The sequence below is a fragment of the Hibiscus syriacus genome, unplaced genomic scaffold (assembly GCF_006381635.1).
Source record: "Hibiscus syriacus cultivar Baekdansim isolate YM2019G1 unplaced genomic scaffold, ASM638163v2 tig00002237_pilon, whole genome shotgun sequence".
Taxonomy (NCBI): domain Eukaryota; kingdom Viridiplantae; phylum Streptophyta; class Magnoliopsida; order Malvales; family Malvaceae; genus Hibiscus; species Hibiscus syriacus.
Window position 1 is genome coordinate 20,792,701 of NW_024061918.1, and position 68,177 is coordinate 20,860,877.

Sequence of the window (68,177 nt, forward strand, 5' to 3'; positions counted from 1 at the left end):
TGAATGTCAGCATATGAAAGTTATTAATATTTGATTTTTGTTATGTTGTTGTTTGTTCATGAAATTGGGTTATTTGGCATTATGCGAATGTGTAGTCTGGTGCATAAGTTAAGGTTTTAATTTAAATTAATCTGCATATTACCCTCATAAGCATTTCTTGACTTGAACCGAAATAATTTGACTAAGGGTAATATTCGTTCATTTTAAGATTGTTGTGAAGTGATTGTCTTAACGTATAAGAGAGTTGCTTTCGATGATTTTAAAATGAAAGTATATCCCGTTAAGTGAAATGAATAAAATTGATTACATTTGGGATTGGGAAAAAGATCATGTTCTTTTAATTAAATTGAGCATCCTTACTCTCATTAATGGTTGGAAAAATAATTAATTAATCATATTTGTTTGATATATGTTTGTAATTTTTGTTTTATTTTTTTATGTATTTTTCAAGGTATTTCAAAAATAAATAACACTCAAATTAATATTGAATTTTATGATAAAATAGTAATATCTCTTTATTTCGATTGGAGTAATAAATGATTACTTTAAGGCATGATAGGTCATTTATTATCGATTGGAAATAATTAGATGTTATCGTTTTCCCTCTTAAAATTCAAATAATATGTTTTAAAAATGGTCTTAGATTTATTTCATTTTATTGTATTATTATTTATGCATTTAAATTTGGAATTAATAATGAACTTTATGATGGAATTGTAATATTCCTTTATTTCAATTGGAGTAAGAATCGACTGCTTTAAGGCATGAAAAGTCGATTCTTCTCTATAGGAAATAATTAAATATTATTATATTTCATCCTAAAATTCAAAGAATATTATTTATATAGGATATGAAATTAAATTAAAATCGAATTCATAAATTTCATTGCAAACATAACTAATTAATCGACTAGGTACCGATTTAGGACGCTATAGGGGTGCTAATCCTTCCTGACACGTAACTGACTCCTAAACTCAAATTTTTGGCAACGCATACTATAAATTTGTTATTTCAATTAAAATTAATATTTTTATTGAAATGACAAACACGTTTTTGGGTGCCTAATCACACCCTAATCAAATATTGGTGACGACTCCTCGAATCACGTTTTATTATTAACAGGTCACTAAATTATTCGAAATGAAATCTTTTAAAAATCATATTTCAAAAATTAAATTTGTTTTTTAAGAAAAATTGTTTCGACAATATAAAATAAAATTTAATAAACCTGAAAAATAAAAATAAAAATAATGCAAGTTAAAAAATAGATAATCAAAATAAAATACATGAAATAAAAAACATAAATTAAAAATAAAATAAAGAAAATAAATACAAAAACAACATAAAGTTAAAAATTAAGAAACTTACCGCAAAAAGATTGAATTTACGCTTGTGATTTCCAAATGATGTGCTCGAAGTATTGGAATTTGAGTTAAATTCTAGTGTTGTTTCCTATAAGACACACGTTTCTAGAGTATTTTCTTTTAAAAAAACATCTCTAACTTAAATTTAACATCATGAATCTTCAAAATAGCTTTGATTCATCCTCAAATAAGTTTCGTAACAATATTTTAGAAAAGATAACATACAACGTGGATCAAGAATCATCTCAAATGTAAATAATGTGTCATAATTGTCCTTACTTGAGTTGAACCAATATTTATCCAACTTTTTTCATTTTTATTGTCATTGTTTTCAAAACTACATCATCGCTTCTCATCAACGCTTTCAAAAATATAAAAATTTTCCAAACATTCCCAAAGCACAAATTTGTAGTAGGATAATCTGTAACATCCCAAAATAAGGGCTAATGACTAAAATAGAAGTTTTGAAAATTTGAAGTCTGATTTTGAAAGATTGGAAAGTTTAAGAGCTTAATTGGGAATATTTTTTAGGATGTTTTAGTAAATAATTGATGGAGTAAGGGGTATAATGGTCATTTGACAAGAAAGACTTTTATTTCGCCTTATAAGAGAAGTAACCACGTGGAAAATGAAGAAAAAGGAAAGAAAACTCTGGAGTTATCTTCTTCCTCCCGTGGGTGCTTGGTTAAAGGTGAGTTAGTCTCAAACTGGTTAATTCTTTCGTTTTAAAGTTGGTTTTGATTTGTGGAGTGATACGAAAGCTTAAGCAAAGCCTAAGGTAGCTTAAAACTCAAGAATGAACAAGATATAAAAGATTTGGTAAAATGAGTTTTTGAGTGAATTATTGAAATAGGAGGAGTAAATAGATTTTGGAATGAAATTTGACTTGTCAATAGTTGAATTAAGATATATGAAGTGATACAATTGGAATTAGAAAATATAGAAAATTTGGTATGATTCTTGAATTCCATGTAGAGGATAAAACTTTGAAGGTAATGATGTAATAAATGAGTACAAATGGGTTTAAGTGAGTGTATTTGAGTTAAGAATATGAAAGGGGATGAAACATGAAGTGTTTGATCTAAAATGAGTGGATTTTCGGGCTTAAAAAGGAAAATTTGGGCTATGGGTATTAGTACCTCATCAGGTACTGATACTTCAAGAGTAAAAATAACAAAGGCATTCAAAGGGTATCGATATTTGGGAAGAATAGTATCGATATCTGGGAATAATAGTATCGATATCCAGGGTATTGATACCTTGAGGAAGGTATCGATCTTATAGGGGTACTGATACTACTTTAAATAGAAAATGAATTTTAGCCTTTCCTTTAGGTTAAGAAATGTGAAATTAGAGTATACTATTTGAAATACTAATATGTGTAAATGTATGATTATGTAGATATCGAATGTAAGCAAGTTCCGGAACGATCACTGAATTAGAATTCGATCCAAAGAAGGAAATCATAGAGGTGGATTTGGAAACTAAGTGAGGCCAACGTGAGTGCATACTAGTTAATATATGATGTTTAATGGAAATATGACTTGTGATAAGTCTATTTTCCATATTAGAGCTTATGAATATGAATGTATGTGTCATATGTCATTGCACGAGTTATATAAAATACTATCTATGTTAAATGAGTTTTGTGAATGAATATTAGTATGAAAACTTGTGTTAAATAATATATTTGAATTAAGTGATGTCATGAACCTAGAATATAAGCCATATGATATGATCTATGTTACTATATGAACATATGAAAATATGACTAAGAGCTATGTGAAAAGAAGTTATGTGATTAAAAGATCAAGGGATATAAGCCATGTGATATGTGACATGTGAATATGTGATATGAGATATATGATAATAAGATATGAGACTCCATGAGTGTATTACATGATATATGATAAGAAGCCATGAGATTATCTGAATATATGATATGAATATGTATATGTGAAATGACATAAGTGACAATGCCCATGTTATGTGTCATTGGAGCTAGAGGTATAGTTGGCATGCTAAGAGTCGAGGGTTCTATGTGGAAAACCTATATGTACTCACAGATCTATAGTTCTCACATGTGTACATGGGCTAACAAAGAGATAACAATAAACATATTACATGTGATGTATACGTTTTTGTGATGTGAATTGTATTATATGATTTATATGATGATGTGTGTATTGTTTGGTTAAATGAGGCATATGTTGATTAAAAAGTTTAGGTACAAGAGGATATGATTAAAATATATAAATGATAATAATATTGATAGTGAAATAAGGTTAGTGATGGAAATAGTGTGTGATGTGTATATGTGTACATTACATTATATAAAAAGTTATATTGTTTTGTGTGACAACATGAGATGATATGTTCATACATGGTTAAGTAGTTAGAGTTTTCTTTATAAGTTTAATTCCTCACTAAGTCTTCGACTTAGCGTGTGAATGTTTCACACGAAGGTTTCAAGAAGATAAAAGAGCATGGAGGAGTAAGACAGGTCAGCTCTCCTTTACGAAGTTGAGATCAGAAAAGTATTTTGAGTTTTATGTATTTAATTATTTGAAATTAGTTGGCATGTAATTAATGTTTTGAATTATATACACTCTGATCAGTTTTGAAGATATTTTATTTGTAGTACTAGGAATTATGGACTTTATTGAATAAAAGTGGAAATTTTTCATGTTGGTTTACAAGTATAAGTTTTGAAAAGATAATGTGACACCTCAAACTCGGATTCGATCGGATATTGGTTGGGAGTGTTACGTTTAATGTTATCAGAGCTAAGGTTTAGCCGGTTCTAGGCTTAAACCGAAGTCAAAGGAGTTTTAAAATGTTTACATGCCAACACGAAGTGAAAATTTTCTGATATGATGGATTAAGTAGTGAGTTGTCTTGTTAATATAATAAGATTAGTATATTATGTTAAAAGTATAGTAATGAAAGTTTTGAAGTAAGAGAAAGGTGATAGACTTGATGGTGATGGTAATTCACCAGCCCTGGCCAGGCAGGATGAAGAGAGGACATATCAGGGAGCACCTTTGTAAAAGTTGAGGATTGTTTTCAGAAGATTGAAAATGTAATCGAATAGTGTTAGAGGATCTACACTGTTCCAAAGTGGAGAAATTAGATGAAGTAGTTTAGTTGCTATGCGGTCGAGCTAAAGTATAGTGAACAGATTTTATCATGAGAATAATAAAAGATTCAATGATGTGGATACTATTTCGGAAGAGTTAAGAATAGGTATATAGGCGATCAGTTTATAAGACAAAGAAAGTTAGAACGTTTGAGTTTGAAACAGGGGAATAGTACGATGTATGAGTAAAAGTATGGGTTTAAAAAGTTGAGTAAGATTCAGCTGAGGAAAATTTCGACAGAAAAAGGATGTATATGATCGACCTGATAAAGGTTTGTACCCTAGATTAAAAGTTGATGTTAACTAACAAGGTTATATATTGGTAAGTGTATCAGAATTAAAGGATTTTACGATGATGTTAAGTTAAGTTAATCAAGTATGGCTTGGATTTGGATATAGTTACGTATTATGATCATGTAGATATGATGTAGTCGAAGATATGAGGATTTATCTGTCTGAAGGGTGCTTTAAGGAAATAGAACAAGTGTTTTAATGGATTGAGTGATTATTTGGATTTGGTATTTGATGAATTAAGTGAAGGAAATATAAGTACAAGAGACGATAAATAATGAGGTTCTATATAAGTATAGTAGACTATCAAAGTTATGAAGATGTGATAAAGATCGATAATCAGAGATGAGTATAAGTGATAGGAAAAGAGTATTAAAACAATAAGAAACTATATGATTTAGGTTGTAAGAAGATTTTTGAAGAATGAAGGATATAAGGATTTGTATGGGATAAGGAAATGAAAAGGATGGAGTTTAAAGGATCAAATATGATAAAGGTTATGTTGAAGTATAGATTATAAGGTTGACTAGAAGTAAGAAAAGTATGTTGGGTGGTATGAAAGATTGTTTGATTCTGCAAAGTATATGTCTTAATTATCTATGATGAAGATTTGATGTTATGTTCCTTGGTCAAGTAGACGTAGTGAGAGAGTTAAGAATGATTTATATGTATCACGGAAGTTTAGAGGCAGTTAATTGATGAGGGAATAAGAGTTTGGTCATTATTGCAACGCAATTAGAGTTTGATGCAGAAATTGATTGATTTATGATTTTGAGTGATAGGAACTGATGTTATTGTCTACATGATAAGTAACATAATATGGATGTATAAGGGAAAAAGGTAGTTAAAGAATTGAAGTAATGAAAGTCAAGTTGTTAAAGATAACATGAAAGATTAAATTGAGGGGCAGCATGAGAATATGAATATGATGTGTATACAGTATCTTTATCTATTAGGGCAATGAAAATTCAAGGACGAATTTTCTTAAAGGAGGGGAGATTTGTAACATCCCAAAATAAAGGCTAGTGACTAAAATAGAAGTTTTGAAAATTTTAAGTCTGATTTCAAAGATTGGAAAGTTTAGGGACTTAATTGGGAATATTTTTTAGGATTGTTTAGTAAATAATTGATGGAGTAAGGGGTATAATGGTCATTTGACAAGAAAGATTTTTATTTCCCCTTATAAGAGAAGTAACTACTTGGAAAAGGAAGGAAAATAAAAGAAAACTCTGAAGTTATCTTCTTCCTTCCGTGGGTGTTTGGATAAAGGTGAGTTGGTATCAAACTGGTCAATTCATTCATTTTAAAGTTTGTTTTGATTTGTGGAGTGATAAGAAAGCTTAAGCAAAGCTTAAGGTAGCTTAAAACTCAAGAATGAACAAGATATAAGAGATTTGGTAAATTGAGTTTTCGAGTGAATTATTGAAATAGAATGAGTAAATGGATTTTGAAGTGAAATTTGACTTGTCAATAGTTGAATTAAGAGATATGAAGTGATAGAATTAGAATTAGAACATATAGAAAATTTAGTATGATTCTTGAATTCCATGTAGAGGATAGAAATTTGAAGGTAGGGATGTAATAAATGAGTATAAATGGGTTTAAGTGAGTGTATTTGAGTTAAAAATATGAAAGGGGATAAGAAAATGAATTGTTTGAGCTAAAATGAGTGGATTTTTGAGCTTAAAAAGGAAAATATGGGCTATGGGTATCGATACCTATTCATCAGGTACCGATACTTCAAGAGTAAAAATAACAAAGGCATTCAAAGGGTATCGATACCTGGGAAGAAGAGTATCGATACATAGGGTATCGATACCTTAAGGAAGGTATCGATGCCATCTTTGAATGAGAATTACAGAATGCAATATGGGTATCGATACCTAGGCATGGTACCGATACCACAATTAGTGAATGTATCGATACCCTATAGGGGGTACCGATACTAGTTTAAATAGAAAATGAAATTTAGCCTTTCCTTTAGGTTAAGAAATGAGAAATTAGAGTATGGTATTTGGAATACTGATATATATATAAATGTATGATTATGTAGACATCGAATGTAAGCAAGTTTCAGAACGATCACCGAATTAGGATTCGATCCAAAGAATGAAATCATAAAGGTGGATTTGGAAACTAAGTGAGGCCAATGTGAGTGCATATTAGTTAATATATGATGTTTAATGGAAATAAGACTTGTGATAAGTCTATTTTCCATATTAAAGCTTATGAATATGAATGTATATTTCATATGTTATTGCATGAGTTATATGAAATACTATGTATGTTAAATGTGTTATGTGAATGCATGTTAGTATGAGAACTTGTGTTAAATAATATAATTGAATTATGTGATGTCATGAATCTAGAATATAAGTCATATGATATGATCTATGTGACTATATGAACATATGAAAATATGACTAAGAGCTATGTGATAAGAAGTAATGTGATTAAATGATCAAGGGATATAAGTCATGTGATATGTCACATATGAATATGTTATATAAGATATTTGATAATGAGATATGAGACTGCATAAGAGTATTACATGATATGTGATAAGAAGCCATGAGATTATCTGAATATATGATATGAATGTGTATATGTGAAATGACATAAGTGACAATGCCCATGTTATGTGTCATTGGAGCTAGAGGTATAGTTGGCATGCCAAGAGTCGAGGGTTCCATGTGATCTTTCTGGACATAGTGATCATTCGGGACATTTCTACGCTGTCCTTCGGGAAAAATTCATATGCCCCTAGTGGGACCTTATATGAGATGTGGTGATAGCATATCTGCACAACCCTTATGTACTCACATATCTATAGTTCTCACATGTGTACATGGGCTAACAAAGAGATAACAATAAACATATTACATGTGATGTATATACTTTTGTGATGTGAATTGTATTATATGATTTATATGATGATGTATTTATTGTTTAGTTAAATGAGTCATGTGTTGATTAAAAAGGTTAGGTACAAGAGGATATGATTAAAAGATATATATGATAATAATATTGATAGTGGAATAAGGTTAGTGATGGAAATAATGTGTGGTGTGTATATGTGTACATTACATTATATATAAAGTTATATTGTTTTGTGTGACAGCATGAGATGATATGTTCATACATGGTTAAGTAGTTAGAGTTTCCTTTATAAGTTTAATCCTCACTAAGTCTTCGACTTAGCATGTGAATGTTTCACACGTAGGTTTCGAGAATATTAAGGAGCAAGGAGTAGTAAGACAGATCAGCTCTCCTTTACGAAGTTGAGATCATAAAAGTATTTTGAATTTTATGTGACAGCATGTAATTAATGTTTTGAATTATATACGCTCTGGTCAGTTTTGAAGATATTTTATTTGTAATAGGAATTATGAACTTTTATTGTATAAAAGTGGAAATTTTTTCATGTTGGTATACAGGTATAAGTTTTGAAAAGACAATGTGACACCTCAAACTCGGATCCGGGTTGGGGGTGTTACATAATCACTCCCTGAAAATAACTCAGTTATATCAAAAATGGTTCTAAAAATTTTCTCAAGCATTTCCCATTCTTCGATGTTTGGAAAACGGTGGAAAGAAAAATCAACAACCACCATTTGCTTAAAGGTTTCACGGTACAAAATAGCCCTATCAAGCATCATATATGTAGAGTTCCATCTTGTAGGAATATCAAGCCTCAACCGTTTAGTTTCTTCTATCTTAGCTAATTTCACATTAAGTGGAAAAGTGTTTTTTCTTAATTTTGGTCACTTAATATAGTTCACACAATCTCTTATTTTGACTATAATATGTTCAATGATCTTAAGTCCATTATTAACAATAAGATTCAATACATGTGCAGCACATTGAACATGAAAATAAGTCCCTTCACATAATAATGCCCCTCGAGCATTAAAAGTTCCTTTCAAATAGTCTTGCATTTTATCATTACTAGAAGTATTGTCCAATGTAATGGGAAAAAATCTTATAATCAATACCCCACTCTTAAAGTAAGTCTAGCAAAACAGTATACATAGGAGTGGTGAATCAATATGACAAAAAGTTCAAAATTTTACTATTTAGCTCCCAGTTAGCATCTACATAATGAGTGGTCAAGCACAAATATCTCTCAGTTTGACAAGACGTCCACATCACATGTCAAAGAAATTTTAACAGAGACATTACGAAGAATGTTCTTTAAGTTATTTTTCAAACTTTTATGCAATTTCAAACAATCAGCTTTTGTAGTGTTCCTACAAATACTTCTAACTTAGTTATTTAAATATACTTGAATTTCTCTATTACCTTCATGTTCAACCCAAGAAAAAGCATATATGTGCTTTATAATTGCTTTAGTCACCAGATCTTTATAAACCTTTTGGTCATAATCTTCTGATCCTATAGACCTTTTTGTCATAATCTTCTGATCCTTCTCCCTCTGTTCGCAAACTATCTTTATATGCAGAATAGCTTTTATAATTGTCAAGATGTTTTTGCATATTAGATGTTCTATAGTGTGAGTTAGAAAAGAAGGAAGCATTTTTGCAATATTTGCAAACTGTCCTCTCTTTTCCGTCCTTAGTTTTTGTCGGATTAAGACTGAGAAATGTGTGCAAACCTTACTTCGTTTCTTAGAAAAGCATTGTGATTCCAAGAACATTGCTTGTATCAGTTTGAACCTCACGTACATTTGTCATTTGATTCCATGACTGTCAAAACAAATAAAAAATATTGTTAATATCAATTTAAATCATATGCAGTTGCTCATATTCTACATGCATACATTTATATTTTTCCTAACATTTTTTTTCTCTTCACATTTGCTTTTCCTTTAAATTATTTGTTAAACTGGTGTTTCTTCCCTTCTCTATGTCCATAACATTGTAAAGCTTAATAAACACAATATGGGGGCACTGGTAACATCTGCAGAATTGATTATAGGATTCATAAAATTCACAACAGAGAAATTTTAGTGAAAAAGTGGCAACAATAATATCTCACATAAGTGTTAGAGTAACTCAATAATCAATTATCATGAAGAATGATTACATGAACAACGGAAGACACAGTGAAGACGATGAGGGCCGAAACATGGAAAGTAGCTGTTGTAAATAATGCCTGCCTGGCTCTGGGTCTCTGACTGCTTGTGGTGAGAAGGAAAACTGAAGATGAACCGACGAGGCGACGATGAGAGGCTGCTGCGATCATGAGGAACCATGAATTTCAAATTTGAAATTTGGGGTTAGGAATTGGGGACATGCTGGCTGGTTTGATTTGCATTAGGGTGTGAAACAGTGAAAATATGAAAGGGGATTGTTTTAATAAAATAATATAAAAACTAAATTAAATTAAAAATAATAATTGAATATAGGATTATTGTCTTATTGGATACCTGGCTAAGTATTATTTTATGATTCGACTTAATTTAAAAATTCGTAAAAAAATTAATAGGTCAGATATTTCATTATATACAACTAATAATTCAGGTTGACATTACAATGCTAACAAATAAAGAAAATGGATATAATTAGAGTTTAAGTTTAGACTGTTTTACTTTGATCTTATTTTACAAAAATAACTTATTTAAGAATTAAAATATTTATTTTAAAAGTTAATAAATAACTTACTGTAGACCCGAATCAAAACTGAACCTAAAATGATCCAACCCCAGCCTGAATCAAAGCTCAACCCGAAATGACCCTACTCGAACCCGATTCGAATGACCTGTTTACCACCTCTAGTCATTTTGATGGTGGAGATAACAACTGTTAATCATTTAATTTATTGACAATGTATCAAATAATAATATAAAATTACGAAACATATATAAATATAGCCTTGACACTAAAATAAAAAAAAATCATAAACTGTATTAAAATAGTGACAAAATATGCAACTCATTTCTCATTTATTTTCTAAATTAATATACAAAAAAAACATTTGATTCAAATTAATTTCTAATATGAAAACTTCACTACAACAAAACTGTTCTACAGCGGCGTTTGAAGAGTAAACACCACTAACTTTAAACATATAGCAGCGTTTACATTTCAAACGCCACAAAATGGTAACTTTAGCAGTGTTTTTATACAAACGCCGCTATAGACTCGTACATTAGTGGCATTTTATACAAACGTCTCTATAGACTCGTACATTGGTAGCGTTTTTATACAAACACCGCTATAGACTTGACTTTAGTGGCGTTTCTTTACAAACGCCGCTAAAGACTCATAAATTTCTAAATCCCGCGCCCTTTTTCATTTTTCCCCTTCACCTATTTTTCCATTCCCACTCCCCCCTTTCTAAAAAAATAAAAATGTTTAATCTTCTCTCCTCCCTCTCGACTTTAGACTCGTTTTCGGTTCTTTGATTTGTTTCTTCTAACCATGTTTCTTCTCCTCCATGACTAATTACTTGGTTTTTGGATGTGCGTAGGTCCAATTTGCACCGAGTTTTGGGGAATGGTTAGGAGCGTTTTTCAGAATGCGTTGCTGATTTTGATTTGTTTCAACTATTTATCAAATCGCGTTCCTCTCTTTATAGATCTTCTAATTTGATGTATATTCGAGTTTCTTCGTGTAGACACTCATTTTCGTCCTCTTTTTATACATATATATATATATATATATTGTATAGTTTGAAAACATTTTTTAAAAGTATATATATATATAGTTTTGAAAAACATGTTTGAAAACATTTATATAATATAGTTTTTAAAACATTTTGAAAATAAATATAATATATAATTTTTAAAATATTTTTAAAAATATATATATTACATAGTTTTTAAAACATTTTGAAAATATATATAGTTTTTAAAACATTTTTAAAACACATATATATTATATAGTTTTGAAATCATTTTGAAAACTTATGTAATATATAGTTTTAAAAACATTTTTGAAAACTATATAATTTTGAAAATATTTTTAAACTATAATATATAATTTTAAAATATATATTATATGGGTTTTGGAAAATATTATATATATATATATATATATATATATTATTTGTTTTTTCCTTTTTTCTGTTTTATTATTGTTAACATTTTATTTTATTTTGTTTGTAGGTCCAACAAGGGTCCAAATAACGGGCCTGAACCAACCCAACAGTAGATTAGGGTTTCCTGCTTAGGGGAATCGTACAGTCAACGCCGCAAGGGATGGAGACAGTCAGTCAACGGCGTCGCACAGCCAAACGGTCAGAGGGCGAAAAGGCCGGTCGAAGATCCCGGGACTGACCCATCCCGGGATGACCGGCCACAACAGCAACAACCCCGCCTTTCTCGGGACTCACAACGGCCGGTGGGGGGTTATAAAAACCCACGACCATGACAGAAACCGATAGGAGAGGAGACCGAGGGAACAACAGTCAGGAAATCATCACACGAACCACATCAACAATAGAACAGAACACACAGTAAACAAATCGAGCCACACAACAAGAGACAGAACCAACGAAAGAGAAACCCATCTCAACAGATCAGAAAAAACCAACAATCAACCATTACCAAGCCACCACAGACCCACAAACGGCCAATAGTAAACCAGAGAGCCATTATCACAAGAAAGTAAATCACGAAACAACAAAGCCAGAAGCCAAACACAGTACAAAAAACCCAAAAGGCGGAGACTTTCGAATCCTAAAGTAAAAATAATAAAGGCCAAAACTTTGTTGCGTGGAAGGATACCGAAAGCCACCCGGAGCGTCGTCAGAGAAGCGAGCGGTCACCGGAGAGGGTAAAAAGCCGAAAGTTTTTTTTTTAGATCTACGTTTACTGGGGCTTGTTTCGGGGATTTAGAGGTCGATTTTGGGTTCACGGTTTTGAGAGGAACGTGTGAGGTGCATTTTATCTTTTCCGGCAGCCAGAGGCGGCGGTCGGAGCGGCGGTTGACCATCGGTGGTGGCGGCCGAACCTTGGCCGGGTTAGAGAGAAGCGAGAGAACAGATGGTTCTCTTTTTGGTTAGAGAGATGAAGAATGGCACAAATGAGGGGAAACGGGTGGAGAGAGGCCTTGCTTTAGCCTTAAATAGGCGCACCAAAACTACGTCGTTTTGGACCCTAACCCGCGTGTTTCTAGAATAAATGGGGTAAACAGCGATCTTCATCCTTTGAGTTTTAAAAACTTCAATTTTACCCCCTTGAATTCAATTTGAGCCCTAATTTCCTTTCAAATTGTACCTTTAATTTTGTTTTCTTTTAATATAGTCACTTACTATTATTATTGTTATATACATATATATATATCTTTCATTTATTTATTTTTATTTTTATTTTTTTTGTTTTATTTTCTTTTTGGTTTTCCCTAGCGTTTTATTTATATATATACCTTTATTTTCGGTTTTTATTTATATTCATTTATGCTTATTTTTTTTTATCTCCTTATTTTATTTTCTCTTCCTTTGATTTATTACGTTAATTAATCTTATTTTTTTATTTAATATTTTTTTATCTAACATTTTTTTATCTTTTTAAGGATCTTCTATTAAACCAATCAAAGATAAGTGATTCGAATCGGATTTCTAAATTTCAATTTAAATTTACAATTTTCACAACTAAAGACAACCAGTAAATTAATTGGTACCGAAAGGCCGGTTCAAGGGTGCTAATCCTTCCTTGACTGTAACCGACTCCCGAACCTGACACGTTTCTGGTACAACGCAGATCAGGTAAGATGGTGTCCGGCCCACCTAAATTCGTTTTAAAGTGGTCGGTGGCGACTCTAATCAACTCATTTCAAGTCGAAGCCCAATTTCGGGGCCCAACCGAAAGGCGGTTCCGACAGCTTGGCGACTCCGCTGGGGACGGGTAAGTGAGTCACGCCGAAATTAATTTTTGGTTTTCTTTTTATGCGAAAATGATAAATTTAAATTTAAATTTATTTATTCGATTCCAGTTATTTACCTTTGATTATTTTTCAAATAAATAGTTGTACTAACATTTTTTATTGATTTCAGATTTTTCAAAGTTTTCATCTCAGGCTCTATACCCGAGCTCTAAACCCTATTTAAGTGGGGGTGAAAGCGACGCCTTCGTGTGAATTTATTCACCGTGCGGGCCTAGCAAGTAGCCTTCGGGATTCATATACCTTATGTCTTCGTGTGGATTTATTCACCGTGCGGGCATAAGGGAATGTTTCCTCTCGAGTTTAACTTAGTCCACATAAGCTTGTAATGAGCTTAGGACTAAGGGTCTGGCAAGCCCAAGGGGGCACCAGCAAGGAGAACTCGAGTACCTTTTTTAGAACCTAAACCGGGAGAGTACAGGGAATTAGAGCCCACCCCAAAACCTCATTCCAAACCCTAGGCTGTTTTTATTTCCTACTTTACTTTCTGTTCAAAGCATGCGAACTAGACAAAATATGTGGTTAGGATTTGTTTGAAATTAACATGCGTGATAGAGATCATGTCTGGGTAGGAATACTAAGCATGTTCGGGTAGATATCATGTGGGGTAGGATTTTTCATTTTATTATTGTTTTGTTTTACTTCACTAACTTTTTTTTCATTTTATCCTTTCATTTTTGTTCTTTTGCATTTTTCATCATTTGCATCATCTAAAAGAGGTGTTGATCCACCAAAAATGTGTTTGTTAAACTCGAATAATCTGCATTAATGGACAAAGGGGTTGTAATACAAGAGATGAAAATGCAGAGGACAAGGCAACTATGTGTCACCTTCAAACCAGAAGACGTGGTGCCCACAACTGAAGAGTATATCACTCTGCTGCATTATAAAGGACTCATAGTGAAGCGGGTCTACATTAAGCACAATGAAAGTCTATCTTTGAAGAACTGACTGGCAGATGTTGTTGGGGTAAGATGAAGGTTATTGATCTTGGGAGTCCCTTCAAAGACAACAATGGCAAAACGATAGCTGGAATTGAAGACCATTGCTGACGAATTCAAACAAATGACTTCACGTAGTTCCTATCAATTGGGGGCTCCAATTATGTATTCGTTGGGAACAGTTCAACAAAAGATAAATTCCAGAGATGCAGTCATTCGAGACTTCTTAGGCCAGTACAAAAAAACAACTCGACATTTGTACGATTCACCCAGAGAAGCCAGAGCGGTTCGACAGGTTATTCAATCGGTGACAGACGAAGGCAGAAGACTAGTCGACGTATCAGAAGCTGTCAATATTTTTTTTTTGTCTCTTAAAAGATAAAACACTTTTGTCCCCAATAAGGATTATTTATAATAACATACATATTTTTCGGAACAATGCCTCGAACATTTCATGCATCATGCATTCTTGCATATTTCACATACTTTTTTTTTTCTTCACTGCAGTCACATGAACTAATAAGATATTTTCATAACGGAAGGGTACAGACACTGGACATACCTCCACAAGCTTCGGACACGTGTCATCCTCATTCAAACTGAAAAGAAGATGGAAGCCAGAATTACTCAGATCGAAGAGAACATGTTGAAGCTCCAGAGAGAGTTAAAAGAAAAGATAAATCAGAATAGCCAGAGTACCCTAGATGCAATCACGAAAGGCCAAGAGTCCTTGATCGATCAGATCGTTGCCAAGTTAGTTGGCTTACGTCATACAAGTGTGCCTGGGGAAGGCTCATCGGAAGGGGTAACCATGCCACTTACCCCGCAAGTGGTTCTCTCGCCCAGAATCTTACCAGGACTTCAAGATAATTCGGATAGTTATCGCATTCCGAAATTTGAAGAAGAGGTCAAAACAACGAGGGTAGAAATTACCATTAACCCAGGAGGTAGAACGGGTGGAAAGCCTCCCCTGAAGAAGAAAGAAAGAGAGATCATCAACATTTAAAAGTCGTTTCCAGTCGCACCCTTTTGTAGGCAAAAACAAAGGAAGAAAAAAGAGCATTTTGATCCCATTCCCATGACATACAAGGAGCTCTACCAACAACTGTTTGACGCACATGTGGTGTCACCCTATCCCGAGACACCTCTAAAGCCCCCTTACCCCAGGTGGTATGACAAAAATGCGCAATATCATGGTATATGTTTCGGGGCAGTTTTCGGGGCAATGCTGCGAAAATTGCCTCCCCTTTAAGAGGGTTATCCAAAGGATGCGCAACAGGGGTTGGATTCATTTTAATAATTCAGAATCACTCCACGTTGCACAGAACCCCCAACCAAAACATGAAGAGAATAAGGAAAGTGCAGTCACCGAGGAAAAAGGTAAAAAGGCCAAAACCAGAGTTTCCGAAGTAAAGTTACCTCTTGTTTGGGTATGGAGGCAAATGATAAATGAGGGGCTTCTTGCACCACATCTTAGCACATCAGATTCCAAAAGTGACATCTATTGTTGTTATCACAATGAAGATGGACATGATGTACAAGAATGTGCCGAATTTAGAGCCTTAATCCAACTAATGATGGACAGGAAAGAGCTGGAATTTTACGATGAATGCAATGACACTCCTAAAGCAGAAAGAGTCATGACAAGTGGGGCATCCTGATGAGGCCTTATTCAATTTTGAGACATCTTGTTTGAATTTGTTTTTGATTTTTTTTTCATGTTTGGGACTTGTTTTTGAACTTTCTTTGGATATTTGAATAAATTTATGCTACTTTAAAGATTGTAAGCAATGAATCACATTTGCAAACTCGCAATTCTTTGAATATCATCCGAATTAAGAAACTCTGTAAATGGTTCAAAGTTACAGATCTTTGACGAAGTAACATGATTTAAAAACGAGGACTTTGACCTTACCCAGAATATACACTCAAACACCATACCCTGCTCTTGTAATTAACCAATCTAACATTTTCCTTTCATAAGGTGCGGACAACATGGGGAATCGTTTGCAAATGACATTACTATGCTTTTTATTTAAGACGTTCAGTGATGATAATGATCTTCACAGATGGAATAGTCGAGTAGGTGAATCTAGTTTAGGCCAATTGCTTGGAAATTGAACTCTAAAAGATGAGATTCCTTGACTTTCAAAAACACCTAGACTATAACAGGTTCTTCTTAACAAACTTAAGAAATTTGATCCGTGTACCCAGATTACACTATTATATATACAATAAAGCTTGAGTTGTCCCTCTAAAGCAATTGGTTAAACGCCCCAGCTTTATGGATAATATTCAGCTAGCCTGATAAAGGTGATTATACTATACAATAAAGCTTGAGCTGTCCCTCTAAGGCAATTGGTTAAACGCCCCAGCTTTATGGATAAGATTTCAGCTAACCTGATAAAGGTGTTTACATATTGGGATGTCCCTCTAGAGCAATTGGTTAAACGCCCCGGCTTTATGGATTTAGCTAGCCAGATAATGGCAATATTAAATAAGGAGTTTCGGTAAAAATGGACTAAGGGAGTTAAAGAACACTTGTTATAGTCAACTTCACACGAGCACTCAAGGATTTTTTTTAGACCGATATTTCTGCACTACCTTTGTTAGAGGAGCCTACAAAACTTGAACAAATGGAAGATTTCGGAGAACCGAAATAGAAGGTCTAGTAATCGATAATGCTAGTTACGTCATTTTGTCCGCATCCAATTAAAAAGCCAAGCCAAGGAAAAGAGTCTGTTACAATGACAAAAAAAATGACATTTTTTCTTTTTGCCAGAACCTTAGAAAATAGGAGGCCAACCTAAAGCCGACTCATCCCTTTAAACATTTGTCAAAGAGCTGTAACTCTGAAATCATAAAAAGAGCTATTGCTTCCTTTGATATACTTTGAACTCATGTTTACAATTTGATTCAATTACGAACAATATTTTACAGAATTTTCATCCTTTTCCCTCCTAAAACAAGAAAAAAGGAGAAAAACATTTTCAAACAGGACAGTCTCAGATATGAAAGGTCTGTAAAGCCAAAGCCCGGAAAAGAGAATGGGGCACGATCGATTCCAAGGACCAGATTGGCAGACAAAGCACGAGACTCCATCCAAGAAATAACACATAATTTATTCATGTTGCATGCATCTTAGACATACTTAGGTGCATCACATCCATCATTTTAGCATGCATAATTTTGCAGCTTTCAGAGTCAAGCTTCGACTTCAGGATGAAGGCTACTCGACTTGCAAGCACCTTTAAAGAACGATGGTGTAACTCAGCAGCAAGAAGCTACACCTCAACCGACTTTACATATCTACAGATCTCAAAACCAATTTCAGATGGGTTCGAGAACATATTCAGATCAAATTCAGTTCAGCTCAACTCAACAATGAGCAACATGTTTCCAGTTTATGTCTTCAAGCCAGATTTCAATTCCATAACGGAAGATATTTGGCTGTCAGAATTCATCAACGGGCTTTCCCATAAAATGGGAGTCATCCAAAGATTTTCTTACTTGGTTCTCGCTCAGAGGAACCACCTGAAGAATCATGACCGGCTTCGACCCGTTAAGGGAAGCCATTTTTTTAAACAAACTATTTGCAGCATAGCTTAAGTCGAGAAGGGCTATCTGCCAAAGACCCCCAAGTTCGATTACACTTAGCTTCGAGGGCACATCATTTACAGCATAACTCAAGGCTAGAAGGGTTATCTGTGACCAAAAGACCTTTGAGTTCGACTACGCTCAGCTCAACGGCACATCATTTGCAGCATAGCTTAAGTCGAGAAAGGCTATCTGCCAAAGACCCCCGAGTTCGATTACACTCAGCTTCGAGGGCACATCATTTGCAGCATAACTTAAGTCGAGAAGGGTTATCTTCCAACCAAAGACCTTTGAGTTCGACTACGCTCAGCTCCAAGGCACATCATTTGCAGCATAGCTTAAGTCGAGAAGGGCTATCTGCCAAAGACTCCCGAGTTCGATTACACTCAGCTTCGAAGGCACATCATTTACAGCATAACTCAAGGCTAGAAGGGTTATCTGTGACCAAAAGACCTTTGAGTTCGACTACGCTCAGCTCAACGGCACATCATTTGCAGCATAGCTTAAGTCGAGAAGGGCTATCTGCCAAAGACCCCCGAGTTCGATTACACTCAGCTTCGAGGGCACATCATTTGCAGCATAACTTAAGTCGAGAAGGGTTATCTGCCAACCAAAGACCTTCGAGTTCGACTACGCTCAGCTCCAAGGCATATCATTTGCAGTACAACTTAAGTCTAGAAGGGTTATCGGCCAACCAAAGACCTTCGAGTTCGACTACGCTCAGCTCCAAGGCATATCATTTGCAGCACAACTTAAGTCTAGAAGGGTTGTCTGCAAACAAAAGACCTTTGAGTTCGACTACACTCAGCTCAACGGCACATCATTTGCAGCATAGCTTAAGTCGAGAAGGGCTATCTGCTAAAGACCTTCGAGTTCGATTATATTCAACTTAGAGGCAAATCAAGCTTACAGAATAGCTCAAGGCAAGAAGGGCTATCTGTCAATAAAATTGTCGAGTTCGAGTCCAATCAGCTCGATGACACCTCAATCACACTGTCCGGCTGCAATCGAGGTTTTCAAAGTCAAGAACACCTGGGTTAACCGTGCCTTAGTGACAAAAAAATCTCTTTCCGACAGTATAGCTTAAGTCGAGAAAAGCCATCTGTTGACGAAGACCTTTCGAGTTCGGTTTTATTCAGCTCAAGGGCCTATCAATCACATGGTGGAGTCAAAGAACTACCTTACAGTTGAATTTTTAAACAAAGGTCTTTAAACCGAGAAGAAGACCGAGGTGGACTGCAATTTGAAGCCATATCCTGATTTCCGAACTACAGCGTCAATTCCGTATCATTTCAAGGTGGACTCGACTTCGCGACAGAGGAGCCATCTGCAACCCAATTCGACAGGGAGTTATTTTTCAACCCACCAACGAAAATTTGTGTCTTTTATCTTTGTCCTATTTTCGTTCCACGAAAAAAGACAAAGAGGGGCAGCTGTAGACACTCATTTTCGTCATCTTTTTATACATATAATATTGTATATATATAATATAGTTTTGAAAACATGTTTGAAAACATTTATATATAATATAGTTTTTAAAACATTTTGAAAATAAATATAATATATAATTTTTAAAATATTTTTAAAAATATATATATTATATAGTTTTTAAAACATTTTGAAAATATATATAGTTTTTAAAACATTTTTAAAACACATATATATTATATAGTTTTGAAATCATTTTGAAAACTTATGTAATATATAGTTTTAAAAACATTTTTGAAAACTATATAATTTTGAAAATATTTTTAAACTATAATATATAATTTTAAAATATTTTTAAAATATATATTATATGGGTTTTGGAAAATATTATATATATATATATATATTATTATTTGTTTTTTCCTTTTTTCTGTTTTATTATTGTTAACATTTTATTTTATTTTGTTTGTAGGTCCAACAAGGTTCCAAATAACGGGCCTGAACCAGTCCAACAGTAGATTAGGGTTTTCTGCTTAGGGGAATCGTACAGTCAACGCCGCAAGGCATGGAGACAGTCAGTCAACGGCGCCGCACAGCCAAACGGTCAGAGGGCAAAACGGCCGGCCGAAGATCCCAGGACTGACCCATCCCGGGATGACCGACCACAACAACAACAACCCCGCCTTTCTCAGACTCACAACGGCCGGTGGGGTTATAAAAACCCACGACCATGACAGAAACCGAGAGGAGAGGAGACCGAGGAAACAATAGTCGGGAAATCATCACACGAACCACATCAATAGTAGAACAGAACACATAGTAAACAAATCGAGCCACACAACAAGAGACAGAACCAACGAAAGAGAAACCCATCTCAACATATCAGAAAAAACCAACAATCAACCATTACCAAGCCACCACAGACCCACAAACGGCCAATAGTAAACCAGAGCCATTATCACAAGAAAGTAAATCACGAAACAACAAAGCCAGAAGCCAAACACAGTACAAAAAACCCAAAAGGCGGAGACTTTCGAATCCTAAAGTAAAAATAACAAAGGCCAAAACTTTGTTACGTGGAAGGATACCGAAAGTCACCCGGAGCGTCGTCGGAGAAGCGAGCGGTCACCGGAGATGGTAAAAAGCCGAAAGTTTTTTTTTTAGATCTACGTTTACTGGGGCTTGTTTCGGGGATTTAGAGGTCGGTTTTGGGTTCACGGTTTTGAGAGGAACGTGCGGGGTGCATTTTATCTTTTCCGGCAGCCAGAGGCGGCGACCGGAGCGGCGGTTGACCATCGGCGGTGGCGGCCGAACCTTGGCCGGGTTAGAGAGAAGCGAGAGAACAGATGGTTCTCTCTTTGGTTAGAGAGATGAAGAACGGCACAAATGAGGGGAAACGAGTGGAGAGAGACCTTGCTTTAGCCTTAAATAGGCGCACCAAAACTACGTCGTTTTGGACCCTAACCCGCGTGTTTCTAGAATAAATGGGGTAAACAGTGATCTTCGTCCTTTGAGTTTTAAAAACTTCAATTTTACCCCCTTGAATTCAATTTGAGCCCTAATTTCCTTTCAAATTGTACCTTTAATTTTGTTTTCTTTTAATATAGTCACTTACTATTATTATTGTTATATACATATATATATATATCTTTCATTTATTTATTTTTTTTGTTTTATTTTCTTTTTGATTTTCCCTAGCGTTTTATTTATATATATACCTTTATTTTCGGTTTTTATTTATATTCATTTATGCTTATTTATTTTTTTTTTTATCTCCTTATTTATTTTCTCTTCCTTTGATTTATTACGTTAGTTAATCTTATTTTTTTTATTTAATATTTTTTTATCTAACATTTTTTTATCTTTTTAAGGATCTTCGATTAAACCAATCAAAGGTAAGTGATTCGAATCAGATTTCTAAATTTCAATTTAAATTTACAATTTTCGCAACTAAAGACAACCGGTAAATTAATTGGTACCGAAAGGGCGGTTCAAGGGTGCTAATCCTTCCTTGACCGTAACCGACTCCCGAACCCGACACGTTTCTGGTACAACGCAGATCAGGTAAGATGGTGTCCGGCCCACCTAAATTCGTTTTAAAGTGGTCGGTGGCGACTCTAATCAACTCATTTCAAGTCGAAGCCCAATTCCGGAGCCCAACCACGGTTCCGACACTTCGTGATTCTTGTTTCTTTTTTTATTAGATTTTAATCACTCGAGAGAACTCCTGATTACTTTCCAAAAACTAGAATGAACATGTGTTCTTTTTGGCGGGGAAGAATTTAAGTTTCATTTTAGGGTTGTTTTGGCTGCTACTTTGCTATGCCATACGAGACTGATTATTGGTCTATCATCTAAACGATTCTTATAATTTTATAAATGGGGATTGTTTCATGCTGAATATATCTTTATCTTAGCAGAAAATCGTTTCTGGGATGGGTTGGCTTAAGAACTTGTGAAATAATGATAAGCAGAAATTCTAGATGTATGCATATTGTTAGATTTTAATTGGGCCTTTGTATTTGAAGCTGAAGGATATTTTGCATTGTATAGTACTTTCACAATATATTTTCTTGGTTTATGCACTTTCCTCATTTGTCTGTAGGTGTTTCCCCTTTCACTGATTCTGTGGAGCACTGGAATGCTTTCTGAACCCATTCCAAATGGCTTCTATTCCGTCATTCCGGTGAGGATTGATTTGTCTTTTGTAATTAATAGCACCTCACTTGCTGCTTAACTATTCTTTTTCTTAGGTTGAAACTGAGGTTCATAAGATAATGGTTTTTAACTTCTTCCCCGTCTTTCTCTGTTATTTTCTCTTACTTGTACTAGGTTTTTAATTGTATTTACTAATAATATACTTCTTCAGGAGTTTATTTCCAATTTCATTTTTTGAGATATATATTGCTTTAAAACCTTATTGTTTATATTAACTTCTTCTCCTTCATGACTAATTACTTGGTTTTTGGATGTGCCTAGGTCCACTTTGCACCAAGTTTTGGGGAATGGTCAGGAGCGATACTCTGAAGTCATCGTCTCTTTCCTAAATATTTCCGGTTCTTTAATTTTTTTAATAGAATCTGTGGGAGTACCCTTTAACTGATGTTGTAATTTGACTGATGATTTGACTGAAGTACCATTTTACAGGAAGAAAAGTTCCGCCATATGTAAAATCTGAACCTATTCCTGTGGAGAATAAAGAACCTGTGAAAGTGGTGGTTGCGGATACCCTTGAAGAGATAGTTTTCAAATCAGGGAGAAATGGTGTGTGTTTATTACTTTGCTTGATGATTTTCTTCCCCCTTTTTGCTATATCAGTAGTCACTCATGTTTATTATCTGTAAATGCAAATTGTTGCAGCAGAATCGACATGTAGTGTTTTTATCCAAGGATATGAAACTCTGAATTTGGACTGGGTTGATCTTTGGTGATATAGCTTATTAATACTGCAATAATCAATGTACCCTTCTATCTAACATCTGTTGATATCCCTACGATAGATTTATATCATTTCATTTTGGGGATACCTGGTAGATATTCTGCGAGTCTCTAGGTTGGGACATTAATAATGTTTAGAGTTAGGTGGAGTCTTAAAGTGCTTTACAATCATTCGCTTTTTACAATTTCAATGTTTTGATAGTTCTATTTCTGTAGCCATCTCTTTGGGAATTTTACAATGACATCAGGCTTTTCTTTCTACAGTTTTGCTCGAGTTTTATGCTCCCTGATGTGGACATTGTCAGAAATTGGCACCAATCTTGGATGAAGTTGATGTCCACTATGAAAAGGATGCTAATGTTTTGATCGCAAAACTTGTAAGTTTTTATATTCGTTGATTTTGATGGTTTTGGCTTCTGTTTCGGTCTATTTGATTAGGTGAAGTAGCTAGCATTACTTTGGTTGAGCAGAGAGAATAATAAAAAGGCCATACAGCAATAGGGTCTTTGCTGATTGAATAGAAACCCCATGACATTTGCAACTTTTGGTTTGTTCTATTATGGTTGTAGAAGCATTATGTGAACATCTATTGTACATAACATTCTTCATTGCTGGAACCCGCACTCTTGTGATTTTTCTTTGCAGGATGGAAGTGCAAATGATATCGAGGATCCAAACTTTGATGTTAAAGGTTACCCAACCATTTACTTTAGATCGACCGATGGAAACATAGCCGCATATGAAGGTGATTGGACCAAGGAAGACATCATCGACTTCATTGAAAAGAACAGGGACAAAACTGTTCATCAAGAATCAGTAAACGTAACTGTTCATCAAGAGTCAGTAAAAGACGAGCTCTGAAGAGGGGTAAGTTCTACAGTTGTAATATAATTTGTTTGTTTCTTTAAGTACATTGTATTTCAAAATTTAAATACCCTTTTTTATTTTTATTTTCATTGTTGCAGAACTGGAAAACAAACAGTAACGATAGATTGTAAGTTAGAATTGAGAACTTCTAAGTGGTGACCGATCTCCCTCCAGCTTTTACGTTAAAAAAACTATCTATGAATAATAAAGGATATATTTTAATCTTTTTAGATGTTTTAGAAGACGATGTTATAATAGTTTCTCCATGGGATTGCTTTTTTCCTGGGTTTCTTGGTGAACTTTTGTTGAGATTATCAAAGTTAACAAAATCTCTGATGAATTGGCCAAAATTAATGGAAATGGCATAACAATAACTCTTCATGCTTTTTGCATTATTGTTGATTTTTGTTTTGCACATATGGATGAAAATATGGAATTGAATTGGGGGTTATTCAGTTTTATGGCTGAGGTGTTGCTTGATATTGTAAGTATGAATGAATTCGAGAAAAAAGGAAGAAGTAGAAAAAGAAAATTGCATGTTTAGTACAATTGATATTGATTTTATCGCAGATGCTATCTAATATACTCTAGTGTTCAGGGACGAACGCAAGACGGATGAATTAGTTGTTTAATGGATTTTATCGGCCATGATTTTTGTTGTCTTTTGCGTTATATCATGTGTTGTTGAACAACAGATGCATGGTTATCTCATCCTTTACCTGTGTTTCAGACTTTCCACTGTAGGCATGGAAAGGCCTCTCTTTGATAAGGTGTAAGTGTTTCATTGTTATGTACTCTATAAATCCAATTAGTCTGCTTAGATTGTTCAAAAAAAATCATAAATCCTAATGGTCTTAGTATAACTTTAAGAGCTTAACTCTCTCCGGGTAGTTGGATGTTTAATTCTAGTAATCCCCTGTTATTAAATACTCCCTAGAAGCTACAACTATCCTACATGGTCATGACTTTATGAGCCAAATGGGTTGATTATTCAATTTTATACAAGCTTATGATTTGTGTATCCTTAGATGAAAGGATACAGTTTATGATTTGTATTGGTTACTCTGCGTGTTTTATAGTTTTAAATGGGAACGTTATGCATAAGGTGGGTGTTGAAGTTATTGGACTAGGACATTGAAACTAACAGGATACCTCAGGGAATTCTTGCAGCAGAACAACATTACCTTCGAATCGTTGTACACTGTGCGGACACTGAAAGAGGTATGTTGTAATCCTCTGCAACTTGGGGTTAATGCTATTTCCTTTATATGGTTTGAGTAGTGTCAAAGGTGTTTAAAATTGATAAATTTACTTTGGTGTTTTTGCTCCCTTTTTGAATCAATGCCTCGTTGACCTTTGGAGCCTCCAGACCTTCACTCTGATGTTCATGCAAGATCATTTACCTTTGCTTTCTTGCTGTAAATTGGCAACATGATTATTCAATTTTCTTGATACTCTTTTAGTTTGATTAAAATACAGAATTTATGCTACGTTGTTATTGATTATAAAACCAAACTGTCGAAAGATACTCGAGCATCACTGGAGGTTCCAGCTGTGGGCCGGTTTACTCTGTCAAAGGAACGCTTTCAAACTGGAGAGGTCTTATTCCAGCCCCGTATTGCAGGAGTGTAAGGCTATAAATAGCAGCTTCAATAAAATTGTTTCTCTCAAGTCTGTAAAGAAAATGTAGAATGTTTATGAAGTATCTAAAGGTTTTACAAGTGATGTTATTGTTCTAGAGAACAATGTCAAACTACATTACATTTAATTTTAATGTTTATAAATTTTAATTTATTTTGTTACTAAAATTTATAGTTGTTGTTATTTATATAAAGTTACATGATATTAAATTTAGGTGATGTAGCGAAGAAATGAAATATGCAAAATATTAATTAATCTTATCTAAATAATGGTAATTAACGGCGATTGTATCAAAAAACGCCGCTATAGATCTGACCTTTTGCGGCGTTTGTTTAAAAAAACCGCTATAGATCTTGACTTTTTGCGGCGTTTTTATTTTACAAACGCCGCTAACATTAGCAGCACTAGTATAGCCGGAGCTTCTTGTGGTAATTTTGCCATCGCCCGAGTGCTTTTAGCGACGCTTAAAAACACCGCTATAGAACTAAAAAAACGCCGCTTAAATATAGTGTGAGTAACTCAATAATCAATTATCATGAAGAATGATTACATGAACAACGGAAGACACAGTGAAGACGATGAGGGCCGAAACATGGAAAGTAGCTGATGTAAATAATGTTTGCCTGGCTCTGGATCTCTGACTGCTTGTGGTGAGAAGGAAAACTGAAGATGAACCGACGAGGCGACGATGAGAGATCTTATTCCAGCCCCGTATTGCAGGAGTGTAAGTCTGTAAATAGCAGCTTCAATAAAATTATTTCTCTCAAGTCTGTAAAGAAAATGTATAATGTTTATGAAGTATCTAAAGGTTTTACAAGTGATGTTATTGTTTTAGAGAACAATGTCAAACTACATTACATTTAATTTTAATGTTTATAAATTTTAATTTATTTTGTTACTAAAATTTATAGTTGTTGTTATTTATATAAAGTTACATGATATTAAATTTAGGTGATGTAGAGAAGAAATGAAATATGCAAAATATTAATTAATCTTATCTAAATAATGGTAATTAACGGCGATTGTATCAAAAAACGCCGCTATAGATCTGATCTTTTGAGGCGTTTGTATCAAAAAACGCCGCTATAGATCTGACCTTTTGCGGCGTTTGTTTAAAAAAACCGCTATAGATCTTGACTTTTTGAGGCGTTTTTATTTTACAAACGCCGCTAACATTAGCGGCACTGGTATAGCCGGCGCTTCTTGCGGCATTTTTACTATCGCCGCGAGTGCTTTTAGCGGCACTTAAAAATACCGCTATAGAACTAAAAAAACGCCGCTAAAACTCTATTTTTGATGTAGTGCTTGTGTTCTATTACCCGTACATCAAATAATAATCTTGAATAAATGATTATTAAGAATGTAAAATAAGAGTTTTAAATCCCAAACAACATGGCAAGAAAGGCAATTGGTAACGCAAGGAGGGAAGCAGGACCAGGGATTGCAATGTTCGAAGCACCCTTGGTGTTTCCACTTGAAGAGGCCGGAGCTAATTCCTGGGCAAACCCTGATGAAAATTATACCAACATGATGAAATTAAAATTTAAACACACTTATTACTAAACAAATACCTGTGTTAATGAAGAAATCAAATGAATTACCGGGAGATACAGATCCTTTAGGGCTAGGGGTTGGTGCTCCGGTTGGACCGCCATTAAAACTGTAGCAATTTTAGAAAATAAACATTTAAAACATTTTTTTTGAAGAGTATCTAAAAATTTACAGGATAATATATGTTTATAATTTTCTCAATACACATATTTCATACGGACGCAGTTGAAATCAAATTTAAATTTGAATCTTAAATTCTTTTAATCGAAAGATATTGCGTATTTAAAACTGTAATATAGTTACCGGAGCAGAGGCTAACGGGAGGAGTTGAGACATGGCAAACGTTAGGCAGCTTAAGAGCTCTGTCCATATCAATGTTGAACCATAACTGGCTGTCTTGTTCTTATCCAACAGATAGCACAGAGTCATAGACCCTGAGGGCTGCTCTCCACAAGCCCCGCCAACTCCGGACAGCAAGGTTTGTCTGGCTTCGTCAGGTTGCTTCCCGCCGTCACGTACGACAAACAATCCGACAAGTTCAACAAATTCGTCATACAGTCCGGTGTAGGTGCCTAGCGGCCGGGACGGTCCAAATGCAACTGCCCCTGCTGACTCAGATACCGGTGATGCAGTAGATCCTTCAGTGCTTGGAGTCGGAACTGCGGTTGGAGCACCATTGATAACTGCATGAAGTCAAGAAAATAAATTTGTTCAACTTTATTTTCTAGTGCTTGTATACTCCTTTTGCATCAATAATATTTGTTCGACTATCCGCAAGAGTAAAGATAAAAAGATTTTAATTTCTGAAATTAATTATAAATATGATTAACTACGCTATTTATCATTTATGTTTGTGTTTTCTTTACTTTTCCTCACTAATTTCAAAAAACATAATATAGGATCTGACGTGAGTTAACAATTACACATTTGGTCTTTGTTATTTACATATTCTTTCAATTTAATCATAGTTTTAATAAATTAAAATAAATTTAATATTCCAATTAAATGATGTCACGTGCTACGTGTCACCCTCTTGTTAAAAAAAAAATTAGGCTAAAGGGATTTTTAACCTAGGTCTCTTGAGAAACTAAACATATACTCAACCATTGAGCTAAGATCAATACTTAAATTAAAATAGATAACATGATGTATATATTTTGTATGTTAGTGTATATATACTTTACTTAAATTCATAATATTTTTTATATATTAACTTTAAGAAATGTTTTTTAAATTGACTTATTAAATATATTTTATTATTAAATTAATTTAAAAATATATTATTTTTAATTTAAATTTAAAAGTTAGTCCTCCAATCAAATGGTGACACATGGCTTGACATGTGGTTCCAGTGACACGTGGCATCATTCAATTGGAGGATTGAATTTATTTTAATTTATTAAACATATGACTAAATTGAGAGAACATATAAATAATAGGAATCAAATGTATGATTATACCAAAATATTTAACTATAGTCAAGTTGTGATTATCATATCTTAATTAAATAAAAACAAAAGTGAACAAATATTATATTTTTTATATCAGTGAGGAAAAGAAGACAAAACACAAACATAAGTGATCAATCATGTAGTTAACTCTTATAAATATTTTTTATTAAGCTAAGGTGATTACAAAATAGCATTTGTTCTACATATTTTAATCATTTGACAATGAATGTTCAATTACCTGCTGCAATCGATGGTGCTTTAATTCGCGATCTCTAGGAACTACAACTATTCCTTTAATTACTGAGATAAATTAGTTCGTGCTAATTATAAATATTAAAAAGTATCATACTAACGTGAATTAATTGATTAATTTAAATTGTAATGTATGAGCCGTAGAAACATGTTAAATTTATTTTTAGGCGTAATATAAAAATAAGTGTTTAAATTATATTTAAAATTGACTTTTAGTGCTTAAATAATTTTTCGTTAAAATTAGGTGTTTAATGTTTTCTTCGTTACATATTTAGATGTCTATCGTTAAAAAAATTTGTTAAGTGACACGTTTCATGTTCATTTTTTTAAATGTTTTTAAATACTATTTTATTTTTAAAAAATAAAAATATAAATGTGACACATGTAACTTAACGTTTTTTTAATGATAAACACCTAAAAGTGTAACAGAAAAAATAAATATTATGCACCTATTTTTAACAAAAAAATTCTTTAGGCACCAAAAATCAATTTTAGATATAATTTAGGAACTTATTTTTATATTAAGCCTTATTTTTAAAATAATTTAACTTTTTTTTATATTTGAAGCATTTTTAATTATTTTTTATAATATAAATTTTAAATTATTTTATTGTTCTTTTTGAATTCTTAATATTAAAAACATTCTATTAAATTACAACAATATTTATGTTAAATATACTGCGCAAAAAATATTTATTTTAATTTCGCTTGTTTCACAAGGGATTATTTAGCATCCAATTTAAGACTTAATACAAACTAAGATTTTATTTCAAGAATTGTTTTTACCATTATATCACGGTTTGATTCAAATATTTTACATGATAATTTTAAACATAACATTAATCTTTTTCTAATAAAAATATTTTTTTAAAAAGTAAATTAGTTTATATATTAATTTTACACTCCATAATATATATATATATATATATATATATATATATTAAAATTTAATTCAATTTTAAATTTCTTTCTCAAAAGTATAGTACATCTATATTAAATAACAACCTTTTTTTATATAAAAAAAACCGTTAGATTGAGTTCGAATTTTTCTAAAGGATAAAACTAGGCTAAGTCGATAACAAATTTAAGATAATTTTTTTATATAAGAATCGATCCAAACTGAGATAATAATAAAATATTTATATTTTTTGGGTAATTTTAAAAGTTATATATATATATTTGTGTTAGATTTAATTTTTGTGAGTTGGCATAAAATTTTTAATTTTAAAAGTTAAATCGAAATTCAGGTGAAATGAACTTTTCTTAGATTTGCGTTAAATAAAAGGATAAATAAATGATATATCAAGTTCGAAGAGACAAAAAAATTTATTCGAATCAACTCATGCCCTCCCTAATTTTAAATGAATGGACAGTGATTCATTTGTTCGGTAAAGGGACAGAAGTTAAAAGTTAGTTGAGAACAAACCCAGAAATCTTAAATACCCACCTAATATCTTAAATGACATGGAACCAATTCCTCCTCTCCAAAAATATTTAATTTCAATATTAAAAATATACGAATCTATAAACTATGGCTTGAGCTTAACCAAAATCTTATATTTAATAAAAATATTGTTAAATATTTGATGTGAAAATTTCATTGTTTTTAATTTTATTTAATTGGGTAGAATAAATTTATGATTAAACCGTTAACAAAGTTTAATTTAATTTTTAAACTTTAAAATATATTCTTCTTGAGTTTTAAAATCTTAATACAATAGCACATGTAACAGTGCCCAATAATTAGCTTGAATATTGAATAACCGACCAAATTTTACACGAAATATATTTGAGGCGGAATTGGCCAAAAAAATTCAATCGAGTGGATTATTTGGCCCAATAAGTCATCCAGACTTTAAATTTGGGATCTAGGGTAAATGCAACAGTGTCCATGGAACTCATCACGCCGGGGTGACGAGTTCCATGAGATATAAAATATTTCCTCCGGGACTCGTCATACCCACGTGACGAGCCCCGATAAAAAAAATATTTTTTTTTTGAAATTTTTAAAAGAAATGTAAAAAAATAATTTTTAATGCCCATGAAACTCATCATGCCGGTGTGACGAGTTCCAACTAGTATAAATTTGAATTTTTTGACCGTTGGATTGATTGTTATTCAATGGTCGAAAATATTTTAAAATGTTAATGGGGAAAAGTATTGTCTTCCTTTTAAGTTGTGCACATCATCTTCAATATCTTACATAACACATTCATTTCATCTCTTACACAACACACTCCTTTCATCTTCAATCACTTACACAACAAACTCCTTTCATTTAACCAAAAACATTTCAAACAATGAGCAACAAATTCTTCACAGTTGTCCATTATAAGGGCGAACAATTCTACAAACTGGTGTTGGTGTTGTGTTTAAGTCACACAGGCCCATCAATATGATGTTCCCTATAGATGTGTTGAAAATATTTTGATGTTTCGATATAAAAAATTAAGTTAAATGAATTTTAAGATTTTGCAAAAGATTTTCTAAGTATATTCGATGTAATTATTTGAATATCAAAATATTACTCCAAGTCTTTCAAAGTTCATTTTAATCCTTACTAAAGTGTAAAATTGTTTTTTATACTTAAACTATTTTAAAACAATTTTACAAAGTATTTCGAGCCTTAATCGAGCCAAAAATATTTTCTTTTTAAATGGTTTCGAGAAAAATCAGATTGCCTAGGGGGAACAGATTCCCCCCCAGAGGGTACAGATTCCCCCAGGGGGAGCAGATTCCTCCCCAGGGGGTATCGATTCCCCGGGAACAGATTCCCCCCAGGGGTACAGATTCACCCCTTAATGGTTTGGCTCCGAGAATTCCAGTATGCTCGGAGGGAACCGATTCCCCCCAGGGGGTACCGATTCCCCCCTGTGTAACGGTCGAAATATTTGAATTTTACAGTTAGGGAACCGATTCCCCATAGGGGGTACCGATTCCTCCCACGCTCCAAGCTGTTTTATTAATTGTTTTCACACTAAAACGGCTATATTATCTTTTCTAATCATCCCCAACATTCAAAGTGATTCAAGGTGTATTTAAGCAAGCTTAGAAGCCATTGATCAAAAACAAGAAATATCAAGCAACTAGAATCAAGAGACAATCAAAGAGAAAGCATCAAACCTCAAGTTTGAGCATTTCAAGCCTATTTTTCATTCAATATTCATTTTGCTTTCAAGAATACTTATTTTGCTCAATTGTATTCATTTTTTAGTGTTCTTTTCTTTTTTCTAGAATTGTGCAAACAATCTACCTTGTGAGGATTTCCTTGTAAGTTTGCAAAATTTGTATTGTTCTCTTTGAGAGAGAGTGTTCTCAAGAATTTGGGGTATAATTCTTGAGGGTTTGTAAGGTTACTCTTTGTCCTCAAAAGAAAGAAAAATTAGTGAATTTGTGGAAAATCCTTAGTGTGGATAGCTAAGGTAGTGGACGTAGACTTTGATTGAGAAAGTCGAACCACTCTAAATCGCTGTGCAATTAGTTTCAATTTTCTGCAAAAGCTTCCACCAAAATTTTTATTGCCAATTCACCCCCTCTTGGCCGATTCCGTCAATCGATTAACTCAACAATTGGTATCAGAGCCTAACTCATTTAAAGGTTTAATCGCCTCTTGAGTCGATTCGGGAAGAGTTACATCGATAATCAAAGTCATCAATGGACTTTGCTTCAAACTTCGACTCCAGTCTCGATTCGATGCCCGTCAACAAGCCTCCTTTCTTCAATGGGGCTAATTATGCCTATTGGAAAAATAGGATGATGTACTTCATTCAAGCAAGTGACATGGGAGCATGGAATGTCGTAGAAGAAGGATACTTCAAGCCTCTCACTCATCCAAGATTATGGAGTGAAGGAGAGACAAAAATGTTCCAGCTCAACTCCAAAGCCATCCATATCATATTTTGTGCTCTTGGACCAGATGAATACGGAAGAGTTTCATCTTGTACAACCGCCAAAGAAATATGGTACAAACTTCAAGTCACTCATGAAGGTACCGATGAGGTAAAGAAATCTAAAATTAGTATTCTAACGCATAGCTATGAAAATTTCAGGATGAAACCAAATGAAGATATCAAAGCTATGACGGATAGATTTTCAACGATTGTCAATGGTCTCAAATCATATGAAGAGATCATTTCAAATGAAAAGCTTGTGAGGAAGTTAGTATACTCCCTCCCAAAACCGTGGCAATCAAAGAAGACAGCAATCATCGAGTCTAAGGATCTAACATCCTTAACTCTTGAAGAGCTAATCGGTTCACTCCTCACTCATAAAATAATGATTGAAGATGAGGTGGACCTTGATAAGATTGAAGAGACACCAAAAGAGAAGAGAGAAGGAGAAGAAGAAAAACATTGGAGTTGCTCTCAAATCCACAAAAAATGAGAGTGATTCAGATGAAGATGACGATGACGAGGAAATGGCATTGTTTGCCAAACGGTTCAGAAAAATGATGAGACCTTACCGAGGAAGAAAATTCAAACGAAACGAAGGCCTTAAAAATGAACCAAAAGAGAAGGACTTGATCATTTGCTATGAATGCAAAAAATCGAGGCATGTCAAATATGATTACCCATAATTGAAGAGAAAGGGTCAATCAAAGAATAAGCACAAGGCTCATGTGGCTACATGGAGCGATGAAGAAGGTTCCGATGAAGAGGAACAAGAAGTAGCAAACTTGTGCTTAATGGCATTCGGGAAAGATTCTAAGGTAACCTCTAACTCATCTGATTTTGATGATTTATCCTATGATGAGCTATTAGAGGAATATAATGGGTTGGCTTCGGATTATGAGAAATTGTTTTTAAAATATAAAAATGATTTTTCAAAATTGAAAAATGAAAATAAACTCATATCCAAAACCAACAATGATCTTGAAAGTAAAATCAAAGATTTGCAAATCAAACTAGAAGAGTTTGAAAAGAAAAATTTAGATTTGCAAAATTTACTTTCAAGGTCAATGATGATCATCAAAAGAAAATTGATGATCTTAAAGCTTCTTTTGATAAAGTTGGAACAAAACGTTTTGAAAGTGGAGAAAATTCAAAATCCAACTTTGTTAGAAAAAGTTTTAAAAACTACAATCATAGAGGTCCCCAAAGAACCTCTAATGGAAAAATCATTAGAAGAATATGGGTTCCTAAGGAGCTCATTACTACTAAAGATAAGGATATCCTACACAAATGGATACCTAAGGGGACTAGGATTTTGGAAACTAATGAATATGGACCCAAAAGAATTTGGGTACCAAAAATTAGAAATTAATCTATGTTTGTAGGAAAAACATTGCTACAAGGCACGGGAAACAAATTCAAACTCATGGTACCTTGATAGTGGATGCTCAAGACACATGACCGAAGACAAAAGCCGGTTCATTAAGCTTAACGCCAAAAATGGAGGAGAAGTAACTTTTGGTGATGATTCAAAAGGTCACATTGAAGGTATTGGTACTATCGGTAATACATCTTCCATACAAATTAAGAATGTTTTATATGTGAATGGATTAAAGCATAATCTATTGAGTATTAGTCAATTTTGTGATAAAGGATTCAATGTCATGTTTGATATTAATGGTTGTAAAGTCATTGACATTGCATCTAATCAGATTATGCTTGTTGGTCATAGAATAGGAAACATATACATGGTGCATTTAGATTCTATTGATATGACTAATTTGTGCCTAGTGGATAAGGATGAACATTATAGTTGGTTATGGCATAGAAGACTAGGACATGCTAGTATGAGTTTTTTACAACAGCTAATTCAAGGTGATTTAGTTCGAGGGTTGCCTAAGCTTAAATTTGATAATGATAAAATCTGTGATGCCTGTGCTAAAGGAAAACAAAAGCGAGTTTCTTTTAAATCCATTAATGACGTATCAACTAGTAGAGTATTACAATTGATCCATATAGATCTTTTTGGGCCAACTAGGAATACTAGCTTGGGTGGAAAACAATATGCATTTGTCTTGGTGGATGACTATTCTAGATATACTTGGGTTCTATTTTTAAGTACTAAAGATGAAGCATTAGAACATTTCATCACATTTTCAAAAATTATCCAAAAATGAATAAGGTTACTCTATAACTAGTGTTAGGAGTGATCATGGCACTGAATTTGAAAATCTTGGATTTATTGAGTTTTGGAATTCTAATGTTATTAGCCATAATTTTTCAGCACCTAGAACCCCTCAACAAAATGGAGTTGTTGAGAGGAAAAATCGAACTTTAGAAGAAATGGCTAGAACCATGCTTTGTGAAAATAATTTGCCAAAATATTTTTGGGCGGAAGCCACAAATACCGCTTGTTATGTTATAAATCGAGTATTGATTAGGTCAATTTTAAAGAAAACTCCATATGTAATTTTCAAAAATAAAAAGCCTAACATTAGCTATTTTCATCCTTTTGGATATAAATGTTTTGTTTTAAACAACGGAAAAAAGAACCTTGGCAAATTTGATGCTAAAAGTGATGAAGGAATTTTTCTGGGTTATTCCTTAAATTCTAAAGCTTATCGAGTATTTAATAAAAGAACTTTAGTTGTAGAAGAGTCTATACATGTTGTTTTCGATGATAATCCCCTTCGAGGAAGGATTCATGTGTGAATGATGATGTAGGTGTTATAAATACAAATGACGTTAGACATGACGTTGGAGAACCATCATCAAAGGAAGAAACGAAAAATGAGGAAACTCATGATCCTCTTGAGAATCCAACCATTGAATAAAGGGAAATATCTTATCCAAGAGAGTACAATTATGTCAAGGATGGTGAAATTATAGGTGATCCATCCAAAGGGGTAACAACTCGATCTTCTCTTAGAAATATTTGTAATTATGTTGCATTTATCTCATGCATAGAGCCTAAGAATATTAAAGAAGCATTAAATGATGAACATTGGATTATGGCTATGCAAGAAGAGTTAAATCAATTTGAGAGAAGTAAAGTATGGACATTAGTTGAAAGGCCTAGTAATAAATCTACTGTAGGTACTAGATGGGTATTTAGGAATAAGCTTGATGAGAGTGGTAATATAGTGAGAAACAAGGCTAGACTTGTTGCTCAAGGGTATACTCAAGAAGAGGGCATTGAAACTAACGTCCAAGGATCCAAAGCAATTTGGATACCAAAATCTACTTAAATGTCTCTTGTAGGTGTGTGGGAGCAATGGTGATGAGAGTGATGATATTCAAGATGCTCTAGCCACACATGAAAAAGGAATGAGTAACCTCTAGGCTTAATGCTTTTAATTTTGGTTATTTGGTTGCTCATTTGATTTTAAGCATGCATGAGTTTTGTTTTTAAATGATTATGCATCATTGTTTTAATCTCATGTATGTTAAAAAGATGATTATGATGAACATTTTAAAGTTATATTAATTTTTAAGAATTTTTAGTTCATCATAATAAAATTTTGGTCAAAATTTGTGTTAATACAATTGATATCTCTCTAACAATTGATATCAATTTTTCAAATACTTTGATTTTACAAATTTTAAAAAATTTTAACCTAAATTTGAATGTTTATGCATGTGGTTTAAATGAAAATGATATCTCTCTAACAATTGATATCAAAATTTTCAAATGCATAACATTTTTGGAAAACTTTATGCATATGCACTTAATTTTAACAATTGGTATTGATATCAAATTTCAACAATTGGTATTGCATAAAGTATTTTAGTCTTGGATATATTGAATTTCATATGCTACTAACATGTTTGTTATTCTTTGTTGAAATTCAATTTTGTTTAAGTGTCAAGATCCTAAAAGCAAAATTTTATTTGGAATGCATTTATTGAGGGGGAGCTTTGATTTTTTCAAATGATTTTTAAAATGTCAAATTTACTACTTACTCTCCAAAGTTATTTTGAACTTCAAAGATTAGAGTCTTTTTGATTTAACAAAAAGGGAGAGAAGTGTTAAGGTGTTAAGGTGGAGAAGTGTTAAAGTAAGGGGGAGTAATTTCAAACTTTATTTCAAAATCTTAAAATTACTCAAATGTTTTGTTATATGAAAAAGGGGGAGATTGTTGAAAACATTTTGATGTTTCGATATAACAAATTAAGTTAAATGAATTTTAAGATTTTTCAAAATATTTTCTAAGTATATTCGATGTAATTATTAGAATATCAAAATATTAATCCAAGTCTTTCAAAGTTCATTTTAATCCTTACTAAAGTGTAAAATTGTGTTTTATACTTAAACTATTTTAAAATAATTTTACAAAGTATTTCGAGCCTTAATCGAGCCAAAAATATTTTCTTTTTAAAGGGTTTCAAGAAAAATCAGATTGCCTAGGGGGAACAGATTCCCCCCAGGGGGTATAGATTCCTCCCAGGGGGAATAGATTCCTCCCCCAGGGGGTATCGATTCCCCGGGAACAGATTCCCCCCAGGGGGTACAGATTCCCCCTTAATGGTTTGGCTCCGAGAATTCCAGTATGCTCAGAGGGAACCAATTCCCCCCCAGGGGGTACCGATTCCCCCCTTTGTAATGGTCAAAATATTTGAATTTTACACTTAGGGAACCGATTCCCCATAGGGGGTACCGATTCCCCCCACACTTCAAGCTGTTTTATTAATTGTTTTCACACTAAAATGGCTATATTATCTTCTCTAATCATCCCCAACATTCAGAAGTGATTCAAGGTGTATTTAAGCAAGCTTAGTAGCCATTGATAAAAAACAAGAAATATCAAGCAACTAGAATCAAGAGAGAATCAAAGAGAAAGAATCAAACCTCAAGTTTGAGCATTTCAAGCCTATTTTTCATTCAATATTCATTTTGCTTTCAAGAACACTTATTGTGCTCAATTGTATTCATTTTTTAGTGTTCCTTTCTTTGTTCTAGAATTGTGCAAACAATCTACCTTGTGAGGATTTCCTTGTAAGTTTGCAAAATTTGTATTGTTCTCTTTGGGAGAGAGTGTTCTCAAGAATTTGGGGTATAATTCTTGAGGGTTTGTAAGGTTACTCTTTGTCCTCAAAAGAAAGACAAATTAGTGAATTTGTGGAAAATCCTTAGTGTGGATAGCTAAGGTAGTGGACGTAGACTTTGATTGAGAAAGTCGAACCACACTAAAATCGCTGTACAATTAGTTTCAATTTTCTGCAAAAGCTTCCACCAAAATTTTTATTGCCAATTCACCCCCCTCTTGGCCGATTCTATCAATCGATTAACTCAACAAGATGTATCTCATCGCCAAATGAAGCAAAAAATTGAGAGAAAACTTGGAGCTTCTGTTTCATGTTTAAGTTATCGGCACCTGATCTCCTCAAATCCAATGACATATGGAAAAGCTCAACTTGATGATGATGACGATGTTGCTGTTATGGTTGGACTTCATCAATCATCAAATAATAATATGGTGGAGATGTACATCAAAACCACGAATGCAACTGATATTCCGACATCATCAGTACCAGCTTGAAGAACAAAAGAAGCAAGACCCTCTGAACCACATGCAAGTTATGGTGATGATAAAACCTGTTGGACGGTTTGGTGAAAGCCTTGTTGAATTTAGCGAGGATGATGAAGATATTTTTCTGTTGGTAGACGATGACAACACACCATTAGTTGATGAGTTCGATTTTTTTAAGCTACTTCAGAGGGACAATGTTTGGATGTTGAGGTTGATGTATGAGAGGCAGTTGCTTCACGATGTCAAGGATTGTATAATGTTCCAAATGTTTGGCAAGGACATACCCTCAACTTCAAATGCCTCACCATGATTTGCCTCGGTATCATCATGCAGTTGCAATGCATGACATTAACTAAGATGCTATGAGGAATCCTGAAATATTTGATATGCCAGAGTTATATACTACCCACTGGGTTCTTTAGACGAGCGATCATCTGAATTGGCTATTAGGTCTCGGTTTGAAACAAAAAAAGAGGCACAACTAGCAATCAAGGAGTACTTCATCAAAGCTCATCTTCAATTCTATGTTGCGGAGTCGGATCAAAAGACTTATTTGTAAGGTGTATACACCATGATGTTGACTGTAAATAGAGACAATAAGTAGCATACCTATAAAGAAGGTGTTGTGAGAAGTCACAAGGTTCAATGTAGAGCACGCACGTATAATGACCTCCTTAACACAATACCACAAATATTTAGATTCAGATGTAATACACTCTTATGTGAAGCTGTTGATGGAAAAAATCTAAGAGTGCCCGTTTCTGTGTTAGTGGCATCCATTTGAAATATATTTGGTTATATTCCGACTTATTACAAGACATAGATGGCTAAACAGAAAGCAATGACCTTGTTGTATGGTGATTGGGATCAATCATATAATGAGCTATCATGTCTACTGCAAGCAATGTAATTTTTCATCCCTAGAACCATTGTTTGGTACTATACTCATCCTACAGTCACGCTTGAGAGAGGTGTTATCCCCGGGAAGAGAATTTTTGGTGGGTTGTTATGGGCGTTTAAGCCAGCTATCGAAGGGTTTAGATTTTGCAAACAAATGATACAAGTCGATGACACTTTTCTGTATGGGCTCTTCAGACACATCTTGATGATAGTTGTTGCACAAGATAGAGACAGAAATATTGATATGATCACCAATAGCAAAGACCCGGAGAAGTACCCAAGTGGCCTCATCACACGAGCAAGGGCTAAGGAATTTCAAGCAGCCATGGAAAGTATGTTTACATCATATTTGGAACGTGATGAAGAAGGAATAATAAGGGAGGAACACTTTACTTTTCTTATGCATGAATTTTCATGAGAATTTAAAGTTTGCATAACATTCATTGCATTTAATAAGTGTGTTGTTCATTCAAGCATGCATTGCATTTAAATCATCTAGTTCATTTAGGGAAGTAGTTCATTCATCAAACTAGTTCGTTTATTAAATTAACTCTTAATTGTTTCATGCATGTTTTCAATTAAATATTGAATAAAGTTCACCTTTGTGTCTAGGTGCATGAGAGAAGTTGAATGGTTTCATCATATGCAAGAATGTCAGTCAGAATGTCTTCCAATTCTGGATGCGATACAGATGTGTTTGGTTCTAGAAATCAATTGGAAATTATTACTCTATCTCTTATCTTTCCAATTCCTTTTGAATCACCTTAATCCGATATCGGGAGTTTGAGATATGATCGATTTATTAAAGAAAGTGTAGGCTGGAATTTTGTACGGGAATTTTATGCATGGATGATTTGGATGAGTTTCAGCCAAGGGAGAGTCTTTTCAACTTCAGCCAAGTGACAAGCCATTTAAGGACTCTTAATTCACCCATTAGAGGCATTCAAAGCTGGTTGTTCATATTCTTCAAGGGAGCATACAATGAAGGGTGATTTAATTCACTTATCAAGACAAGTTTCAGCATGGAAAAGCAAGAGTCTTCAACCCCTTGGACGAAATTAAGGCCAAATTCAGCTTTAAATTGTCTAGATTCATCCCCAAAATGATCTAGATTATTCATCCAACTTTGAAGAAAATAAGACAAAGCATTCAAGTGCATTTTATTGCTAAATTGATGAGAATGTTTTCATCTTTTGAGTCTTTTCATATGCTTCTTAGAAATACTATAAATAGGCACCTTTGGGATCATTTGTAGACACACATTTGAATATATAAAACATCTTTGAGAGGTTTCTTTCATTCTTTTTTTCTTGTAGAACTTTATCGGCTTCAAGATAGTCTTGTAGTCTTCATCCATTTCCTTTTGTTATATCGTTGGTTCCTAGCTCATTTATAGCTAGTGGGTCACGTTCCATACCCTACCATTTCGATTCTATGTTTTATATTGTTGGTTCTTAGCTCTAAATAGCTAACGGGTCACAATCCGCTTTAACCTTGCAACACTTACCACGACAACAACATTTTCCACGACAACACCATTCATACTTCACCATCTATTTTCATTATCATTAAACCACAACAACTATCACTCTTCCATCACCTTCAAACAACTTCCTCATTCTTTTCATTCCATCATTTCAATTATTATTTCATATCATTTTCCTTCTTATGTTTATATTTATGCAATTTCAGAGTTCAAGCTATCATTACGGGGTTTCTTACTAGAATCACGATCGGCATTCTCATATATGAATCGAAACATATAATCGATATCATATCATTTCAAAGCTGATTGTTATCATCTAAGTTCAAGGGCTATTCATATTCTTCAAGGGAGCATGCAATGAAGGGTGATTTAATTCACTTATCAAGACAATTTTCAGCATGGAATAGCAAGAGTCTTCCACCCCTTGGACGAAATTAAGGCCAAATTTAGCTTTAAATTGTCTAGATTCATCCCCAAAATGATCTAGAGTATTCATCCAACTTTGAAGAAAAGAAGACAAAGCATTCAAGTGCATTTTATTGATAAATTGATGAGAATGTTTTCATCTTTTGAGTCTTTTCATATGCTTCTTAGAAATACTATAAATAGGCACCTTTGGGATCATTTGTAGACACATATTTGAATATATAAAACATCTTTGAGAGGTTTCTTTCATTCTTGTTTTCTTGTAGAACTTTATCGGCTTCAAGATAGTCTTGTAGACTTCATCCATTTCCCTTTGTTATACCATTGGTTCCTAGCTCATCTATAGCTAGTGGGTCACGTTCCATACCCTACCATTTCGATTCCATCTTTTATATTGTTGGTTCTTAGCTCCAAATAGCTAATGGGTCACAATCGCTTTAACCTTACAACACTTACCACGACAACACCATTCATACTTCACCATCTATTTTCATTATCATTAAACCATAACAACCATCACTCTTCCATTACCTTCAAACAACTTCCTCATTCTTTTCATTCCATCATTTCAATTATTATTTCATATCATTTTCCTTCTTATGTTTATATTTATGCAATTTCAGAGTTCAAGCTATCATTACGGGGTTTCTTACTACAATCACGATCGGGTATTCTCATATATGACTCGAAACATATAATCGAGATCATATCATTTCAAAACTGATTGTTATCATCTAAGTTCAAGGGTTGTTCATATCTTCAAGGGAGCATGCAATGAAAGGTGATTTAATTCACTTATCAAGATAATTTTCAGCATGGAATAGCAAGAGTCTTCCACCCCTTGGACGAAATTAAGGCCAAATCCATCTTCAAATTGTCTAGATTCATCCCCAAAATGATCTAGAATATTCATCCAACTTTGAAGATAAGAAGACAAAGCATTCAAGTGCATTTTATTGCTAAATTGATGAAAATGTTTTCATCTTTTAAGTCTTTTCATATGCTTCTTAGAAATACTATAAATAGGCACCTTTGGGATCATTTGTAGAAACACATTTGAATATATAAAACATCTTTGAGAGGTTGCTTTCATTCTTGTTCTATTGTAGAACTTTATCGGCTTCAAGATAGTATTGTAGTCTTTATCCATTTCCTTTTGTTATACCCTTAGTTCCTAGCTCATCTATAGCTAGTGGGTCACATTCCATACACTACCATTTCGATTCCATCTTTTATATTGTTGGTTCTTAGCTCCAAATAGCTAACGGGTTACAATCCGCTTTAACCTTACAACACTTACCACGACAACAACATTTTCCACAACAACACCATTCATACTTCACCATCTATTTTCATTATCATTAAACCACAACAACCATCACTCTTCCATCACCTTCAAACAACTCCCTCATTCTTTTCATTCCATCATTTCAATTATTATTTCATATCATGTTCCTTATTATGTTTGTATTTATGCAATTTCAGAGTTCAAGCTATCATTACGGGGTTTCTTACTAGAATCACGACCGGGCATTCTCATATATGACTCGAAACATATAATCGAGATCAAATCAAATATTTTCCCCATTGCCTTTTCCATTGTTAAAAATGAATCGAGGGAAACTTGGATATTCTTTCTCTCCAACTTGTATTCCCATGTTGTCACTCAATATGGGGTTTACATGATCTCAGATCGGTCGACTGGGTTATTAAGTAAAATTTCTAGACCCGAAAATAGATGGACGCCTCCGCACACATATTCTGCATATTGTATATGTCATATTGCGTCGAATGTAATGAAGAGGTTTAAGTAGAAAAATATCAAAAAGGAAATTATCAACATGGGAGAATGGAATATCGTAGTAGAAGGATACATTAAGCCTCTCACTCATCCAAGATTGTGGAGTCAAGGAGAGACAAAAATGTTCCAGCTCAACTCCAAAGCCATCCATATCATTTTTTGTGCTCTTGGACCAGATGAATACGGAAGAGTTTCATCGTGTACAACCGACAAAGAAATATGGGACAAACTTCAAGTCACTCATGAAGGTACCGATGAGGTAAAGAAATCTAAAATTAGTATTCTAACGCATAGCTATGAAAATTTCAGGATGAAACCAAATGAAGATATCAAAGCTATGACGGATAGATTTTTAACGATTGTCAATGGTCTCAAATCATATGGAGAGATCATTTCAAATGAAAAGCTTGTGAGGAAGTTAGTCTACTCCCTTCCAAAATCGTGGCAATCAAAGAAGACATCAATCATCGAGTCTAAGGACTTAACATCCTTAACTCTTGAAGAGCTAATTGGGTCACTCCTCACTCAAGAAATGATGCTTGAAGATGAGGTGGACCTTGATCAGATTGAAGAGACACCAAAGGAAAAGGAGAAGGAGAAGAAGAAAAACATTGGAGTTGCTCTCAAATCCACAAAAGATGAGAGTGATTCGGATGAAGATGACGATGACGAGGAAATGGAATTGTTTGCCAAACGGTTCAGAAAAATGATGAGACCTTACCGAGGAAGAAAATTCAAACGAAATGAAGGCCTAAAAAATGAACCAAAAGAGAAGGATTCAATCATTTGCTATGAATGCAAAATATTGGGGCATGTCAAATATGATTGCCCACAATTGAAGAGAAAGGGTCAATCAAAGAATAAACACAAGGCTCATGTGGCTACATGGAGCGACGAAGAAGGTTCCGATGAAGAGGAACAAGAAGTAGCAAACTTGTGCTTGATGGCATTCAGGGAAGATTCTAAGGTAACCTCTAACTCATCTTATTTTGATGATTTATCCTATGATGAGCTATTAGAGGAATATAATGGGTTGGCTTCAGATTATGAGAAATTGTTTTTAAAATATAAAAATGATGTTTCAAAATTGAAAAATGAAAATAAGCTCATATCCAAAACCAACAATGATCTTGAAAGTAAGATCAAAGATTTGCAAATCAAACTAGAAGAGTTTGAAAAGAAAAATTTAGATTTGCAAAATTTACTTTCAAAGGTCAATGATGATCATCAAAAGAAAATTGATGATCTTAAAGCTTCTTTTGATAAAGTTGGAACAAAACGTTTTGAATGTGGAGAAAATTCTAAATCCAACTTTGTTAGAAAATGTTTTAAAAACTACAATCATAGAGGTCCCCAAAGAACCTCTAATGGAAAAATCGTTAAAAGTATATGGGTTCCTAAAGAGCATTACTACTAAAGATAAGGATATCCTACACAAATGGATACCTAAGGGGACTAGAATTTTGGAAACTAATAAATATGGACCCAAAAGAATTTGGGTACTAAAAATTAAAAATTAATCTATGTTTGTAGGAAAAGGAGCATTGCTACAAGGCATGGGAAATAAATTCAAACTCATGGTACCTTGATAGTGGATGCTCAAGACACATGACCGGAGACAAAAGCCGATTCATTAAGCTTAACGCCAAAAATGGAGGAGAATGACTTTTGGTGATGATTCAAAAGGTCACATTGAAGGTATTGGTACTATTGGTAGTACCTCTTCCATACAAATTAAGAATGTTTATATGTGAATGGATTAAAGCATAATCTATTAAGTATTGGTCAATTTTGTGATAAGGGATTCAATGTCATGTTTGATATTAATGGTTGTAAAGTCATTGACATTGCATCTAATCAGATTATGCTTGTTGGTCATAGAATAGGAAACATATACATGGTGCATTTAGATTCTATTGATATGACTAATTTGTGCCTAGTTGCTAAGGATGAATATGATAGTTGGTTATGACATAGGAGACTAGGACATACTAGTATGAGTGTTTTGCAACAGCTAATTCAAGGTGATTTAGTTCGAGGGTTGCCTAACCTTAAATTTGATAATGATAAAATCTGTGATGCTTGTGCTAAAAGAAAACAAAAGCAAATTTCTTTTAAATCTATTAATGACGTATCAACTAATAGAGTATTACAATTGATCCATATAGATCTTTTTGGGCCAACTAGGACTACTAGCTTGGGTGGAAAACAATATGCATTTGTCTTGGCAGATGACTATTCTAGATATACTTGGGTTCTATTTTTAAGTACTAAAGATGAAGCATTAGAACAATTCATCACATTTTCAAAAGTAATCCAAAATGAAAAAGGTTACTCTATAACTAGTGTTAGGAGTGATCATGGAACTGAATTTGAAAATCTTGGATTTACTGAATTTTGTAACTCTAACGGCATTAGCTATTATTTTTTAGGACCTAGAACCCCTCAACAAAATGGAGTTATTGAGAGGAAAAATCGAACTTTAGAAGAAATGGCTAGAACCATGCTTTGTGAAAATAATTTGCCAAAATATTTTTGGGCGGAAGCCACAAATACTGCTTGTTATGTTATAAATCGAGTAATGATTAGGTTAATTTTAAAGAAAACTCCATATGAAATTTTCAAAAATAAAAAGCCTAATATTAGCTATTTTCATCCTTTTGGATGTAAATGTTTTGTTTTAAACAACGGAAAAGAGAACCTTGGCAAATTTGATGCTAAAAGTGATGAAGGAATTTTTCTGGGTTATTCCTTAAATTCTAAAGCTTATCGAGTATTTAATAAAAGAACTTTAGTTGTAGAAGAGTCTATACATGTTGTTTTCGATGATAATCCCCTTCCGAGGAAGGATTCTTGTGTGAATGATTATGTAGGTTTTATAAATACAAATGACGTTAGACATGACGTTGGAGAACCATCATCAAAGGAAGAAACAAAAAATGAGGAAACTCATGATCATTTTGAGAATCCAACCATTGAAGAAAGGGAAGTATCTTATCCAAGAGAGTACAACTATGTCAAGGATGGTGAAATTATAGGTGATCCGTCCAAAGGGGTAACAACTCGATCTTCTCTTAGAAATATTTGTAATTATGTTGCATTTATCTCATGCATAGAGCCTAAGAATATTAAAGAAGCATTAAATGATGAACATTGGATTATGGCTATGCAAGAAGAGTTAAATCAATTTGAGAGAAGTAAAGTATGGACATTAGTTGAAAGGCCTAGTAATAAACCTACTGTAGGTACTAGATGGGTATTTAGGAATAAGCTTGATGAGAGTGGTAATATAGTGAGAAACAAGGCTAGACTTGTTGCTCAAGGGTATACTCAAGAAGAGGGCATAGACTATGATGAAACATACGCTCCCGTAGCTAGGATGGAAGCAATTAGAATGTTATAGCATTTGAATGTTTTCATGAATTTAAATTATATCAAATGGATGTTAAAAGTGCATTTTTAAATGGTTTTATAAAGGAAGAAGTGGAACAACCTCCAGGTTTTGAAGATTCAAAATTTCCGGACCATGTTCTTAAATTGACAAAAGCTCTTTATGGTTTAAAACAAGCTCCTAGAGCTTGGTATGAAAGATTGTCAAATTTTTTAATTGAAAAAGGTTTTTCAAAAGGGAAGGTTGACACTACATTGTTTTTAAAGCATAAAGGTAAAGATTTATTAGTAGTTCAAATTTATGTTGATGATATAATATTTGGTTCTACTAATGATGTTATTAGCCAAGAATTTTCTAAGCTAATGCAAAGTGAGTTTGAGATGAGCATGATGGGGGAGCTCTCATTTTTCTTGGGACTCCAAATCAAGCAAAGAAAAGATGTCATCTTCATCAATCAAGCTAAGTACGTCAAAGATATACTCAAGAAGTTTGGACTGGAAAATGGGAAACCTCATGACACTCCAATGAGCTCTTCAACAAAGCTTGACTTATATGAAGGAGGTAAATGTGTAGATATTAAATTATATAGGTCAATGATTGGATCTCTACTTTTTCTAACTGCAAGTGGACCGGACATTATGTTTAGTGTTTGCTTATGTGCTAGATTTCAATCATGCCCTAAGGAATCATATTTACTAGCTGTTAAGAGAATCTTTAGATACCTTAAAGACACTCCTAGTTTAGACTTTGGTATCCTAAAGACTCTAGCTTTAGCTTGTATGCTTTTTCTGATGCGGATTATGGAGGATGCAAATTAGATAGGAAAAGCACCTCCGGTACTTGCCAATTCCTTGGAAATATGTTGATTTCTTGGTTTTTAAAGAAACAAAATTGTGTTGCATTATCTACTACTGAAGCCGAATACATTTCAGCTAGTAGTTGTTGTGCACAAGTTTTATGGATGAAACAACAACTTTTTGATTATGGAATTGAAGTTGGTACCATTCCTATCAAGTGTGGCAATACTAGTGCTATTTGTCTCACTAAAATCTATCCAACACTCTAGAACTAAGCACATTGAAATAAGACATCACTTCATTAGAGACCATGTCACTAAGGAAGATGTAGTTTTAGAATTTGTTGATACTTTGCACCAATTAGCGGATATCTTTACAAAACCTTTAGACAAGGAAAGATTTTGGACACTTATGAGAGAATTAGGTTTGACCAACCTATCTTCACTTAGTGTTTAAAATAATTTTAGCACTTTTAAGAATAAATGAAAAATGCTTATAATAGTAATTTTTGATTGCATTCATTGCTATTAGTTAGGGGGAGTTTATGATTCTTGATGACAAAATAATTTTATGTTCAAATATCGTTTAAAGATTAATTTAATTGTTTGAACATGATTAATTTTCAATATATGAGTTGCCAATACCACTAGAGGAAATTAATTTAGCATTTTGGGTGTTTAAAATCGGATTTTAGCATTTTAGTGCAGAGGGAATCGATCCCCCCATGAGGGAACAGATTCCCCCTTTGAAGGGGAACCGATCCCCCCACAGGGGAATCGATACCCCCATGGGGTTCTGAATATACACGGGCAGAACCCTTCAAAACTTCAAACCCTCTTCTCTTCTTTTCTCTTTACCGCCTATCACCCTCTACACTCTCAAATCTCCATCTTTTCCTCAAATCAACTTTTTTAATCAGAATTCACTTCAAATATCATCTTCTAAACCTGTTGAAATCATCAAAAAGTGCAAACTTCATCTAATCTCACTCAAATCGAAATCCTTCAAGGCATTTTTCAAAAACTTCTATTTCATCAATTTATAAACATAGAACTAGTTTTAATTAGTTCTAGGATGAACTTTATATCGGGCATTGATTGTTTAGTGATTAGAAACTAGATATTACAACTAATTTCATCAAAAACACAAGAATTTTCCAAAAAATTTTAAAATTTGAAATAAATTTTTTTTGATTTTCAAATTATTGTGTTTTGATTGAATTATGTTGTTGTTATGAAAACTATACATATATTGTTTCTCAAACCCGTATTTTTCAAAAAGTTTTCAAAACACTTTGCTCATTAGGATTGATTTAGAGAACCTTGAAATATTGAGGACTCAATTGAGTTTTGGGATTGATTGAATTGCATACATGTGTTTTCTAAATTGTAGGTTATCCATTCTATTCCGATTTCCTAAACCATGTCCAATCCTAAACATGCTAGGTCATCATCTAGTCTCTCACACCGTCAACCAAATCCACCTCCAAATCCTCAAAATCCAATTCCTAATCCTAATCCCATTGATCCTAATTTGACTATCCAAAATTCGTGCTTCAATCATCCTGGTCCTAGAAATCATTGTTTTTGGTATTATCAATATTTCGACTCTTACAAAATCCGGGAAGAACGTATTCCTTCTCGTCAAGCTATGTTAGATATTAATTTTAAATATCTCCTCTTTTACAAGAGTGGAAATTTGACTCGGCTTATAGCCAATACATTCGGATTAGATAACGATGGTATTTCAAATGAAAAACAAATCTTAGGATCTCGTTATAAAAGAAGGGATAGTGCAAGTGTCTTAGACCTTCATGAACGTTTTCTTCATCTAATGATTTCTTGGTGGTTTCGACCATCCGAAGGTCGTTATTCTAATCTTAGAGCCTTAGATCTTTGGTGGTTACATTGTTTCGAAAATAATATTAAAATAAACCTATCTCAGATTATTTTGCTGAAATTGTTGAAACCGTAAATCTTGTTCCTAACAAGAAACTATGTTCATCTCTAGTTTACTGTTGCATTTTGAGTAATCTGTTTTCCAAAGCTGGGCTTAGAGTCGATCTAGATGTCGTTTTCCCCTTAAGAAACAAATTAATCTTCTTTCCTTAATGAGAGTGGGATGGATAAAGGATAAGGAAACCGGTGAATGGGTTCGATCTTCTGCAAATACTCCGGGAGCTAGTTCTTCACGAGCTCCACCAGAAGCTGATGACGATCCCGAGCTTGAGCAATTAATGCGAGACATCGATGAAGTCGAAGATGAGCCTGAGCAGCCCGAGGAGCAAGCACAACAAACGCATCAAATGCCTCCATATTTTCAATCCTTTATGGAGACATTCGATTTTCGATATGCTACCATGGATTCGCGCTTTACTTCTATAGAGTCTCATTTATCCACAATGAGAGCTCAACAATTAGAAATTCTTCGGGAGATGCATGCAAACAACGAAGCAACCAACGCGCGTATTAATGAACTCACTCACAAAATGGCCGCTATGCGAGCTCGTTTCCTCTTCCTGATCCGGATATGTGATTCTGTTCTTAGCCTTAAAACTTTGAACTAAACGATTATTGCTTCAACTTTTTGGATTGTTTGATTCTGTGACTTTGGATTTGTTTGGATGTTTGAATTTATGAATTGATTGATTTTGAATTTGTTTGGATTTATGGATGATGTGAACTTATATATTTGGTGTGATTTATTCATTATTGCATCATTTACATAATTTTAGCAATATGACCAATTTTTCCATGTCACATTAATTATGAATATTGATTATGGAACTAATGGCTAACGTTTCTCTTGCTTGTGATCTTAGCATCTTAAACTATATATAATCAATTGGCTAAATAATTTCAAAACCTTGTTTAAATTCTTTAAAATGTCTTTTTGATTTAACAAAAAGGGGGAGAAGTGTTAAATGTGTTTTAAATGATAAATGGGAGAAGTGTTAAAGTAAGGGGGAGTAATTTCAAAACTTGATTTCAAAATCTTAAAATTACTAAAATGTTTTGTTATATCAAAAAGGGGGAGATTGTTGAAAACATTTTGATATTTCAATATAACAAATTAAGTTAAATGAATTTTAAGATTTTCCAAATGATTTTCTAAGTATATTCGATATAACTATTCGAATATAAAAACATTACTCCAAATCTTTCAAAAATCATTTTTAATCCTTACTCAAGTGTAAAATTAAGTTTTAATCTTAAAAACAATTTCAAAATAATTTTACAAAGTATTTCGAACTATTTCAAAGCCAAAAATTCCAGATTGCTCAGAGGGAACCGATTCCCCCCTGAATGGTTTGGCTCCGAGAATTCCAGTATGCTCGGAGGGAACCAATTCCCCCCCAGGGGGTACCGATTCCCCCTTGTATAACGGTCGAAATATTTGAATTTTACACTTAGGGAACCGATTCCCCATAGGGGGTACCGATTCCCCCACGCTCCAAGCTGTTTTATTTATTGTTTTCACACTAAAATGGATATATGATCTTCACTAATCATCCCCAACATTCAGAAGTGATTCAAGGTGTATTTAAACAAGTTCTGAAGCCTTTGATCAATAAGAAATCATAGAGAAACAAGAGAGAAAGCATCAAACACCAAGTTTGTGTAAATCAAGCCAATTTTCCTTTCAATATTCATTTTGCTTTCAAAGAACACCATTTGTGCTCATTTGTAATTATTTGTGAGTGTTCTTTTCTTGTTCTAGAATTGTGCAAACATCTTACCTTGTGAGGTTTTCCTTGTAAGTTTGCAAATTTGTGTATTTCTCTTTGAAAAAGAGTGTGCTCAAGAATTTGGGGTATAATTCTTGAGGGAGCTATAAGGTTACTCTTTGTCCTCAAAAGAAAGAACAAATTAGTGAATTTGTTGGAAAATCCTTAGAGTGGATAGCTAAGGTAGTGGACGTAGACTTTGGTTGATAAAGTCGAACCACTCTAAATCGCTGTGCAATTACTTTCAATTTTCTGCAAAAGCTTCCACCAAAATTTTAATTGCCAATTCACCCCCTCTTGGCCGATTCGTCAATCGATTAACTCAACAGTAAGTACCTTAGCATTTGCCATTAATTATTTTTGCTTCATTAATGTTTTTTTCAATAACATTTAATTTACTGCTTTTTAGAGTATGCTTTACTCCAACCAAACTTTAGTGCACGGCTTGAAAATTTGAGAAGATACGAAGATGATGTGCATGAGTTCGCAGTTGAAATACCTAAGGAGAGATGATCACAAGCATATGATGTTGAGGATTGACGTTACAGCCATATGACTACCAACCTTGCTGAATGTATCAACTTAGTGCTGAAAGGGACTCGACATTTCCCAATAGTAAGTATTGGTAGGGAGACTTACTTTAGGTTGGGTAAAGTATGGACAGACAAAAGTGCACAAGTTGATGCCATGATCAGCAATGGGAGAAATTGGGCTCCAGATTTAGAAAAGGCAATGCAAAAGAATCAAACACATGTGGCATCAATGTTTGTCCACAATTTTTCCATTCTTGATTCTGATTTCGTTGTCCAAGCACTAGTTCGACCACATGAGGGAGGTAATTCTACAACATACACTGGTAATCTGAATAGAAGATGGTGTGATTATGGTCGATTTTAAGCTTTTAGGTTCCCATGCGCTAACGTTGTTGCTGTATGTATGCACATTAATGTTGACCCATACTTATATGTTGATGACTGTTATAGCTTGCACACTATGCGCAACATTTACAGTTGTGACTTCAAGTACCTCCCAAATGAAGCAAACTAGCCTACATGTACAATTTCTGAGGAATGGTTGCCAAATCCTCAATTGTGTAGGAAGTTACATGGTCGACCTGAATCTAGCCGAATTTATGTACTTATTCTTTTAATTTTTTTCTTCCTTCTCAACTATTCGTTTGCTACGCCGCTTCGGTAAATCTTCATACTTCTTCTTCTTCACCTCTTTAATTTTCATTTTATTTTTATTATGCTCCTCAACTATGTACTTTATTGCCTCATTTTCCCACTCTTCATCTGAAGAATAAGCTTGAATCTGAATTTTCGATCTCCGAGTCAGCGTTGTGAAACCCATAAACACTGTTAGCCAAATCAATTCCAATTTTTTCCCACGACCACATATTTGAGATTATCAATTTTTTGTCACTTCTCATACATTATAATCTTCACCCTGAACCCCTATTTATACTAAATTTTCCAAAACAGTTGTTGGAACTCATCACACCGACATGACGAGTTCCAGTTAATTTAAAAAAATTGACGGTCAACCCAACGGTCCAATTTTTTTAATTTATACCCTTTGGAACTCGACACTCTGGTGTCACGAGTTCCATGTAGTTTTTTTTCTTTTTCAAATTTGTTAAAAATTTCTAAAAGTTTTATATTATTTTTAACTTCAAAATTTGAAAAATTTACATTTTTTTAAATTTTATTAACTACACTAAATATTAATGAAATTTATAAAAATTTATAAATTTTTTATAATTTTAAAAAATTACACTTTATTTAATTATAATTTTAAAAAATCAACAAATTTATTACTTAACAATGAATTTTTTATACAATTAAATATTGAGTACAAAAACTTAAATAAACAAATTTATTACTTATATTTCCGTAATTCTTGTCGATGTCGAGGCGTGGTAAAATGATAATGACGTGGTGCTCGTAGATTTCATCGTGTCGTCCACCTTTTTTATTTTCATCTTTTTCCAGTTTCGGTGTACTGAACATTACTCCACCACTTTAATATACATCTTCGGGTGAAACGATGAAGTATTCAAGGTATTTGACGCCATCATTGACATCATCGCCTCAAATTGAGATTCTTTGTGATGAAGAAGATGATCCTATGGACCTCTTTCTTCTGGTTCTGAGGAAAATTGTTGTGAAGGTGGAACTTGATCCCACCCACTCTTTCCCACGCCGCTCGACTCTCTATCGATGGTTGATATGCACCATATCTCCATAACTTTCTTGCGAAGGATAATAATTGTCAAGTATGGTTTCCCATTTGCTTCATAATTTTGGAGGTAGGAAGAAACATTGAAATCAAAATCTTTGGGTTGTACCTCGAAACTATTAGGTAATCGTAAATATTTTGCCATTGATGCATGAATGTACCATGCTTCCTCGGCCAATCTTCACTATGGTTCCCACGCACATCTATTTTATGCAATTCGTCAATGTTAAATATTGACATTTCTATCGGTTGGTGAAACCCAAACTATTGCAAAACTCTATCGGCGGCATGGATCTCAACAATTGCGAAATGGAGAAATGGTGTTACGGCACACCATGTCTCCGCTCCTTCAAAGAACATTGGCGGTAGACACCGTTGGATATCCGACTCATAATAAGTCATCCAATTAAACTTCAAAAGTATTATGTTAGTATAATTAGACAATTAATATTACAATTTCAAAGTTAATGGAAAAAATATTAAAATTTACCACATGCCTACCGGTGATATCAATCCTCATCTGAATATATACTTTGGTTGCACCCGACAACTTTGGATCAGTTATTCGGTGTCGCCATCTAAAAAAATTATGTTATTTATTGTCATTTTCAAAATATTTAAATAAATATTATAAAATATCAAAACTTTAAATATATGAATTTACCTTGCGGCGTGAGAAAACTCCATAGGAGCGGATGTAATAGGCGTTATAAACGGGAGACGATACCACGCCCATGATTGGAGCAAAACTAAACAACCCGCTACATCCATTTTTTTCCTCTAACGACTACGGTCGCCTTATAGTTCACGATACAAAAGGCCAAAATTGCATAACCCCAACTATATTGGCAATATACAGCGAAATCCTCTATTACCGGAAGATATTGGGTGTGCACCAGCAAGATCCCTCCAATCAACATCATAAGATATGCTCGAGTTGCATATATCACCTCTTGCTCTGTTCATTGTTCATCTCTCTAAATTCTCTTTACAATCAAGTCATTTGTATCCGCAACCCATCAATGACATCAACTGGAGCCTCTTTTCCCAATAAATTTGAAATAACAACATTTACCTTATAAGTGTTGTGAAGCACCAATGACATACCATTAGTCGGAACGCCAAGTTGATACGCGTTATCTTCCAAAGTTATCGTCACTTCACCACAAGGAAAATGAAACGTATGCGTTTCGGGCCTCCAACGCTCAATCAACGCTGAAATCAGTGTCGTCATCACCTTAAATCTGCGAAGAAACGTCACTCCATATAATCCGAATTGTGAAAGATATATCACCATCTGCTCTGTGGCTCTTAATTCTTCATTCCTTGATGACGAATGACTTGTTATTCTCGCTAATTTGAAAATCAATTATTTAATACAATTACATAAATAATTATGATTAATAATATCATTTCGTTAAAACTAAAAGGAAATAAAACAAATTAAATTTATTGTTGTCAACTCGATTGACAAAACATGAACATCATCGAGACGTAACATTTCTTCTCTTGAGGTCATTTCAACACAAAATCTTCAACACAAAAGTTTTTGCTCTCAATAGAATATTTGATTACAAGTGAAAAAGCAATCCAACACAAACCTCTATTTATACTACTCTACCCAACGACTAGTTTTTTTCAAATTGAAAATAGTCGTTGCAACTCGTGATGAGTTCCATTGACATTTTAAAAAAAATTTGACAGTTGAACAACGGTCAATCCAACGGTCAAAAAATTTAAATTTATACTCGTTGGAACTCGTCGCACTGGCGTGATGAGTTTCATGTGCATTAAAATATTGTTTTTTTACATTTCTTTTAAAAAATTCAAAAAAATATTTTTTATTGGGACTCGTCACGCGGGTATGACGAGTCTTGGAGGAAATTTTTTTAATTCAGTCTATGGGACCCACCTGACACGGTCCATTAAAAATTTATATCTTATGGAACTCGTCACCCCCATGGGCACCGTTGCATTTGCCCTAGCTGCCAAATTAAAAGTTTGAATGACCTATTGGGTCAAATAATTCACCTGCCTGAATCATTTGGCCAATTCTGCCTATATTTGAAGTATGCAGATTAAGTTGGAAACATGACAAACTGAATTTAACACATAAAATAAATATACATAGTAGCAAAATGGATTTAGGAGAGAGACTGAAAGTTAAGTTACTATATATTTTATTTTTTTTATATTTTTTATTAAGGTAAATTACGCAATTAGTACATAAGCTATAAGTTTTATCTATTTTAGTACTTAAACTTTTATTTTTTTTCAAAATCATACATAACGTTTAGTTTTTATTTTATTTTAATACCCCGCCATTAAAAAATTAATGCGCTTAGTACCTAAACTATTAGTTTTGGTCCGTTTTAGTACCTAAACTTTAAAAAAATCAAATTTAATGTTTACTAAGACGAAACAAAAACTAAACTTTAACTATAGTTTTGGAGAAATTTAAAGTTTAAGTATTAAAAAGATCAAAATTTATAATTTAGATAATAAATGCATAATTACCTTTTTTTATTAATGATTTATTTTTATTCTCAAAATTTTATAAATTCGTTTCTAAGATAAAATAATGTATTACACAGTAGATTTTGTTGATATTTTAAACATAAAAAACCTAGATATATTTTTAAGATATAAGCCGAGTTAAAGATGGCATAAGGGAGGAGTAAAGAAAGGTGAAGGAAGTACCAGAGCAGAGGCTAACGGGAGGAGTGGAAACATGGCAAACATTAGGCAGCTTAAGAGCTCTGTTCATGTCGATGTTGAACCCATAACTGGCTGTCTTGTTCTTATCCTACAGATAGCTCAGACACTGAGGGCTGCTCTCCACAAGCCCCGCCAGCTCCGGACAGCAAGGTTTGTCCGGCTTCGTCAGGTTGCTTCCCGCCTTCACGTACGACAAACAATCCGACAAGTTGAACAAGTTCGTCATACAATCCGGCGTCGCGTTGGCGTCGGTGCCAGTGCCTGTGCCCACGTCATCTCGGCGCTGCAGAATGTTATTACAAGGATGGCGGCAACGATGTTGTTCATTTTGGTCGGATTCACAGTAGATTTTAACACTCTGCGTGTGTGTGAGAGACATGGGACTGTTTATATATATATCCAAGAGTGTTAGTTTGAAATTTGAAAGGTAGGAGTAATGTGAAGCCGAATTTAATTCAATTTATTGCAACCACCAACGAAGTTTTTTTTCGCCATCTTCATATGCTCTCACCGCCCTAGAAATAAGTTGAAAGATTTTAAAAGTCAGCTTGCTGTATTTACATATATAGATTGATAGATTAAACAAAGTATTTAATCACTAACTTTTATTGCGTCTTTGTTTTAAACATCTGATTTTAATTTTTTAAAATTTTATCATTTAATTAACTTTTAATTTTTTTATCATCTAATCTCTAAAAGTCTAATACCATCTAAACTTTATTTATAGAAAAGTCTCATAAACTTTTTTTAAACTCAGAATTTATATTTTCTTCATTTTTTTTTTCTTTTCAAATTTAAACGATTAAAAAATATTACAAAAGAAACAGATAAGCCAGGCCGTTGCAGCCACAATTTATAAAGACCCGAGTTTTGGATAAATTATTTCATGGACTCGGTTTACCACGTCATTCATGGTCTTAATAAATTACATTAATTTATTTTAAAATAACTTTCAAATAACTGTAAACTCCTTGTTTACACGTAGGAAATAGTGAAGATTCACATTTGAAAAAATAATATAGAAAAATGTTATTAGTTGAGACCAATAATAACGCGGTGATCTGATCCTTCTAATAATTTCCAAATTTTGCATTGTCACAAAATCGGATCCAAGCTATTAGGAAACGAAGAAAAGGGGCAGCCCAATCTCCCGTTATGTCACGTACCACCTAGGGGTGTGCAAAAAAATCAGATTCGATTGATTGGATCTGATCCGTTGATTCGATCCAAAAATTTAGATATCTGATCCGTTTTTCAATTTTTGGATAGTTCTGATCAGGTATTCGAACTGTTTTTTGGATTATCGGATCGAATATGGATCGATTAAAATTCGTTTTCGAATTATTCGAAAACCCGATAAAAAAACTGGGCTATATACGAAGATCGGAGACTCACCCCTTTATTTCCCAATTCCAGCCCCTCACATTAGCTCATTTGTGTACTCCACGCCAACCCAAAGCATTAATCGATCTCATTGGTTCCCTTTTGTCCTCTTCTATTCAACCCGTTCTCCTGCTTTCAAAGGTAACTTATTTTTATTCTTGAACTTTGCTAAGTTTTCCGAGGGAAAATGATGAGTATGTACTTGAGAACTAGGTTGCATAGTATGGTTCAGTGTTTTGGATGAAGTTTTCTAGTGATTGAATTTGTGGGTCGATCTTATGTGTTCTGTATATGCCTCTAAATAGACTAAATTTACAGCTGCTTTGTGAAAAAAGATGGTTGAATCACAAATCCCTCAAATGGATTTTTTTTTTTTGAAGTTTTGGGAAAGAAAGTTTGAATTTTCTTTTGTATTATTATGGAGTTTATCTATATGCTTTATGAAAGTTGAGAAGTTAGTCTTCTAGTATGGTTTGCCAGAATTTGTTCAGTTTATTTCACGAAAACTGAAATGCAAGTCCAGTTGTTGAAACACGTGAACTTGAACTGTTGATATTTGCAGATTTGTTGTATAAAAGTTCATGTTTGTATTAGTCCAAACACTTTTATTTTGATGAACGCCCTTTAGACTCTGGTAAACAGTGGTCGTCGCTCTATTCTCCCTCTCAACTTTTGAAGATGACGAGCCAAAACCCTAATCAATCTCCATTTCACTCTCATGTAAAGACTATATTTTCTTTTGGGTAAATAACGAAACAAACTAATATAGTAAATAATTTATAAAAAATGAAATGTAATGCATACATTTTGTAATATAGAATTAGAGGTGAAAGAATTAATTGTTCCAATTGGTACATATTTTATTGCTTGTTTATAGAATATGTCATATTTTGATGAGAATGAAGATTTTAATTCCGTATTTGTTGACTCGATGATGGAGTCTAATGAGGATGGAATAAAAAATTCAGCAGGAAAAAAACTTTTGTCGATAAAAATACCGGAAAGAGGAAGAGAAAGTCCAAGTGGTGGAGTCATTTTTCAGTTGATAAGGAGGATCCCACTTTTGCTTCCTGTAAGTATTGTCAAAAACTTATATATTGTAAAACCAAAAATGACACTACATCTTTAGCAAATCACATTAGTAGGTGCAAAAAATATCCTCCAAATTTGGATAAGAAACAAAAATTGATTGATTTTGAAAGTGAAACGTCGGTAAATGAAGATGTAAGTACTGAAATAGTTTGTGTTCCAAAATGCTGGAAATTTGATCATGATTTGTGTAGGAAGAAGCTTGCTAAAATATTTATTGTGGATAAATTGCCTTTTGCTTTTGTCGAATGTGAATGTTTCATTGAATTCTGCAAGGCTTTAAACCCTTTCTTTAAGCTTCCTTCTCGTACAACTGCCACTAGAGATTGTTATGCTCTTTTCATTAAATAAATAAATGAGTTGAAAAAAACTTTTAAGAACTTACGTTCTAGGGTTTGTCTAACCATAGACACTTGGACATCGGGTCAAAATTTAAGCTATATGTGTTTGACAGCCCATTTTATTGATAATGAATGGAATTTGCATAAGAGGATAATTAATTTTTGTCCAATTGCTAGTCATTCCGGATAACTTATTGGCAGAGCTGTTAAAAATTGCTTGATTGAATGGGGTTTGAAAAATATTATGACTATAACCGTAGACAATGCTAGCTCAAATGATTTAGTAATTGAACACTTGAGAAGAAGACTTACCATTTGAGAGTCTAGTTTATTGAAGGTTAATATTTACATATAAGATGTGTGTTCCATATTTTGAATTTGATTGTGAAAGAGGGTTTGAAAGAACTTGATTTGTCTATTATGAAAGTTCGAACTCTTGTGAGATATGTTAGATCTTCTCCCGCTAGACTTCAAAAATTTAAAACTTGCATAGAAGAGGAGAAAGAGGATATCAAAAGTCTTGTTACTTTAGACGTTGAGACTAGATGGAATTCAACTTTCCTAATGCTCGAATCGACTATCAAGTTTAAAAAGGCATTTGCTAGTTTGTACATGAAAGACTCTTCTTGTTTTAAGGACCTTAGAAAGGTTGGTGGTAGTCCCATTGAAGATAATTGGAAGAGGGTGAGTAGTCTTTTTTACCTTTCTTGAGCATTTTTTATGATGCAACATTGGGGTTATCTGGTTCTCGTTATGCGACTTGTAACCATTATGCACACGAGATTTACGGGACTAGATTAATGATTTTCAACATAAATGATGATGATGAGGGTATTAAGAAAATGACATCCCAAATGATATCTAAGTATGAAAAGTAATATAGGAATATTGATAATATCAATATTATGATGTTTGTGGATGTGGTCCTTGACCCTAGGCACAAGTTGAATTATGTTAATTGGATTGTGCATGATTTTTATGATGAAACACAAACCACTCTTTTGTGCCTCAAAATTAAGATAGTTTTGCAATCTTTATTTGACTCATATGCTTTTTCAATGCCTCCTTCAAAGACATGTGATATGTCTTCCTCCACTTCTATATCTTTATCTAATTTCACTCAAGGTGGGACTCAAAGTGGAGGTAAGATTGATCTTCAATAACTTATGGCTTCAAAATTTCAAAGGGATACGGGTTGTTTGTTAACTAGTGCCAACAAAAATGAGTTGGAGAAGTATTTAGAAGATTCTTGTGAGTCTCATGTTTCAAATTTTGCTATCCTACAATGGTGGAAAGATCAACCAAAAAGATACCCGATTCTTCATAGGATGGTTAAAGATGTGCTTGCCATACCTATCTCGACTGTAGCTTCTGAGTCAGCTTTTAGTACGGGGGTCGTGTCCTTTATTCTTTTCGCACTTCATTGACTCCAAAAATGGTTGAAGCACTTGTTTGCACTCAAGATTGGTTACGCACCTCTCGGTCACCTATTATAATAGAGGAAAGTTTAATTGCCTTGGAAGAGTTGGAAGAAGGTAAGTTTATTTTTACTTTTGATTGCTTCTTTTTTTGTTTATTCAATATTTAAAACTTAAACATAAATGTATATTTTAATCTTTTTTGTAACACACATCTCTCGTATACCTTTCCGTACACGAGATATAAATGTCACATCACTTTTAAAGCATTTCCTTATTTGAAAATCCATAAAATTTTGTTTCTTTTTATAAAACATTTTAATTTAGTGACAATAAAACGTTCATTAAACTTATGTAGGTAAACAAAAGTAATATTCAAACATTTCATTTTTTTATATCATGGTAAATCAAATACTTTTCAGAGCGCTTTTACTAAGTCTATTACATGCCAACTTAAATACATAAAAAGTAGATGTGGATGTCGTACAATTACTGATGAGGCGACCCTTGCTTTGTGATGTTAGATGATCTCCTTACTCCTGTTGAATAATAACCTACGCGTGAAATTAGCACACTCTAAGAAATATCTTAGTGATGTATAAATAATCATAAGAAAAATTATAAACATAAGTATATCATAACAATTCTGATATCAATTAACTCCTTCAATTCATTATAATCTCTATAGTTTGCACCTGTAGGGATAATAAAAAAATTCACAAATTTACTATAAATTAAGTAGTTTGCACACCCAATGCCAATACAGAAATTCATAAACTCATTATCAATTTCTTAAGTTGCACACATAGTATCAATACCGAAATTCATAAACTCATTATGAATTTCTTAAGTTGCACACATAGTGCCAATACGGAAATTCATAAACTCATTATGAATTTCTTAAGTTGCACACATAGTGCTAATACGGAAATTCATAAACTCATTATGAATTTCTTAAGTTGCACACATAGCGTCATTCGGTAATCACAATACATACATTAAACAACATGCATCTATGACTATCATAACATATAAGTACATAATAAATGCACTCACATGGCTTGCCTCGCTATTATATCCAAAACGCAAATCTGACTACTCAACGCCTTTGTCTTTCATTTTACTTGACTCGGGAGCTTGATTTCGATCTACTCAAGCATCCATTAAAGACACATACCACACCAAATGTTAGTATATTCCCTAATATTTATACTTAAACAATACTCAAAAGTACTATTATGAAATTTTCTATAATAATCTCAGCCAATCTTAAAATTTCTATCTCAATAGTATCAGTACTCCTACCATGGTATCAATACTTCTATATTGTGGTACCGATACTCCCTTTCAGTATCGATACCATTTTTACATTATGGATCCTTGGTATCGATACCTTTCTCTTAGTACCGATACTTCTATACTATGGTATTAATACTCTATTACAGTATCGATACCATTTTTGCATTTTGGAATCAATGGTATTGATATCTTCCTCATAATATCGATACCCACCGCAGTATCGATACTAATTGTATCGGTATCGATATTGCTCAGCTGATTTCTTCTAATTTAAGCCTATAGTATCGGTAATGTTCTTCCAGCACTATACCCTTACCTAAATTTTCCATTTTTAAGCCCGATTTTTATCCAAATTTGGTCAATTTCCCTTATTTTTACCTCCAACAACAATATCAAACTCTTCTTTACTTATCTCGACTAACTTTCCTTCATTTAGCTTCTTATAACATCAACAATCTCTAAAGAACACTTCAATCCAATAATCATACCACTTTTTCTAACATGTTTTTAAGCTCATCCAATGCTTCTAATCTCTTATTTACTTCTTTGACAAGTCAAATATACTACTAAGCATCAATAAAAACTCATATCTTAACATATCATTCAAAAACCCATTTTCCTAAATCTCAAATATTTCATCCATCTCTTAGTTTTAATCTTAATTAATCATTCTTTAAGCGTCTATAATGTTCCATGATTCAAAAACCAAGAAAAAACAAAAGGAAAAACTAGCCAAATGAAACCCTACCTTTGGCTATGGAGGAGAGCCTTTAGAAGGGAATGAAGAAGAAAACATATATGGCTTTTGTTGACTTACTTTCCTCTTTTCCCTTAAAAATACACATTAAGGAAATGAATTTTAAATTCATTTCCCCTCCTTAAAGGACCCAAATGCCCTCTTAATTCCTCTATTGTTACTAATTAGTCTAAAGCACTATTCCAAATCATTTTCCCATCTTTTATCATTTATTCAAATAAATCTTCAAAATTTGAATCTTTTTAATAAAATCCCTGACCTGATATTTGGGGTATTATAATTCTCTCCCTTAAGAAAATCTGTCCTCAAATTTAAAGAAATACCTGAAACGAAGAGGTGTGGAAACTGCTTCCTCATGTCTTCCTCTCTTTACCAAGTACCTTCTTCAACCATATGATTCTGCCATAGCACTTTAACTAACAGAATCCTCTTGTTATGCAATTCCTTGTTTTCCTTTTCTAAGATTCGTACTGGTTCTTCCTCATAAGTTAAGTCTGGTTAGATTTCTATCTCTTCAGGGATGATGACATGGGATGGATCTGATATGTACCTTCTAAGAATCAATATGTGAAAAACATTATGGATCTTATCCATATACGGAGGCAAACCTAATTGATAAGCTACAGGTCTGGCCCTTTTCAAGATCTCATAAAGTCAATGAATCTCCGACTCAGATTTCCCTTCTGTCCAAATCGTAATACCTTCTTCCAAGGCGATACCTTCAGAAATACTTTATCTCCCACTTGAAATTTGATTTCTTTTCTTTTCAAGTCAACATAAGATTTATGTCCATCGAAGGCTATCTTCAAATTATTCTGGATAATTTTTACTTTCTCCTCCATTTCTTTCATCAAATCTAGACCAACCAGATTCCTATCTTTAAGTTCAAACCAATTTAATCGTGTTAAGCACTTTCTCCCGTACAAAGCTTCATACAGGGCCATCTTAATACTCAATTGGTAACTATTATTATACGCAAATTTTTCTAAAGGCAAATATTTTTCCCATTATCCTTTAAACTCAATCACATAAGCCCTTAGCATATCCTCTAGTATCTGTATAGCTCGTTCTAACTGCCCATCTGTTTGTGGATGAATAGTTATACTGAAGCTTAATCAAATACCCAATGCCTCATGCAAAGACTTCCAGAATCTTGAAGTAAACATTGGGTCTCGATCAAATACTATTGATATAGGCACTCCATGCAGTCTAATTATCTTTTTTATATATAACTATGTATACTTATCCATCGAGTAATCTACTAGAACTGGAATAAAATGATCCATCTTGGTCAATCTATCCACAATTACCCATATCGAGTCCTTTTACCTGGTGTCAAAGGTAACCCTAAAACAAAATCCATTATAACTTGCTCCCATTTCCATTCAGGAATAGATATCGGTTGTAGCAAACCAGAAGGCACTTGATGTTCAGCTTTCACTTACTGACATGTCAAACATTTTGCAACAAACTCCGATATAACTCTTTTTATACCAGGCCACCAATAATGACTCTTTAAATCGTGATACATCTTATTCCTGCCTGGATGCATCATCAAAGGGCTATAATGTGCCTTGAAAAGAATATTTTCTTTAATTCATCATTATCAGGAATGAAAAGTCTTCCACGATAATATAAACATCCATCGACCCTCATTTCGAAGTCTTTGGCCTCTTCTTTTCGACTTGCGCCACTCTTGCCAAGCACTTATCATCTCGACCCTGCAGGTCTTTTACCCGATTCAAAAGCATTGGCTTTAACTTAAGTTCAGCAATCAAGGGTCCATCTTCCTTTAAAGAAATATGTGCATCCAACGCCCGTAAAGCTACAAAAGTTTTCGACTGAGCGCATCAACTACCACATTAGCCTTTCCGAGATGATAATCAATAAAGGGTCTACATGGCAATGCTCACCGTACAAATAATGGCACCAAATTTTTAAAGAAAACACTACTGCTGCCAATTCCAAATAATGTGTTGGGTAATATCTTCCATGATTCTTCAATTGTCTTGAGGCATAGGCCACAACCTTCCTTTCTTACATCAGCACACATCCCAATCTATTATGGGATGCATCACTGAAAATGACACAATCTTTACCTGACTCAGGTTACGCAAGCACTGGGGCCTCTGTCTTCTCTTTAACATTTCAAAATTTTCTTGGCATTTTTCCGTCCAAACAAAAGGTACATCATTTCGTAACAACTTAGTTAGCGACAAAGCTAACATTGAGAAATTCTTCACGAACCGGCTATAATAACCAGCAAGCCCCAAGAAACTTCGAACTTCAGAAACATTCTTTGGGGATTACCAGTCCACTATAACTTGAATCTTTTTGGAACCTACTCTTATGCCTTCTGCAGAGACTATATGACTAAGGACAGCAATCTCCGATAACCAAAATTCACACTTGGACAATTTGGTATACAACCTCTTTTCTCGAAATATCTGAAGAACCACTTGAATATGAGAACCATGCTTCTCTCTTGACTTGGAATACACTAATATATCATCTATAAAAACCACCACGAACTGATCCAAGTAAGGTTGGAACACTCTGTTCATTAAGTCCACAAATGATATCGGAGCGTTAGTTAACCCAAATGGCATTACCACAAATTTGTAGTGTCTGTATCGAGTCCAAAAAGTTCTTCGAAATATCATCATTCTCAACCTTTAACTGATGGTACCTCGACCTCAGGTATATCTTAGAGAACACTATTGCGCTTTTCAATTGATCAAACAAGTCATCAATCCTTGGAAGAGGATACTTGTTCTTTATCGTTACTTTTTTTAACTAACGATAATCAATACATAACCGCATAGACGTGTCTTTTTTTCACAAATAGCACATATGTTCCCCAAGGAGAAATACTAGATTTGATAAATCCCTTATCGAGTAGCTCTTGCAATAGGTTTTTAATTCTCATAACTCCATTGAAGCCATTCGATACGGAGCCATAGAAACAGGTTTGGTACCCAGGTAAACCTCAATCCTGAATTCTACTTCACGATCTAGAGGTAAACCCGGTAATTCCTCTGAAAAAAACCTCTAAAAACTCCTTAACTGTTGGAATATTGTTTAATCTCACTTCCTGCACTCAAGTACCTATCACATTAGTTAGAAAAGCTATGCATCCCTTTGACATCATCTTCTTTGCAGTTATGGCCGATATCACATTGGATGGTGATTTCACTTTTTCACCTATCACTACTATTTTAGAGCCTTACGCATCTTTTAAAAATAATCGCTTTCTATGACAATCCACTCATCCATGATGTGGAGACAACCAATCCATGCCCAAAATGATTTCAAACTCGTCGAAGGGAAACTCCATCATGTTTATCGAGAACACAACCCTTTAAATCTTAATCGGACATTTTCTATATACTCGTGTTACCCGTGCACTATGACCCATAGGGTTTACTGTTATCATTTCACTAAAAATTGGTTCTAAAGGAATTCCTCTAGTTCTAACCAACTTTGTAATAATGTAAGACTGCGTAGAATTAGGGTCAACTAGAATAAAGACATGCTCATCAAAAAGATAGAATGTACATATTATGTTCTTCGGATCATCCCGATCCTCACTGGTCTTTATATTATAAATTTGAGCCACTCCCCGAGTCTCTTATCGCTGGCTAGCCTTAGATTGGCCGCCTGATCTTCCTCGTCCTCTACTTCTACTAGGTGTTGTTATTGATCTCTCAGTTTGTACTGATATATCTCCAGATCTCTTTGGACAATTCCGAGCATTGTGACCAGATTCACCACAATGAAAAAAAGCACCAGAGATTAATCTACATACTCCCTGGTGTGACCTGACGCATGTCTGACATAGAGGTATCTCTCCAAAAGCTCTACCCGAGCTAGCAGCAAAAGAATAGGACTGCTTAGTTTTCTGTGGAGCTACAGCAGTATATCGGGAATTTGTGCCCTTACCTCTCTTAGCATGATGTGTTGATGAAGACATTCCAATCCTTTTTCCTGTCTGCATACTCTGCTTGCTAGAGTCTCATATTGAGCTCTCTCAATAGCCTTAGGTCAGTTTATAACTTCTTGCAGGCTAGGCAAGTTTAAGGCCAACACCATCTCTTTCAACTTAGACCTCAGACTCTCAATGAACCAATCACATCGTGCTTTATCATTAGGAATTACCTCAGTAGCGTAACGACTAAGCTTGTTGTATTCAGCCTAATACTAATGCACTGCTCGATCGCCTTATTTTAAATTAAGAAATTTCAACAACATTTACCTCATAAATTGCTCCCCGGTGTACTTGTTCTTGAACTCATCTTGAAATAATTGTCAGTTCACTTGTTCAGGTGATGCATACATCATCATATTTGACCACCACACTCGAATTGATCCTCGAAGTAACGATACAGCTCTGCCCAACTTTTCAGAATCTAAGCACTGTAGACTTTTCAACATCACCATAACATCATTTAACCATAAATCAGCATCCATCGGGCCTTCACCCTCTTCTCCCCGAAACTCAGGAGCTCTCAGACTTCTTAATTATTTTGGGATTAACATTCGCGGTGCCGAAGGAGAAGGCGGAGGCGATAGAGGTTCAAACCGTGTCAATATAGCATCGAGAGCTTGCATAAAAGCTCCAAACTCTGGTACGGGTATACCCTGATGTATCGGTGCACTACATTCTAACTATCAGTAACATTGATATCTTAGTGGCATGTGAACCCTTTTTTTCATTAAAATACACTCAATTTTGGCCTAGAATCGGCTAAACCTATAGCTCTGATACTAATAAATGTAACACACATCTCCCGAATACATTTCCGTACACGAGATATAGATGTCACATCACTTTTAAAGCATTTCTTTATTTGAAAATCAATAAAATTTTATTTATTTTTATAAAAAAAAATTAATTTAATGATAATAAAACATTCATTCAACTTACGAAGGTAAAAAAAAGTAATGTTCAGACATTTCATTTTTTTACATCGTGGTAAATCAAATACTTTTCAAAGCATTTTTACTAAGTCTATTACATGCAACTAAATACATCAAATGTAGACGTGGATGTCGTACAGTTACTGATGAGGCGACCCTTGCTTTGTGATGTTAGATGATCTCCTTACTCTGCTTGAATAATAACCTACGCGTGAAATTAACACACACTAAGAAATTTCTTAGTGAGGTATAAATAATCATAAGAAATATTCTAAACATGAGTATATCATAACAATTCTGATATCAATTAACTATTTTAATTCATTAAAAACTCTATAGTTTGCACTTGTAGGGCCAATACAGAAATTCACAAATTTACTATAAATTAAGTAGTTTGCACACCCAGTACCAATACAGAAATTCATAAACTTATTATGAATTTCTTAAGTTGCACACATAGTGCCAATACGGAAATTAATAAATTTATTATGAATTTCTTAAGTTTCACACATAGTGCCAATACGGAAATTCATAAACTCATTATGAATTTCTTAAGTTGCACACATAGTGCCAATACGGAAATTCATAAACTAATTATGAATTTCTTAAGTTGCACACATAGTGCCAATACGGAAATTCATAAACTCATTGTGAATTTCTTAAGTTGCACATATAGTGCCAATACGGAAATTCATAAACTCAATATAAATTTCTTAAGTTGCACAAATAGTGCCAATACGGAAATTCATAAACTAATTATGAATTTCTTAAGTTGCACACATAGTGCCAATACGGAAATTCATAAACTCGTTATGAATTTCTTAAGTTGCACACATAGTGTCATTCGGTAATCACAATACATACATTAAGAAACATGCATCTATGACTATCATAACATATAAGTACATAATAAACACACTCACCTGGCCTACCTCGCTATTATATCCAAAATGTAAATCTGACTACTAAGTGACTTTGCCTTTGCCTTTCGTTTTGCTTGACTCGGGAGCTTGATTTCGATCTACTCAATCATCTATTAAAGACACATACCATACCAAATGTTAGTATATTCCCTAATATTTATATTTAAACAATACTCAAAAGTACTATTATTAAATTTTCTATAACAATCTCAGCATATTTTAAAATTTTTGGCTCAATAGTATGGGTACCCCTACCATGGCATCGATACTTCTATATTGTGGTACCGGTACTCCTTTTCAGTATCGATACCATTTCTACAATCTGGATCCTTG

At 33.7% G+C, this 68,177-nt stretch overlaps 1 protein-coding gene and 1 long non-coding RNA gene across 2 annotated transcripts; one reads left to right on the forward strand and one right to left on the reverse strand.

The window, feature by feature from the left end:
• The first annotated feature begins 22,586 nt into the window (after window positions 1–22,586).
• LOC120139940 lies at window positions 22,587–23,875 on the forward strand. The gene is made up of 3 exons (XR_005517687.1): window positions 22,587–22,870; window positions 23,309–23,421; window positions 23,690–23,875. It is a non-coding gene; the product is annotated as an uncharacterized LOC120139940 (long non-coding RNA).
• A 3,291-nt stretch (window positions 23,876–27,166) lies between these two features.
• LOC120139930 lies at window positions 27,167–56,038 on the reverse strand. The gene is made up of 3 exons (XM_039155027.1): window positions 55,697–56,038; window positions 27,407–27,786; window positions 27,167–27,212 (listed from the first exon to the last, which is right to left on the reverse strand). Exons 1-3 carry the CDS (start codon window positions 55,761–55,763, stop codon window positions 27,207–27,209), a joined length of 453 nt encoding a protein of 150 aa, XP_039010958.1. The 5' UTR covers window positions 55,764–56,038; the 3' UTR covers window positions 27,167–27,206.
• Window positions 56,039–68,177: the final 12,139 nt, after the last annotated feature.

What these genes read in the sequence shown, in the direction of transcription:
- LOC120139930 (XM_039155027.1), bottom strand. Translation starts at nt 55,763, where the DNA reads ATGAACAGAGCTCTTAAGCTGCCTAATGTTTGCCATGTTTCCACTCCT. An exon ending in TCCCGTTAGCCTCTGCTCTG is followed by an intron (nt 27,787 to 55,696) that starts GTACTTCCTTCA and finishes GACTTCATGCAG; the next exon opens with TTATCAATGGTGCTCCAACC.